At 38.6% G+C, this 72089-nt stretch overlaps 2 protein-coding genes across 4 annotated transcripts; one reads left to right on the forward strand and one right to left on the reverse strand.

Annotated features, from left to right (window-relative positions):
• Positions 1–201: 201 nt before the first annotated feature.
• Positions 202–14797, reverse strand: LACTB2 (lactamase beta 2). 2 transcript variants are annotated; one of them, XM_067290546.1, is made up of 7 exons: positions 14621–14797; positions 13124–13287; positions 11637–11763; positions 9237–9415; positions 5026–5174; positions 3607–3688; positions 202–991 (listed from the first exon to the last, which is right to left on the reverse strand). In XM_067290546.1, the coding sequence occupies exons 1-7, from the start codon at positions 14740–14742 to the stop codon at positions 951–953; spliced, it is 864 nt and encodes a 287-aa protein (XP_067146647.1). In that variant the 5' UTR covers positions 14743–14797; the 3' UTR covers positions 202–950. The 2 variants fall into 2 exon arrangements, with proteins under 2 accessions (XP_067146647.1, XP_067146648.1); XM_067290547.1 differs by having other exon boundaries at positions 202–988; positions 14621–14796.
• An 8263-nt stretch (positions 14798–23060) lies between these two features.
• XKR9 (XK related 9) lies at positions 23061–34501 on the forward strand. 2 transcript variants are annotated; one of them, XM_013942822.2, is made up of 4 exons: positions 23061–23113; positions 23390–23969; positions 32327–32550; positions 33577–34501. In XM_013942822.2, the coding sequence occupies exons 2-4, from the start codon at positions 23695–23697 to the stop codon at positions 34218–34220; spliced, it is 1143 nt and encodes a 380-aa protein (XP_013798276.1). In that variant the 5' UTR covers positions 23061–23113; positions 23390–23694; the 3' UTR covers positions 34221–34501. The 2 variants fall into 2 exon arrangements, with proteins under 2 accessions (XP_013798276.1, XP_067148442.1); XM_067292341.1 differs by lacking the exon at positions 23061–23113 and adding an exon at positions 23206–23265.
• The last annotated feature ends 37588 nt before the right edge of the window (positions 34502–72089 follow it).

The raw sequence follows: 72089 nt of genomic DNA on the forward strand, positions 1-72089 counted from the left end.
TATTTCCCCTATTTCACCCTTAGGGGTGAAGTTCAAATTCATCTTCACTTAAAACACACTATATTTTAAACACACAACACAGTATCTTACAATAAAAAACAACCTTTAGTTATAATCTTTGTAGTTTAAATGAAGTTAATAGAAAGCTGCTAGCAAAATCTGTTGCTTGCTAGTTAAAAAGTGATACACACAAGCCTTGGATCATGTACAATACATATCAATTTATATACTGCTTTTATCACATTCTTGTAGAATCTTAGAAAATAAGAATTTAAGATTGTGCCTTACCTTTCTGCATTTTTGACATTGGTTAGTTAAACTGACAAATCCTTAGAATGAATTCCATAGAAATGGTGTTTCCATGAGAAAATACAAAAATCTGGAATTACTTTCAGCATTTGTACAAACATATCTTAGTTCTTGCACTGATTAAACAGCAAAGCTGTACACAGGCAGCTAGATTAAAAAAGGAATATAAAATAGTATTTACCCCTGTTAACAAAAAATTACTTGTTTTTTAGAATTTACAGATAACTTGTTAGAAAACCACTTTTTGAAAAGCACAAGCAAATGAAAATAGGTTTAAAATCAAATATTTTTTACTACAGATTTTTTACATCACTGATTTACTAACTTTATAATATTACAGGCCTTGCTATTTGTCTTCTGCCTCTGATGATAAAGCTGAGTATTTTGTAACAGAGGTAACATGCAGTTTTTCACACTAATTTCATTTTATTAACTCAGTACCTGTCAAGTTATTTTTAAAATTCCCATGAAGTACAACATGAAAAATATTAGTTAACTGACAGTAACACTGCCTTAAAATTGTGTGCTTTATTTTTGATGAAAGAATAATTAGTTTTAATTTTACATATTATCTGGATTACTCTAATTCTTCATGTAGCTACTGTGCAGATTGAGAAAATCCTTGAGCAATCTTGGGTAATTTACAAATTGCTTCTCCATCTGAAGTTGGCCTCGTGTACTGCTAAGAAAAAAAAATAGTCACAAACTAATACTTAGATGCTATATATAAACATCAGACTATATCTCAACCTCAAACGTGTACATGTGTACATAAGTACATACATAACATTTTTTGTTAAAGATCACTAGGCTGCCTTTTGGAATATTTTCCTTCAGGACAGTGTTCTGTTTTAATGGAAACTGATTTTCAAAAACTGTCTCACAATTTAACTTCTAGAGATATAAAGCATGATTAATAAAAAAAGGGTTGAATTATCCTACAGTTATTTAAAGGTCAGAACATTAACCTTTCTAGATATTAAGAAATTTGTGGCAGAGCATTTGCTGTATTTTTGAAATTTATGAACTTTAGAGGAAAAAATCTGTTCTGCTAGATTAAGAACATAATCATTGGTATAAAGCAGAAAAAAAACCCAAATTATTTTGATCTCTTCACAGCAGCTGTGTCTAAAAAAAATGTGAAAAACAACTAGGATATATGCATCAATAAAGGTAGTATCACTCCTGACTGAAGTTATAAAAGTTATGTAACAAATAAACTGCAGCCCCTAGAATGAAGTGGTGAATTAGTGAATCCAGCAGACAGCTTATGGCCATATCCTGCATGGACTAGCTCTCCGGTAAGAGCAGAATGTGCCCATTGTATTCATTACTGATACTGACAAAATGTTTCTTTGGAAAAATATTTTGTGAAAATTAAGTGAACAGTGTTATGACTGCAACTCGTCTTCCATAATGAAAACAAAACCTGAAAAACTGCAACTCAAGCTATGCAGAAAGGACATCATATCAAAGCCAAACGAACAAATAATGCAAGTATGCAAGTACTTGTGTGCTAAATGCCTAGGACCAATGTAATCAATTTACCTTAACAGATGTCCTTAATTTGAACTGAAAAACTGACAAAGGTCATGTGATGTTCCTTGTGCATCACAGATCCAGGTTCTAGTTTGCATTTAAAAATTTAGCAAATGTTTCAACACTGTACAGATCAGCACATAAAAAATAAGTGTTCTCATCAGACTGCCTTCCTCTTTCTATGCGAGCACAAATCAAATATGAAGCAAAAAAAAATTTTTAAAGGCACTTCTTGTGGTTCTTGGAAAGCAGGAATAGACAGTTGGATCAAGGATCTTCAACTGGAGCAAAAGAGTTGCAAGAATTACTCCGATTATTACCCCTCTAGTTATTAAAACTTTCCAATAATTTCAAGCAGTTGCTACTTTGTGAAGCACACAGATATCTGACTGAAGTTCCGTATCTGCTGTCTCTTTAAAAATCAAAGGTGATTTCTGAGGAAAATGGAGATATTTATGTCCAGCAAGCATGAAAAATGTTTTGAAAAGAACTGGCTTAATAGATGATTGTTTGAAAGTTACAAGCCTACTCAATCCAACAAATTAATTCCACAATATTTAAGATGCATACACAGAGTTTTTTGTAGGGAAGGTTGCAAGTCTTCCTCAAAAGAGAAAGTTAATTTATCCACTACTTTATCTACACACAGAATGCTGTTATTACAGCTACTTTAGGAATTATTCTTATTGTGAAAGGGAAGGAGCAAGTTTAGTCAACAGCATCTGATAGCCCAAAGAAATCTTGCAAAGCAAAATTGAAGAAACTTGTAGGACTAAGTTCAATCATGTATGTTAATAATGAAGAATTGAGATCACACTTAAAAGCTGGTGCAGGAAGCGAATGGGTCATTTAAATAAGTTCCCATGGCATTCTGCACAAAGTATGTTTGAAGACCTCATTTTCTGAACCTCAGTAACAACTGTATTTGAGTGATTCTAGCCTATGTTCTTAAAATAAAAATCAAGTCTTGCATGTTCAAATAATACTGAACTTAATAGCTGATTTATGATTAAAACAAACAGAGGATCCAAGTTGGAAAAAATACAGTAACTTGATGTCATTAAATTGGTAAATACTGAAAACATAAACATTTTTAAACATTCACGTGATTATTCACTAGTGAATAGACGGGCCAGGGTATACTTATTTAATCTACAGAAAGAAATACATTCCTTAGCCTCTGGCTGAATAATGTTTCCAATTGCTCATGTTATTACAGAAATAGAATTAAATATAAAACCAGTCAACTAAATATAGCTGCACTACTTAAATACTGTAACTTGTACTGAATTTATAAAAAGGAACACTGCATGATATAACCATCTCTAGACACAAATACACGACAATATGTATTTAGAGAAGGCAGAAGCATAAAATGAATTTCCATAAATACCATATACGTGTATACTTAGGTATGCATTTCAGAAAATATTAAAAAAAGCATAAATGCTAGCATTAGGAATATATTCCAGGATATGCTTTAAATCAAAGTTTAAAGGTATATGCATTGCAGTAATTTGTGCTCCCAGAATATCAGAAATGCTTTATAAAATATTTTCTAAAAATTTAGATATACTTCATAATCATAGGCTTTTTACACCAAATTCTACTTTTAATTGTCTGAATGACACCTACAAGAACTGTGTCACAAATTAATTGCATTTTTTTTTCCAGGAATCAATGCACTAAAATATTATGAGAAACAATACACAGAAAAATCAGAATGACTCTCCTTCCACCCCTCCATCCACAACTTACACACTTTTCCTTCTTTTTCCAACTTCTTCAAGTGGACTATGAGATTATTTTCTGCTGCTTTAAGTAAATTCTCGGGAATGTCCTAATGGAAACACAAATATATGTTTTATATTTGTTTAAATGTCTCCCAATTATTTTGATACAGAAACCACAGTTTATTAACATGGTAATTCAGAAGAAGAGAATCTGTGTTCAATACACAGTTACATAGTAAGAAAAATTTTAAATAAGTAAATCAAAGCTTACACCAGCTAAACTAGTAGCCTAATAACACATTTTTGCTTACTTTGCTTATTTTTTGCGTTATGCAGACTTTGGTTAACACTAAGACTGCTCTTCTGAACTTGGTCTGTATGTAGCTAAGCATTTTTTCCACAGATCTTAATGACCAGTTCAAAGATGCATTTCTCCATAGATACCTATTACTTCTATTCCATGATAATATTTGCATGGGTTTAAATAGTTTTAACAATTAATATCTGTAAATGATTAAACAACTAAAAAACCCAACAGCTTCAAGGGAGTGAAGTGTATCTTAAAATTTTCCAGTGCTGATTAGGTAAAAATCAGTAGTATTTCTCAAAATTCCCTTCTTCAGTACTATCTTCCTAAAAGTAATGTCTTTTTCTAAAAAATTAAAAAGGTTCTTTTCCAAATAATGCATGAGTACATGAGTCTGGCAGAAAAAAATTCCCTAAAAAATGGTTTGATGAATTGTGAAGCTTCTAAAAATCTGTAAAAAGACTACAATCGCACTTTTTTATATCAAATCTTTAGTAGTATGGAGAAAAATCTTATCAAATAGTGACAGGAGAAGCTGTTTGTGCTTTTGTACCGAAAGTACACATGTACATTTGATTTGTACCACATGTACAAATTACTGAGGTTATGTGAAGATCAATGGAGCAGCAAAAATGTATTCTTACACCTGCGTAATGACACACATGAACTACCAAACTTCTGAATGCAATATCCAGCTCCTGTCAAATAGCAGTGCACCTGCACCCTCCTGCAGGCTGATGAATCTGGAACTAGATGTTCTAGCCAATCTTTTAAGAGACCCCAAACAAACTTTGACATATTATCTTTCTTGTTAACATATAGAGTGAAAGAAAAACAGCAATAAACAGTCATCTCATATTTTCCACTCTGACCGAAACACTACAACTTTATTTTTGTTTGATCCTATAAAACCAAGCTTAGCACCATTTAGTTAGTGAAGCAGGAAGTCAGTAAGAATCATCTGGGCTCCAATCCGATAAACTGCTTAAACAATACTATTTAAATGCAGTCACACGTGTTTTGAACATGCAGAAATCTTTTTTAAAAAGCCATCATAGTCAGCATTTAAGTTTGTGAACATAACCTCCATTTTTTTTAGTTGGATCCAAAAACTTTTTTTTTTTAATCAGTTATTACCTGGTATACTATCTTTACAAGCTCCGAGGATGTATATGATTTTCCGGCATTCTTCTGGAAAACACTCAGAATTTGCTGTTCACGTGCATTTCGGTGAGAAATGTATCCTTGAATTCTAGCATTTGCATCATGCACTACTGGGCCATGACCTAAATTGAAACACATGTACCATGTACCAGACTTCTATTATTTCAAAGTAGAATTAAGTATGCTATCAGATAACTGACTCATTCTGATGTAAGCTCTGGTGGACTTGGAAGTCTTATGGAAGGAGCAGTATCTGTGTACGTAACACCCTGACAGAGTATGCTTGATATTACATTATAACAGGTTCTTTGCATGTTTTTTTTTTTTAAATATAAATAGGCCAAAATTAAATTTCAATGTCTGCATCATAGCGTGCAATCAATAAGGATAAAGACGGGAAGGGAGAGAAAAGGAAATAGATCTAAAGTCTGAATAGGGAAAAGTAATACTTCTGATAGAGTAAAGAAAGGAAGGAAAGACTACTTCAGTCTGCTTTTTAAAAAAAAGGATAAAAGAGTTCACTACTTAAAAGGGTTTGAAAGATAAGTTTCAGATTATTTTATTACCTCTGTCTGCCTTTCTCACCCTGGGATACTGATATTGATGATTTAAACTGATACTGGACTGAGTACAGTCATGGCTGAGGCAAAGACTTGTGTTCTAGTCTACTGTGCCTGTTATGGGGGTAAATAACCCTAGCAAAGAGAGAGGAGAGAGAAGTAACATGTTTAACTGTGGGAGTTAAATCTTCCAGGACTGATCTTCAGAACTCATTCACATACTGCTCCCCAAGTACATATTTTCATCTGCATGCTTAAAAATACAAACAGAAGAAAAATCAATGAACCAATCTTGATACGTGGAGGCAGGAATAAACAATGCACAAGAAAGGTTTTATGTGGGTCATTTTAAGTCTGGCTGAATTTAAGTAAATAAACGTAACATACTTTTTTTTCCCCCCTGGATTTATCATGGCAGATCAGTAATGCTAGACTTACTGAAAGGTCTTTGAATCAAATTAGAAAAAGGCTCAGTTGCTATTCCTATTGATAAAGCATTAAGCTTTGTGGAAAGTTAAATACTGCCTCATGATACACTAAAATGATAGATGAAATCAAAATATTTTTCACACAGGAGTTATGTGTGCACAAATTAAACTGTATGTTACTTGCAGTATTGTATGAATATTTCTTATATGCTCTTTATAGTGAGGTTTCCAATAGCTGTGCTTGTATACCTCACAAGCAAAAGCAGCTGCAAATTCCAGCTCTGTCAGGTTAAAGTCCAAGTCATTTATAAAATAGTGAGACTAGGAGACTACTGTAAAAGTAACTTTTCTTTTTTTTCTTTCTTTCTTTTTTTTTTTTTTTTTAAGTTATTGGGTATCGTCCAAATCAAAGTTTCTTTTGAGATTGACTTTAGAAACAAACACCCCCCCTCCCATCCCTGCCAACATCATATTCTTTACTTGTACTTTTGGGTTGTTAACTGACTAAATGGGGTTTTAGTTTTAAGACTTTCTAATTTAAAGTTTATTTTGCCTGTGGACAGCAGCTTACAGAAGAAGAGCAACTACTTCAAGTTTTGAATATTTGTGAAATAAAAAGTAGCGTCAAAGGAAACTATCCTTCAGCAAGAGTCAAAACCATTTATGAATATCTCAACTTAAATACTGACTTCAGATGAGCTAGGAATTAAAATATACATTGAAGCTTATCTTATGTAAAGATAGTGTTATAAATAAATGATATGCAATATGTCAGTATAAACTATGCTGCCATATGCACATATTTAATAATTTCAAATACATTTAATCTGAAGCTCTATTTCTTTGCAAAATAAGTTAGGAATATAACAGTATCTCAGGAAATACGTTACTCTTTGTAAAAATGCAATTTTACATTTATAAAAATAACATTAAGATATGCAGAGCAGAAACTATAATGGTAACTGTCCATTCTTTTACATTCTCTGATGACAGAAGTCACATGAAAGTATTCAAAATTAAGGTCTGTACATGGAATCACAAGACAGTCCTAAAACCAGTCCCTGCACTTCCAGATTATTTAATTTACTTAGGTGGACTGTAAAACCAATGTCAGTATCTGCAATGGAACCCCTCTTTTGCAAGGTTAAAGAAATTTCATATCCACCATACCACATAATCTGTAGCCATTGCATATGCACACAAAGACTTTAAAATGATATCAGAAAGCTTGGAACTACATCTAAGTGTGGATTTGCACTATTAGCTCATAAAATCTTGCACACAGTATCATTTTTTCTACCTTATCAAATAGCACTGTATATTATTATAGGAATGGGAGCCCTCTGCTGGCTAAAACACCCTTTTTCTGTTCTCAAGGATTCTTATAAAGTATTAGCTGTAAATGGGCTGTAATGCATATTCTGCCCAAAGTCCCTTCCACATTAAATAAAAAGTAAAAAAAATTAAAAAAAAAAAACGGAAAGAAAAGCATTGGCCAAATTCAGCTACTCAGCAAGCAGTCAAGTTGTTACAAAAATTCATCATGCTCCCCTAATGTAAGTGCTAAAGCACAGGCAGGGGAGAGAGAAACAGTACAAGAATTATGAAAACTTAAAACTATACTAAGGTCAATGGACCCAGGTTACACAGGATGTACAGGTAAAACAAAGTACCTTCTGTTATAGTTACCATTTTACTATAATAGCTACCAATAATATAAATAATTGTTTTAACTGGGCAGTAGTTATCTTACTATATTAATTAGTTCTAAACCAGCTCAATATGTAGCTACTCATCACTGAAAACAGACTACTCTATTGTCTTCCTAAATGCAAGTACAGCATAAACATATTTACAGCAGTGTAGTAAAACAGTTACAAATAAGTGGGACAAACATTCAACCTTAGTGAATGTGTAATCTAGATAAACAATAATTAAGAAGAGACCTAAATACAATAGATAAAACTGATGACCATAACAGAATTTAGCATATATGTTTTTGGAAGGCAGAAATTTAATTAAAGAAGAAGATTGTGTTTTGTAGGTATTTAAGAAAGAAAAAATAACATTTGATTGAGCAGTAGATTGAGATTCAAGAGCCTAAAATATTCTTAATTTTACTAGTAGTGAAGTAAATAATCACGAGTAAGTCACTATTTCTGTCTGTGTCAGCTTCCTCATCCAGAAATATATATAATGACATTTTCCTTTAAGATCTATGCATAAAAATGCTATTTAAGAGCATTTACTTCAAAAGAAGCATATTTTAAGAATGAAGACAAAAGGGATTTGGTTATGCAGGCTAAACATAGAAGGTTATGGAAGAAGACAGAAATAAGAATGTAGATATAGTCACTCAAGATGACTAGTGTGAAAAAGATGAAACAAGAAAGTGACAAAAAGCCCTGAAACATAGCTCTGAAAAAGAAAACGAGGAGCTTAAACATTAGTTACATAATGAATTCTTAAAATCCAATCTTGACAAACAGACACATGGCTTATATGAAAATTAAATGCATTCCCAAGATTTAGTGGAGATAGAGGGAAAAAAAAAAGAAAAGCAAATTCACTGACTGAATGAATCAGCAAGTTATTATTAAAACAGCATGTTTGACCTCTTGGCTCTTGTTCAAATTCAAGCTAAGTCATTAACTAAGATAACCATCTTACAGTTCCGCAGCCTTCCAAGATGAGCTTGTGGTTTATCTGTGATGTACAGGACAGAAGCTGCTCTCAAAAAACATTACTATGTTACCCATACTGGCAGGGTACGCAGATGCAAAGGACCAAAAGGACTGTTGTTTCCTTCCAGGATAGTATTAAGATGCATGGATAGAGTAATATAAGAAAACCAAATGTGCTTCATGCTTTCTACAATAGTCTCTAGGCTTTTGGTACAAAACCCTTCAAAAGCGCAAGACTCATCCTGAAATGAAAACAAAACAAAACAAAACAAAAAAAACCCCAAAAACCTCATGAGAGAAAGTCATCTATCAATGAGAGATTTTATGGTCCTGCAACCTCCATGCCGTAAAGTTATCTTAATGGCTTTACACTGGACACATATTAAGTAATGAACTTGAATTGTTACATTAATAATAATGTTTGATTGTAATAAGAGTTCTCAAATCCTTAGAGGAGATATTTAAAAATTATATAGTGCATTTAATTATGCAATTACAATAGAATTACTAACCTGGATATATTAAATCTGGTTGCATTTGTAATAATCTTTTCAAAGTTTTCATGTATTCATACAGGTCTTCAATTATTGTTGTTCCTTCTCCTAAAATACAGTCACCGGAAAATAAAGCATTTTCTTCTTCTAGATGTAAAGCCATATGATCATCAGTGTGCCCAGGCGTATATAAAACTCTGTTTAAGGAACCCCCAAAAAAGAAAGCATATATTTTTCATATAGGAGTCATATATGCATCATTTTCAGAAGCTAGAAACAAATAATAATACAGCCTTACATTTATAAAGGAGTATACAAAAATTAGCAAAGAATAGTATTGAAAAAACTTGAAATGTCAAGAGGATACCATTTTGTCTAACCCCAGTCCATTTTCCTGTACCATGTAGAGAACCACACAGATCATTGTCTCAAAATGCTTTTATTTACATGGCACATCATAAGTAACATCTGTACATTTTTTAATAGTTTATCAAGGGAGCTGGCTAGCCATGTAGAATTTCTGTTACAGAAGGCTTTACTCTGAAGCTTTAGAAAAGGAAAACTGACACATTATTTGCAGATTGAAAAAAGTAAAGTTAACGACATACACTTGCACTTAGCAGAAGAAGGTAAGGATGATGTTGCTGATCCTTTTAGAAATTCATTATATACTTCTGGCCCCAACCCAGAGAAAATTCTATCTTTTGAATTTTATTTTTGCCCCAAAGCCCCATGGCACAGTGGAGTGGAGCTGCCAAATACAACATGGAATGATGATCTTTTAGCTGTTCTATATGCAGGTCATTAAACATCTTAAAGGTAAGAATTTAGGACCCCACAGCTTGAATGAATACTGCATTAAAATGCAGCAAAGGGTGAAAGGACAGTTGATATGTATATAGTAACTTGAGCTCCTAAGAAGCTGCACTGCAGTGTCCTTTCACTAAGATTTTTGAAAGGCAGAAGGCTTCACACTGAGACTGATTTGAATTGAAATTATGCAACGCAGAGCAGCATCACTGCTGCAATTCATTAGAATCTTCTTGTCCACTGCAGATGCATCAAAGCAGTGATCAGGAGCTTACAGAGCTGGTGCCAAACATGGTGTACAGGCCAATTCGAAACAGCACCCAGACAAGTCAGGGCAGGGCTGGGAGGCCAGAAACACAGAGGTGTCTGATGCAATGGCTCCTAGCTCTTACTGAATACTGAGTTCAGCAGAAAGTAGGTGAGCCATCACCCTGCAGAGGCAACATAAAATCAAGTTGTTGGATTGTATCTTGGTTTTGTAGGAAGTGTTACATTCTAGCTCCAGATGAAAATTGACCAGGAAGCTTAACCACCAACATGGACAAAAATACAGCCTGGCACACCTCCTTGAAAACTTGAAGGTTGCTAACTAAAAATGTAATATGTGGATACTATTGTTTTAGAACCAGTGGGGAATCTAAGAGTACCTTTAAAATACCGACCAAATCAAGCTATTCATGCTTTTAATGAAACATTAAAAGTTTGGTTGCATAACTGCAAACTTCAAAATGTGCCACCCCTGTCTTGCTTGGACTCGATTTTAACAAGCTGTATTTCATCTCTTATTTTGTCCAAACATGGGCCACTCATGGTAGTGATAAGTGTTCAATCTTCCCTGGATCTCTTCATGTATTTTTTTAAACTCATAAAATAAAATGCTTTTTATCAGTGATAGCCTTTATTGTTCATAGGTTTTCTTCCAGTCAGCCAGCTGACATATTCTAGAAGTGGGATATACTTCACATCTAACAGAGGAAAACAGCAAGATTAGTCCTAAGCAATGAGGCAAACAGACAGATCCTGCCTTGTTGATGAAAGAATTCTAGAGAGAGAATGGTCGGCCTTTTTCTTTTTTGGGGTGACAGGGAGTTGCTTTTTGTTTCAGATTCATTCATGCTAACAAGACAGGCAATGTGCTCTTGGGAAGAAGTCCTCCTAAACTAACACTCTGCAAGAACCTGACAGCTAAAAGGATTAAAATTAAACAAAATTGACTCCTTGGGATGTATTTTTATAGTAAAAAGAGAGGCATGCTAAATCGTCCATATAGAGTATTGTAAATTTCCCCATAAAAAATAATTACTCATCTAACAGCAATGATGACGCGTGTAAAATCCTGTTTGATTTTCCTTAAAGGAATAATATTTTTCAAGGTAAATGTTCTTAACTTCTTTGGAGAGGCCAAAGACTACAGGCTAATTCCTGAATGCATTCAAAAAAACAGTAAATAAATCCCTCCTGGATCATGATAGGAAGTTTACCTGTGAGAGTAAGTATTGGCAGCATCAGATGTATGGATTGTCAATCATTAAAAATTAAGGTACATAGAAAAGTCAGAATTCTGAGGGGAAAAAGTGATCTAGCAAACCTGCAGAGATTGACATTTACCTGAGTGTGGCTCCCTCTGTCTGTAACACATCTCCGTCTTTAAGATATGAATACTTATGTTCCCCTTCTCCTATTATTTCTTCGCAATGAGGGACACGTGGAAGCTTACTAATGCGATATTCAGAGTCTATTTAAAGAAAGCAAAAAAAAAAAAAAAAAGAGGTTCACATTTTAAATGTCACTATCAAAGCTGTTTCCACAGCAAGAGTACTTTTTGTAGAAGCACAATTAATCATTACATTATATGAATGCAAAATTAAAAATAAGGAATTCTGCACAGTAATATTATGTTTATAAAGCAACTTTATTCCAGAGCCACAAACACCAAATAGAGAAAAACCTCTGAATCTGAATACAACTGTATAGTGTACCAGCAGCAATTTTGAAGATGGAAAAGCAAAAGCCAAATTAGTAAAGAAACTTCAACTATTGATTTATTACATTTTACAGATAATGTTTCTTCTTGACTCTTGACAAAACCCCCAAACCAAGTTTCTAAAGCAGCACAGAGATTTCTGCACTCAAGTCTGACTTATGATTCATAAAAGCACCATTCAGCATCTGCCTAAAGCTGGATGACTCCCTTTTTGACCTGAACTTCCCTCAGTATCTACAGGTCTAAACTGTGCACATTCTTTGAATATCTTCACTGGAATAGCCAAGGATGCTATGGATAGCAACCTAGATATCAGGTAACTGTATAACCCTTGCAGGGCTTGATAGCCATCCTTAAGGACTGACAAGATCAAAATCCTCACTGAAACCAATACTGTTTTCAGTAGCATCCAGGCTTCTTTGGAGATAAGCACCTGCCAACGTTACAAAATCTGATAAAGCTGCAGCCTGTGACAAAGTCTGACAAAACAAGGAAGGAACAGCATTATCCATGATGCTTATTCTCTTCTCAGATATTTAAGAAGAAATGTCACTTACTGTGTACCAACATGAAATACATATCTTAGATTAGAATTTACTTGAAAGCTCCCTCACCCCCTTCCCCTCATGACTTGAGGCCTAGAATTTAATCAACAATTACCAATGGTCTACTGTAAGGAATCTTAAAGTTGTTTTTCCTTTTCCAAAAGGAAGTTATTAAGTTCTTTACTGCTTTTACTGAAGTGAAAATAAAAGTAAATTTGTTACTACTGTCATTGTAGAGAGGAACAAGTATCAAGCTTTTCTCGTATCTCTTTCTTCATGTTGTGTAAACTGCTGATGGTAAACTAGGTTCTCTCTCATCATTCAAACAAGAAAAATTCAGTATGAAATTATACACAGGTATTAAACTGTAGTACTACAGCTATAATACTCAGATTATTCACTGATCTCATTCTATACATTGCAATGGTATCATGAAATTACATGCAGTTTATATGGAGATTCCAAAAAAATAATCCAGCTGACTGTTACATATGAGCACCCAGTAAGAGTTGTTTCTTGCCACATATCTAATACATTTTCAGCAATATCTGAAATCTCTGGCCTACCATTTGGGATGTTTTTACAGATATCGGGTATTCCACCAGTATGATCACGATGCCAGTGAGTCACTAAGATTTCTTGAATTGAGATGTTGAACTCCGACAGTGCCTGTTTTAAGCAGCCAATATATTCAGGAATAGCTGGCTCCCCAGTGTCAATAAGGATCCTTCTACATATAGACCAAAAAAGGGAGAAAAAACAGAATTTAAAAGCACTCATGTGACAGTTAAAGTACGTTTAACTCCCCCCCAACATTGCATTCAAACATATAAATGTAGTAATAATGGGTGTTTGCTGCTAAGTTTTACTTTCTATGTCAGGTTTTAATCATTAAACCAACCAAATGCCATATAAACAATAATTTTCGCACATACTCAGTACTGTCTGTATGAATTATTCTGATTATAGATTATTTCCATAACATATATAGAACTATCTTGGCTCCAGTATCTTTCTAAATTAGGTGCAATACCATTCAAATATTGCTTTTAGGCACAGCTCAGCTGTGGACAGAAACAACCCTGCTTTCACACATCACAGAACGCAAATCAATGTTTTGCTATTTTCAACTAGTTTAATGCAAAACAAATCCAGGGACTTTGAATTAATTTCCTGGAATGAGCAGGATATTACAGATCCTTGGGTTACTCCACAAAGAATCACATGGGGTCCAAGTAGGCACACTATCCTGGGCTATATTTTTTTCCCCCAAATCTACTAACAGACTTACAAAGTTAATATTCCTTAATGGGAAACTTGCTACACTTGAGATATAAGATATATATCTTATATCTCTTTCTTCTATGACATTCTCTCCAATGACAGAAGAGTTAACAAAGCAGCTAATACACAAATCCACAAATTTGCAATTTTGGACAAGCTGCAGGAACTATCATTTAAAGTCCTTCTGTAATTGACTATGGGTAGACTTCCAAAAACATGTAAACAAACCAAGTCTTATAAATTATTTATTTTAAGTTTTTTTCCTTTGATAATAGCAAACTTCCTTGTAGCTTTGACAGGGCAACTAGATTCATAGTACACCCATCTCTTCCCTTCCCCCGTTTAAGGCTTGTTTTGTTTTCAGTAGTTAGAATCATTATTTTTCTTTGAACCCTGCGCACTCGACACTGCAAGCAGGGACAAACGCAGGCCACCGCTGAGAAAAACCGCGGAACGCAGCGGGCTTCGCTAAGAAGCGCGGAAGGCCTCGTGCCGCCGCGCAGGGCAGAGCGCTGCGGCGCGGCGCCGCCTGCCCTCCCTCACGGCCCTCAGCGCCAGGAGCGGCACGCGCCGCCCGCCGGCGGCTCCGCGCGGGCCGGCTGGGAGCCGCAGCGGGCAACGCTTTCCCACGTCGCCTCCGGTGACCGGATCAGGAAAAAAAAGAGGGATTTCTTTCCTCCTCGTTTCTGCTTAAGACGGCGGGGAACGAGCGCAACTGCGGAGCCGCCCGGCAACCCCCGGGGAGGCGGCGGCGGGGCCCGCGCGAGCCGGGCCGTTACCTCGGCCCGGTGCCCACCAGGTAGGTGTTGGTGCCCTGCAGCGTCATGGGGCCCGGGTTGCAGCCCAGCACGCGCACCACGCGCGACGAGAGCCGCTCCATGCGGGGCAGCAGCGACGCCATCTCCGCTGGCGACCCCCCGCCCGGCCCCGGCGGCGAGGCGAGGCGGAAACAACGGCCGCCCTTCGCCCCGCCCCCCGCGGGACCAACGGCTCCGCCCCGCGCGGCTGCCGACTAGGGCGGGCGCCCGCCGCGGGGGGGGGCCTGGCGGCCTCTCGGGGGGCGTGTGTGGGGATCACAGCTACGTTTTAGCGGAAAATTGCCTCCAGGAACAGCGTGCGTGGTAGTTAAGCAGAAGAGAGTCGCCTGTTCCCCTCGATGAGGCAGGAAGGGGTTCACGGGAGCTACGGTCGCGCCTCCTGTGCGTGGTGACGAAGGAGTAAATTCCCAGCGGATGCCGTCGCGGCCCGCCAGGCGCTGCTGCGTTCGCGCTGGCGTGGTTGCCGGGCCCTCTGGAGCCCGCAAAGCGCTGTAATTCGCCTGTTTGGCTCCGCAGTGTCCTCCCTGAAAGTCCTGTTAATCATCTTTCAACTCTCATTCCTAGAGATGCCACAACAGAAGAGTTCCCCCTTTAAAGTATCTGTAAATGCAGAATAAGGGCAATTTAAACTACCTTTGAAGTAGCTAATATTCCTGTGGTCAGACAACCTTCTGCAGTATTGGAATTTAAAGTTTTGCTTTCAAATATTGTTTACTTGATTGCTTTTTACCTACAAAAATCCTGACAGCATCAGTGAATTCATAAAGTAGTAATAGAAACATCCAGCACAAAAAGGGTTCTGTGGTAGCACATTTTTTTGGTTTTATAACCATTTAAATGGTTTTCTAAGTGCTCATTATATGAAAATAGAGTTGCAATCCTTGTGTGTGATCATGAGCCATTTCTAGGATTTACATGGGTAAACAGGACAGATTCCTGCTGTCTTCTGCAGGGGCATAAATCCCCAAACACACTTGAGAGGCAAACTTCCAAAAAGCTTGTTAGATACAAACGGCTCAGTAAGGCGTGGAACCGAAAAACAAAGCTACATGGCTTCAACAGAACTGCATAAAACTTCAAAATTTAAAAGCTTTGATCTGATTAAACTCTGATGCAGGCAAATAATGCCGTGATATGTGCCAGGGGATGAGCTATTAAAGACTTTAACATACTGACAAAGGTTTTCATCTTTCCACCTAGGACAAACCAGCTGGAAGGGTACTGCCCCTTGGCTTCTTCCGCCGTTGCCGACTCTGGCCCTCCCACAAATCTCCCTGCATTGTTTGGCTTGCGGGTCTGTGGTAAAGCAGAGGATGGCACTAGGCAGGGAGGCGGCTCAGAAGATGGCCCTGCCACCTGCCTGGCCATGCCACACATGTTGCAAGTGTCAACGCACAGCTCAAGGTCTGCAACTGTCCTCCAAGGTCAGAGAACAGCTGGCGCCTTTCAGCTGCCTGGTTGGTCAGAGAGCAGGCACTGCATCTCAGCTATCCAGGGACCAACAGCACGCTTTGCCTCTGGGCTGCTTAATCCATGCTAATTTACCTATGTGTTAGCACACAGAAAGTGCGAACCCTTCAGCTTCACAAACAGTATGCACTGCCTTGCAGTCACCCATTCAGCCAAACAGTTTCCTCTGTGGTGCACAAGAGACAGGCCTACATGACAGCAATCAAAAAATCTGTTCCTGGGCATAGACTTTGACTGCAGACATTAATTGTCAAGCATCAGAAAAGCCACAGACAAAAATTGGACGATCGTACAGATGTGGTCCATCCCTACGCTTAGGCCTTCAAGCCAATTTCTTTGATTTATCCGAATTGTTATTTCTGCCAAAACATTACATTTATTTTTTATTTCCAAGCTTATCAAAGCAGGAACTACAGATAAACAGGAAAAGGATGTTTCAGGTCAAAGGAAAGAAGCTTTTTTGTGCACATGTATGCTGCTAGAGTAAGCAGTAAGCAGTCTCTTTCCATATCATTCTCCTGTCTACTGTTTTATAAGAAACTGTGAATAGACTTGGAATTACTCAGTAAGGAAGTACCCTATTATGCTGATTTTTGTAGTGCATATGTGGTACGTTCAACCCACCTTCAGTCCCTAGGCAAAGTTTAGCTGCTGTGCGGTTAAAAAAAAAGTACCTACCTATACAAAGGCAAGTTGTGTATTTCAGAGGTTTACTGTTTCTATGATTATTCTGTAATTTTAGACAAGATTTCTAAAAACTCTCATGATTTGCCTGAAGATTTAAATGCTGTTAATAACTCTAATTTTAGAAGCTTATGACATAAAGTGCCAGTTGTATTTAACATCACCAGTTTGTGCTTGTCTAAATTAAGAATTGTTTGGGGAACTGTAGTCTTGTTCCTCAGAGAATAATTACTACTATTATTGCTGTGTTGTAGTAAAAATAATGCATTTTCTAATATTAGGTAGGAGCTGTGAATCCTTTTCGTCTGTAGATGGTAGCAGTGGGTGCCTTTGGAGAACTAATTACAGGTTCTTTCTTTCATTAAGATACTCATCTTCATTTCCTGCATAAGCCCATCAGTTTAAAAAGTTTGTTCTTTCTCTTATAAGACAGGAGTTAATAGGCATAAATTGTTGAGGGTAAATGCCTTTCCACTGTGGCTTAATAATAGCCTATTATTATCTAAGTGCAAAAATGTAATTCTGTGATAATTAGATAGCCTCCGTTGAATTTTACATAGAAAGTTTCTTCAGATACTTGTATCATTTTCATAGACACTGCTCTGTGAAAGTATCATTGAGACGTTTTTGTTTGGTAGGTTTTCCTGTTGTTACTTTAATACGCATTCTTGCTGCTATCTATAAAACATTTTTTAAAAGATATGCATATATTTCTTGCGACTTGCAGAAGTTTTCTTTCAGTCCTTTTATTTTTTTTACCCTTGTTACCTGCTACAGAGATAAGTAAAAAGACCTTAAACCAAAATGAATGAAAGCAGATTTCACAGAGGGAACTTAGGCTGCATGGTAGAATCCTACCTCAGTAAGCAACACATCTTTACATCAGCTTGAGTAGAGGATGTAAAAGGGTGTCACAGGTGGCTGGCTTGTAGGAGATTTTCCTAAAAGTCTCTCTATATTAATGCTGTTCAGAGTGTAAATATTCCATGTGAGTTTCACTTCTGGGCTCATTCGACATGACTGGGGGTTCTGGGGTTCTGGGTATCACGTAGCAGCAGTGGTAGCATACTGCTGACAGCTTGTGCAAGTATATTGGAGTAGTTCATGAAGAAGGAGCGGAAGCTATTACACTGAGGTAAAGTCATTCAAGCCATACATTTTCTTCTGTAACTTCCATTAATATCAATGGCAAAAAAACCCCCATTCGTTGACTGCAAAGCTTGGGTATCAAACATAAAGAGAGAATTATACAATATACCTTCAGAAATCTTGGGATTGTTCAGATCAGTGTTTTCATTCTATTTATTTCTATGCTAGTCCTAGTGAGGACCTTAATTCCCAATGCCTGGAATAAGTCAACTACTCCAAAGATAGATCCAGTGTCCTGTTAGCACTAATCAAGCAGAGAAAAAGGGTCCTTCCTACTCCATTTGGAAGCAAATAGCAAGAGTGTACTGAACACCACAGGACTTTTGTCACAATATAAGGATGTGTTTTCTTCAGTGCCAAGTCTAGCTAGAAAACAAATAAATCACCCAGCCAGTAATTTAGTTCATGAGTTCCTTGGTTTACGGTCCAACAATCAGATACGCAAACCTTCTCTCTCTGTACTGTAGAGTTTGTGTTGTTTGAGTAATAATAACAAAAGTTACAGCAGTGAGTTCGTGACTCGGCTGATTTAAGATGCCTTCACTTAAAGCCAGAGGAGTTTAGTTACCATTTGGGCAAATAGCTTGCAAAGCCTCATTTAGAAATTTTAAAAAGCTGAGGTGGAGCTATAAGAATTTAAAACTGTATACCAAACTCATCATATATTTATTGCTATGCTGCTAAATTATGTATATTTTTATTATTCAGGGAGAATGCACATCCAAAATACCAAAATCCTTTAGTAGATAAAGGAATGATATTAATAATTGACTAAGACCACTGGAGATTTTTCAGGATTAAAAAAAGTCTAAGCTGTATGGGGAGGCAGCTGCTTTTCAGATCTGTCCAAGATCCATGGAGAGAGGAATAGTCTTGGTAAAAGCTGCTAAATGTAGATAGTCTAGTCCACAGTCAGTTTGGCGCAGTCTTGTCTTGTCCACAGCTGAACTTGGCCACTTTTAAAATCTCATCCATCGAGTTCCCAGTGAAGTGGAGGTTATGAAGAATCAGTGGACCAGTGCACTCCAGTGAATTTATGCGAGTAGAACATTGAGTCAAGGGAACACAAAAGAGGACAAGCATGATGCATTCATTTTTGTCTTTCTTGGTAAAGTTTACATAGGTTTGTGATGATACCAGACTTTTAATTTGATTCAAAAGTGCACAGTAGCTTAGTCCAATGTTGAAGGAAATATTGTCCACAAAATCTATACACCAACAGAGTGCTTGTATTAATGTGGTTGTTTTTACAGGTATCACTGTAATTATTGAGCTGCTACTTTTCTGAAGTCATCAGGATTTTATTGTGGAGCAATAAAATACAACTACATTTTAAATTAGTACATTCATTACACCAGAGCCATTACAAAGAGCTTGTTGGCGTGCATGTTGACCATGCATGCACTGGGCCTTTGAATCATCACAGGCACTTAAAAGAGGCAGCAAGGCCTCTGCTGCATCTTTTCATCTTTATAGATATTTCATTGGCCCCACTGATGTCCTAATGTGTTGTGGTCCAGGGATAATCGTGTGCTATTGAACCAGGAACTCCTGAGTCCTGCTCTGGATTCAGCCACTGTTTCTTCTAGCCTTGGAAGATTGACTTGATCAGTTGATTCCATTCTTTAAGTGGTGACATGAGAATACTGATATTTCAGGCATTGTGAGACCTGCTTAGGACTGAGATATTTCTAACCTGTTAAGGGGGAGGGAACACAAGAAAAGGCAATCATGATCCTATGGACTCTATCTCCTGTCATAAGAGCTAGAAAAGCTAAACTACTCTAGCGAAGGTCATACATCATCCTGTGCAGCGCAGTCATAGAGACTCAATCCTGGCACCTCTTCATTGTACCCTGCAGCTCTTTTAAACATGCTCTGGGTTTCCTCAATAGCATAAAAGTTGTGTGTTGAGTGCTGATGGCACAGTTGGAACAGACTGTGCAAACACCTACAGTTTTACCAGTGGAAAACAATTTTAATCACTTGTCTATCTAAAGTACCTGGACGCATGTTGTCTCTTCACATATCATTGTATAAAAAGCTTTTTATATATATTTTAAAGTGCCTTTTACTACAGTTTTCAACTATAGCCATAAAAATTGTTGTTCATAAATCTTTCAGATATAAATATACATATACATACACACACACAATACACACACACACACACACACACATATATATAAACACACACACATATATGTTTCCATAAATATTTATTGGCTTTTGCTCAACAGGTCTAAGAAACTAAATTGTAGGTTCAAATACACATACACAGATACACACTCCTACAGAGGCAAAGTGGTAATTTTTTTTTTACTTTATATGTAATAACTATAGACAGAGACTTCTAAACAGAATCTTTAGAATAGATTTTTTTAATAGCATATTCAAAAGAATGACAGTTCTTGACAAGCAGCAAATTATTAACTGTGTCATGTGGTTAGCATATGATTTTAGTTTCAGTTTGTTATGCTGGTAAGCTCTTTGACTTTTCTTAGATTGTAAGTTTTGCAAAGCCAAGTATGGGAAACCAGCAAATAAGCAAAACTACACAAATTTTTTAATGAAAAATCTGTATTTATCCCCAGCAGGTATCAAGGTAAGTCTGTATTTTGTAATAGCATTTGAAAAGTATCATGAGAAGTGAAGGCTTAGTTAATAACATTTTCCTGTTTCTACTTTATTGCAAAATGACTCTGTAAAAGTATCTTAATTGTTAGAGAAGACGTATTTATGATGCCTGATAGACACTGTACTTTTCTCACTCCTGTTATATTAAACCTTGTACTTTTAATAAAACCAGGGACCAGATAATTCTGTGTGATGCAAGTCATTCTCTCCCAGCAGCACCTACTTGTATCCCACCTGGTGTATGCGAACATGCTGCTCTTTGGAATGATATTATGAATAAAATAGAGTGGCTATTAAGGGCTGAAATCTTCAACAGATATTTCATGTGCACCTGCCAACAGGCATTTGTGCTTGGTCTTGGAAAAAAGACTCTGAACTAGAGTATCCGGGATACAGATTTGTGAGTCTTTGATAGACTTTTTAGGTTACCATGAGCAAAATAGAAAACCTTTGCCTTAATAGCCACTGCAAGGTTCTTTCAAAACTGGATTCACTCTTCAAGATAATTATGGTACTGTGAGCAAGATGGCATGGGTGACAGAAAGCCTGCTTGATAACATGTAGCTGCTCATGTCTCTCAGCATACCTGATGGCTTCATATACCACCAGGTATGTCCAGACAGGTCTGCGGACTGCCTGCGTGGCGGCTGTCTAGACAGGGTATATGTAGAAAGTAGAACTAACCTAGCTGATAGCTACTCTTCATACTGTTTTTTTCAGAGCAGTCTGGACATTGCCTGTAAAACTTCCTTGCTTATTAGAGAAGCTTAAAAGATAATTAATTCAAAGATAAATTAATTCATGTTTGTGAAGTGCTTAGATAAAAAAACGATGGGGAGGTTGTAAGCAGGGAGAAGTCAAAGTACCCTATTTATTCATTTCAAGTGAAAAATTAGACACTACTCTTTGCCACTTAAATATCCGATACAGTATTACTCATTAAATGTGAATCTTGGTGTATTGGCATGTTTCAGTCATACATTGCCTATCCAGAGAACTTTCTCTTTGGATCCAATCATTCACTTACCTTTGCTGTTATGTTTCCTGTAGTGGTCAGATAGTGAACTTAGTTTTTTTCATTCTCTGTTCTAAAAACCATGCATAATTTTCTTGTCACAAATAGGATAAAGCCTGACAAAAGTGGTACATCAAGTTGGAGAATGACATGTTCTTATACAGACTAAACACAGTTTTTTGGAATTCTCCCGAATGAACCCTACTAATATACTCTTAAGTTTGTTCTTACACAAGTTTCCGGATTATGAAACATTTGTAAACACAAAGTTCAGTTTATGCTGGAGTGTGTACCAAAGTCCACTTCCCTGAAACTGACTGTAAATTGCATATAAATTGCGTTAGTGATTTGAATGAGATAGTGGTATTCTTTCGGGGATGGTAGGAAAGGACAATGAAAGGATTCCAGCTATCCCAGTCATGAGATCACCAGATTTTGCTGACCTCGTCTGGGCCTGGACATGAAACCTAAGTCGGAGATAGAAGAAGAAGCTAGAAATAGCGAAGGCCTAGATCCAAAAAAATAGTGTTAAGATGCCCAGCTCCTATTTAGGCTGTTAGTTTCCCACTGTCTTCAATAGAAATTAAGAGTTTAGATTCTCTTTTTGAATTTGTAGCTAGGTCACAATATAGAATAGCCCAGTCAACGTGAGATAAGAATAGTCGTTACCTTTCAGAGAGTTCATGTGATATCAACCAATCGTCTCACTTCAGCTCTTGGTGGCTGTGTGCCTAAATTCACAAAAATCCAAACCAGAGCTGCCTCAGCATGCCCTTCCCCCTGCCTGGCATTCCCTGGCCGCAGCTATTCTCAGGGTATTGTCTGCTACTGCTTGGTGGTAGTGTGAACTTGGGACTTTGGCATATCCTTGCATTCCATTATTTTGGATTGCTGCCAGCGATCTTTTCCTACGAAATGCAAAGGGATGTTGCAATTTTAATGTTTATAGCTTAGCAGAGATGGAACTGAATGAGGCAAAGAATGTAGTTCCTTATAGCTTTTCTGTTTCCCCGGGCAAATATCAAAGATACAAAGAAATATAAGGACTACTTAAATAGATCCAAAGAATCTTTACAGTGTTAGGCAATCTAAACATAGTTCTGACTATGAATGAATTCCATATGCAGTAGATGATAGTGTGGTTAGGTAATCTGTGTGTAGCTACTCCTCATGTAGTTAGAGAGACATTTCTCAAAAAGATATAAACTGAGGCATGCTTAGTTCATTACACATCTCTAACGGGGAGAGCCATAATCCTATTCATCACTGTTGTCCTTGCATATGAACAAATGAGCATAAATGATGAAACCACTAGATGCGCGGACACAAACCCAATCACACAGTTGGAAACTATAATGATGTGTACTCTAATATAATCATGTGTATTCAAGACAGTTTTCTCAACCTTTTGTACACAGTAAGGAAGAATATCTCAGAAGTTAAGAAGGCTCTGGGAAGGACTTGATGTTTTTTTCCCATAATTGGAGTTTTAAAAGCTGGTAGGTGAGCTTGTTTCTTAGAATTTCATCTATTAACAATTATCTCAGCTGCTGCTTACTAAGGTTCAGAATCACTGTGGTTAGGAGAGTGAGTGACCTGCAGGTTCAGAGGTGTAGCTTTTCCCTGGATCGACTGTTCACAGATATCCCCAGTATGTCCTACATTCTTTTATACTTCCTTGTTTAAGTGATCATGCAAATTGCTGTATGATATTTAAAAAAAATCATTAGTGTTACTTATGATCTTTCTTTTTCTTCTTCTTGTTCTTTTTTTAGGAGCCAGCAGCTAGGAAGAATGACTCCACCAATTTAAAAGGCAGCTTACATTTATGCTTTCTGGAATAGATGTACCAATGAAGTTAGTTTAGTATTTAAACCAAGAACACAGAAAAATTGAAATCCCTTTATTTTGATTCTGCTTGTCATAATTAAAATGCGTACTCCAGCTTTCCTTTGTATGAAGCAGTGTGAAGAGGTGGTATCATTAGGAAAAAGACTACATTATAAGAAAGTATTTAGATTTATTCTGTCTTTTCTTCATGTGAAATGAGGACAGAATGAAAATAGTGACAATCTAATGCATGATGAAATTTACTAAGCAGGATTTTATTTTTTTAGTTGGTGGAATTATAATTCAAGTAGTTGATATTGGAGTGGATTTCTGGGTAGCTAGTAAATATTTCTGTGAGGGACAATATTCTTGGGGTATATTAATTCTGTGTTTTAGAGGTCTTTCATCAGTAGTAACTCAGCTATTCAGTTATGAGTGGTTTAAAAATGACTGGGAAAATCCTGATCCTGAGAAGCTGAAATGGATCTTTCTAGTTCATTTCTTTCACTGTGGAATTTTCATAAGGTAAGCACAATTTTTTTTAATTTTAAATGAGAAATCATATTGCTTTAACTGGCCTTTTTGGGAAATTTCAGTGCCAGTTTGTTATGTTAACATGGCTTCAGGGACAAATCCACCCCTGGCATCAACAATTACTCGTCTACAGAGGTGAATGGATTTGTGTCTGCTTATACCAGGGGTACATTATGTCAGGTTTTGATGAAAATGTAGCTCTTCTTTCATTTTGCCTATCAGTAATAATTTTTGTCTATCACACCCTATCCTTATTTGATTCATCGCTCTTTGATAGGGTGTATTTAATAAAAATGCTTGCTTTACAGGTAAATACTGTTGCAATTAATAAAGAAAAATAAGTTTCTAAAATGATTTTAAGAGAATTCATTTGGTTATTCTAAGTAGGTGAGACAGCTAAAGTAAGCAGTAATTTGTGGACCTGAGAGTCTAACTGTATTTGTATAGAAGAAACACCAAGACTGAGATGAAATGAATAGTTGAATAGTTAGTAAGAATGCCTGCAGCAATACTTACTGCAGGGACTGGGTTAATGGTGGCAGGAACCTTTTTTTGCTGAAAAGAATATGTCCAGGAATAGTTTACCATACTGTATGTTTAACATTTTTTCTTTAGCTTCCATGGTGGCTTTGGTTTAAAATTATCATCATCATTACAGAGAACATTTGTGCTAAGTTTTTACTTCCATTTAAAACTTTTTAAAACATTTAAAACTCAGATTTTGCTGAAAAGTCCTGTGGACCTGCATTTTAATTGTTTTGAGTATATAATGGGCAAGAAAAATGAGCAAATGTAGAATTCAGAGTCACTTAATAAAAGTTCTTATTTAAAATGCCTCCTTTAACTTCCTATACTAATCAATGAACAGTGATGAAAGATATATTTACGCCAATGTAAAAATTTCTCTCACTTACTTTAACTCTCATTCTTTCCAATAAATACCTCAAACTGCGAATTTCTATAATTTTCAAAGCTTTCTTCCCACAATGAGCCTCACCTTCTCTGAGTGGCTTGTTATCTAGTAAAGATAATGTTGCTCTTTGCTCTGTTGGTGTTGCAGTCTTGGTCACCTGTTCTCTATAGCACAAATGGTATTTTCTGTGTGGCCATTTACGCTGGGCAAAAGCTTCCAGTTGATATACGCAAGCTACAAAGTTCTTTGAGCCACTCCTCAAAATTCATCAGTGTGGTAATATGTACTATAAACTATAAACTGATAACAGCAAGGTGACATCTGCGATTTGGGATTAGCTATTACATATCTCCTATTATATTTGTTTTCTTGCTTGTATCACTTGTGGTTTCTTTGGTGTACACTTCCCTCCTGTCCTCCCTCTTAGTCATCTAATTTATTCAGCTGACTTAGACAAAGACTCTCCCAGGTTTCTCTCTTTAATCAATGGATAAAGACAAACTTCATCAGGAGTCAGGTCATAATGACTGGAATGAGCCTCTCTCATTTGGGGAGAGGGCCTGTCATTTGTGGCAGGAGCCTATCTCCTCCACTCACTGTAGAGAGAACTAGGGGTCTAGCCAGTAAATGCTGACTTAACCAGTGAACTTAGGATGCCTGAAATTATAAGATGTGAATACATATACCTTTCCAATTTCTTTCATCTCTCATATATCTTTTATCCCTCTGTCTTTGAGACAGGGAACTTTTTTGTGTTATGCTTGTACAGTGCATAGCACAATGGGACTCAGTCTGGTTGGGTTCTCACACTATCAGTGCTAAGTAATAAATATAGAAGGCCATACTGCCAAGCTACCATTGTGATATTGGCAGCTGCTATTGTGTCCCTTGATGCTTAAAATTAAGATCAAGATGCTCTGCCTATTTGAACAAGTGGAGACAAAAAAGATTTTTTACATATTTGTGAAGCTGAATTCTAAATCTATGAGATACCAGAGTAAATGTGAGTGTTCTATTGAACCTGGGATTATTTCTTTTTTTGTTGTTTTAAAAGGTGATGAGAAAATTCAGAGCCAAGATAGATGATGTTCAAAGTAGATGATATTTAGTTGGTAATGCTACAGACTTAGCACCTGGTAAGTCACACCCAAACTGAGGATGGATCAAAAAGTGAGGACCAAAGGTGGTAACAAGCCTCTAGCAATTTATGCATATACCAAGAAGCTCCACAAGAGAAAATATTAGGAAGGTATTTAAGATATCAAGTCAGTGATGGACAGAGAGTTAATTAAAAGTGGGAGGTTTATAATGCTACCTTAAATGAGTTAGAGGTTACATAATAATATGTACTTGTTCATGTTTTCTTAATACAAATTTACTGTCCTCAGGTATTGCCTTAGCCACATCAGTTTCATGGGCTTAATCCAAGCCTTTTGATCCGTAGAAATTAGGTTTAACATGCAGCAGAGAAGAATTGTTTGATTAAGGATTTATATAATGCTTATATTAACTGTGATGGTGTGACTAGAATTTAGAGGGGGTGATTGTTGCTGCCAGGTGTCTCTCTCATCCTCCCTGCAGCTTTGACATAAGAGTCTGTGTGGTTCTGAATTTAAGTTTTGTTTGTCCAGCTCTGTTCTTTGAAACTCTTTTTTTTGCTTTTCCCTGAACTCATATGGTGAAATTTGGACCTGTGAATTTCTAGCTAGCACTCAAATCTTTGTTAGTGTAGTCTGATGATGGGATGTGTACTGTAGTATTGGGATTGCAGTAGAAAGTCCTCAATGAAAATCTGAAGAGGAAGAAAATAACATGGAAGCACTGACAAGAAGGCTTGCCTGTGAAATGTGAAGGCCGCGGAGCCATGAAACAACTAAACCAAATAGCTGTGACATTTGTGAATTTCCAGTCACAAAGAGAGAACCAAAGCCTTCCCAATTTTACGTGAGGATAGGAGCAAACATGATGAAGCTGTAGAAATGTCTCAAGAACAAGGAGACCCCTGAGCTATGTTTAAATGAGCTGGTTCAGGGACCAGAGGCTGTCTAACCACAGCAGTTTTGAGTTCAGTGTTATATAATTTACCCTGTTTCTAGGCTAGACTTAATACCTTATGTGGTGATATAACCATACTCTTTGAGTGGAATGAGCAGGGATTTCTGCTCTTAAACATTTTTTTTTTTCTTTTAAGTAGGGTATGACCAAGCTCTTGGATTTTAACAACACAAAAATTTTCTGCAGATAAAGAACAAGCAGATGTAATGGCTAGAAACAAGGCAATATAGATTGATAATGTATACTAGTATTTCTGCATTCCCACAAGGAGCGCTGCATCATCCATGTCCTCTCCAATGCGAGGCAGAAGATGGGCACAGTGAAATATTACTCAACTTCCCATTCTTCCCCACTGGAACAGGGGGTATTCCAGCATAAGAAGGCTAGGTGCTTTAGACCCTCTTTCTGTACTTCTTGAGTGGGTCCATCACATCTACATCTGGGTGGGATTTGATATTCCTGCTACCTGCAAACAAAATTCTGGTTTGTAACTCTTTTCCTTTAGGAACCCATGACAGTGACTGACAGAGACATTCTTCGACAAAGTCATTACATGTATGATAAAGTATGCAGAGCAATGGTGTAACAACAAAGATATTTTCTCTTACTTATATCTTCATTTTTGTCTTGTGTATTCCCATTTACACAGCTAGTGCCCACTTCAGGCTGTGAGAAGCAGACTGCTGATAGTGTGCTGACCTTCGCTCTGTGTGTTTCCTTTTCCACCTGTAAAGTGCTCACAGATACCACTTGGTAGCCCTATCTCCTTCCTAATACAAGAAGAACCTTAACAGTTAAGATCTCCCTTAGAAGTAGGCTTTCAGCTCTAAAGGAAAGCATGGCTGTAAACCTTGTGGGAGTACAGGAAGACTGTTCCCCAACTGATAGTTTCTCCCATCATGCTCTAAAGAGAATTAACATAAAGCAAATGGCAACCGTATATTTGCCTGTATTAATGACACACTATCATACCCCTTTCACCTTCAGTTTAAGATGTACATTTACCTAAAATACATAACTAATCAAATATTTTTAATTAATGCAGTTTTTATTCCAATTGCTTTTTAAAAGCAATTTTTTCTGTTTATGAGATTAAAACAGTGAGCTATTATGGTAACATATATATTACTACTTTACTATAATTATAATAGGTTCAGAGCAGGCGCAGTGTTCAAGTGAGCCGTGGGCATGATAAATAAGAAAATTTGAGTCTGACCTATCCTTTAGTACAGACTAAACTTTCCTCTTGGCTGTGAATGCAATTGTCTAAGCTAAGCCTAAAAATCTGTTATAGGCCCTTCCTAAAATGTCCTAATACTGCATGCCAATGGGCTGATTAGAATGGTAGCACAAGCTCAAAATGCTCTTAAAAGAGGAAAGGTCTGTCATAGTTAGCTACAGTAAGCGACACAGGCTGTGGAGCTCAGGGAATGCCACCTCACTTAACTATCATCATGTAATGCAGATTTAGTCAAAGAGCAACTGAAGCATTCAGACTGTTCTAGAAAAAAATGTATTTTATACAGTATGCAAAGTCAGAAGTGGATTAACTGAAGCAGCTACAAGTAATGAAAAATACTAGCACACCATCTTATAACAATATAAACACAGTGTAACATACTAGGTTTAGAAGCAGTATGTTTTTGATATGATATCAAGTGTGCATCCAACTGAAATATTCCTTTTACAACATGTCTGGTGTTTGCCTTACTTATCATCTGCCTTCTCAGCTGTGAGCTCTGGAGCTTGAAATTTGTACAGCTGGTTTCCACTTCTTGCTGCTTGAACAAACACAGACTTTGTTGAATGAATGTATGGACAAGTAACAGATTGGTCTACTCTAATATTTTTTTCTTGAAAACACTGCAAATTCTCCAGATGTTTACACCCTGGATGCAAGAACCAGATGTTTTGGACTCCTAATTGTTTTATAAACTGAAAAAGCTATAGATGCTTTGCCAAACAGTTTAGTTCCTTACTTATGGGAGATTACTCAGAAAATAGTAAGATAAATACAGAACAACATAAAACAAGAAAACAGTCTCCTTTGAGAATAAATAATGAAGCTACAGCCAACTTACAGAATCAATGTACGGCCTAAAAGGCAGAGCTGCAGTCTATGAACCTCTGTAAGGAGAAGGGCAAAGGATCTTTCCCTAAGGTCCCTGCATGGTAGCATTGCTGTTCCACACCTACAACTGATGCTTCCACGTTTCAAGCCTGGGGAGTTATCCCTTGTATGGAGAACACATGGCTAACATGGGAATAGGGGAATAAGTCATGATTCCTCTAACATGCCCTTAGCAAAGGATCTGCAAATCGTCACTTGTGGCTACTGAAGAACCCTTTATACTGTGTCCTCTGTGGTCAAAGAATTTGGTCTTTAAAGATGGTGAAGGTTAAACTTTAGCACTTGGGGGGACCAGGAATACTTCTGAACTTCCATTGCAAGCTGCAGGAGACTGTGTTCCAATGCCATGGATGAGCAGTGGGATGAAATCTGGATGTCTAATGATCTCCTGCCCCCTTGTTTCCATGTAAAGGAAATGCAAGCACCTGGATTTTATGGTTTCTGTAGTGCATCAATCCTGTGGACAGCTGGGGAACCAGGAAACTGTGACACTTCAGCATGCACCTTGAAATCACCTTAGATGCAGCCTTAGAGAGTGGCCTTAGAGAGTGACATGGGACCTTGCCTTTCTCAGCCTGCACATTAGCAGACTTGCAGGACAGCCTAACATAACCTAGTGGTGGTCTGTGGTGTTCTGCTTGCTTTCTTGTAAAAGTAGCTCTGAATGAACAATGCCATCTTCATAGACCGAATGACTAAATTCTTCTGTCAAGGGGGAAGACATTCAGCAATGTTTATAATGCCAGAAATGTGGGCAGAATAACAGAGAATTTTCTTGAGAAGGACTGCTTTTGCTGTCCTTTCCTGCTGTATATAGTCAAAATGGGTTCACTGGAGAAGGATATTGGAAGTTCAAAAGATCTGGGAACAGAATAAGTCAAAGCTTGAAGGTGATGACTGAAGGCTGGTTATGCTCAAAATCTTGTTTATGGGCAAACATACCTTACATATAAAGCCAAGAATTTATTGGTAATATAATTGAAATCTTAATAGTCTAATCCAAGAATCATTATTAGTCCAGATCTCATTAATACAGAAAAAGAAAGAATATTTCTATACAGAAAAAGTGTTGGTAATAATGATACAGTTAACATTGTTATACACACACTTCTTAGCTTCTACCCCTTTTCCGGGTGCTATGCTCACCACTCCTCTGCTCCTCTGGGTCCTAAGGCCAGTGGCTTCATTCTGGTGTTGGTGGTGGGTTGCTACGGGTGTTATTAGCATCTGGAGTCTTTTGCTGGGAGTTCATGTTGATGATTTCTTCTTCCTCACACCCTGCTTGCGGTCCTTTCTGTATGTTTGCTAACACACTTTTACACTTTGCTCTCTGTTCGTTGATCTGCAACTTCATGTTACATCCGAATTTACTATACATGGTGCCTTTTACAAATGTTAGATACCATTTGTTTTTCTCTTTTTTTGCCCCTAAAACCAGTATTGTCCAGCTCCAGGTCTGCATTTCTTTAACAGACCATGTAGTTTATAGCCATGGGGTCTCCAGTGCCAAGCCACCTCTTATCCCATGAATGTACTCCACTACACTGTGTCCTGTGTCTCTACTTTTCAAGGCCTCTGATATGCTACCAGGCCTTTATGTCTCTAGTACATCATTATTTCATTGTCGTAAACATGTCATTCTACATAGAATAACTGATTGTTACTGCTGCCAGTTGTACTGTTACTGTCTAGTTGTACCATTCAAAAATAAACAACATTAAAACAAATTAGCCACCTGGTCAATTAGAAAAATTGACTAGTTTTTCTACAAAAAAGCGTGGCTTAGCTAAACCAAGTAAAGCAAAGTTGCAGGCAAGTCACAAAAACTTCAGAGCAAGCCTGACAAGTCTCAGTCCTTTGGCCTTGCAAAGTCGGTTCAAAGCTTATGGCCTTTCACTAGCAATGGCAGTTCCTGTTACAGGGCTACCCAGTTACATGACTCAGTCTACAATCTGCACAGTGTTACTAACCAACTGAAATCAAATAACCAGCAGAAGAGAACACTGCTTTTGCTTCATGTAAATAAGATTTACATGCATATTTACTCAGCTACTTAGATTCTTTGTTTGCTGCTGAACAGTTCAACTGGAAAGAGATCATTAGTTGTGAGAACCTGTTCTGCTGGAATTGCCTCATTTCATCTGCTATAGAAAGGAGCATTACCTTGCTCCCTTGGCTTCCAAAGCACGAATGATCATTTGCCACAGGGTGATTGTATCACGGAGAAGGGAACTACTGTAATTCCCCCCAGCTGGAGTTCTGGTCTTACATCAGGTTGTAGCCACCATCCTATTTTGCTAAACAGAATTTGTTCCTTCCTTAATTATCAAAATGGTTTTTGATTAAAACTTAGTGTTCTCTCCCTGCAGAGGTGCTTTGCCTGAAAAGCAAAGGCCTTGAAAATGGAAATAAAAGCTAGATTTTATTTATCTCTAAGAGTGGCATTAGAGATATCTTGAACAGAAAAGGTTCTTTACCGCACAGAATGTGCATCACTCATGACTAATTCTGTGTATCTTTCCATTACTGCTCTTTTAGGGGAAATGCTCATTTAGTCTTGAAAATAGACTGGTTCTAAAAGAGTCATTCATGCGTGCTAGTTTTCCAAGTCAAATGCCTTGTTCATGTAAAACCACTCAGATAATAGAATCTGTCATTCTAGGAAATCCATGTGTCTTGAGAGTCATTTTCTGAATTAAAAGTCTTCCTATTTAGCAAAAATAACTCTTGAGGGATATTTTTTTGCAAAAAGCCTGTTGTATATTTGCCGTTCATCGGATACTATCCTTGGGTGTTATGGATCTATATTATGCTGATATAGAGTTGGATGTTCATAGCTGGATATTCATTAATACCCTTAAGAAGGGTACTCTGTGTACTTATGAATAATATAAAATACCTTCTCTTTTAAAGAGAAGATGAGAAAAGATGCAAAGGGAATTTTCAGATATGTAGTATTTTTAAATAAATAAGAACTTAACAAAATAAAGCTTGTAATCTTATTCAGGCAAACCTCATTCTGTTCTAGTAGTTTTTATATTGCATTGGTATCATGGGGCTTAAAAGATCATCTGATATCACTGATACCAGACACATATCAGATTAAATTTTATCTCAGTAGAAGGTGCTGGATTCCATTCAAAGATAAAATATGAATGGAGAACAAAATGGGAAAGATCTTCAGTCTCTATCATTTTTTGGAGTTGTACTTTTCAAAAATACTGTCTAATCAAGTTTCCTTTTCTATAGGTATTGGTTTGCTTTGAAATATGGCTGCCAGGCTGCATTTAAACAAAACAGCAGTAGAGATGTATCCGAAACAGACTGTCCCAATTTCATTCATAAACAAGCCATTGATATAATGACTGATATTAGCATGCTCAAGGTATTCAAGACTTTTCTCGAGACCACACCTCAGCTCTTTGTCCAGATTTACATCCTCATGGAACATGACACAAACAGTTTCTGTCAATGTGAGTCTTTCTTTCTCTTTACTTTGGAAGCTGAGTATCTTATTTAAATAGATAATTCATGTTATTGAATAACATTTTAAAGTCACACTCCACTGTATGATTACTGTGTATTTAGTTATAATTTTTGTCTAGTAGATATCTGTTTTGCTAAGGCTTCACTGTAGCAAGTCATAATATTTAATATAAACATAATGATACCTCATTTGAAAATAAGTTATTGAATATGATTAGTGTATCAATTTCAGAGCAGTCTGTTTTGTGTGTGTTGGCTTACTGTTTCTTTTTAAACTACCAACTGAGCATCTTGAAATCTGTAATATATTTAAAGCAGCCTTGTGACTACCATCATCCACATTTTAAAGATGATGGGGAGAGTTGTAAAAAAACTAAGGATAATTCAACATTGTAGAATGCAGTACAAGGAAGGGATATTGGTTCAACTCTCAGAAGCTGGACAGCAACTATACTATTTCCAGCCCTAAAACCAGCAGCAGAATTGGCAATACATTGGCTTACTCATGGGCTGGAATTCATCAAACCAAGCGCAGAGATTTGCATTGTTGTTTACTGTCTCTTCATAGCAACGGAGTTAACATGTACTCAGATAAAACAGTCAGATGACCCTTAAATATGACCACGCTAAGGGAATCTCTTACAGGGATTTCTACGTTATAGACAGCCTGGACTCAATATCACCTGCTGAACCTAAGTATTTATGGGCTATTTGCAACACCTTGGGGTTTCCAAGTCATCTGCATAGAGCTGGCAAATATGACACACAACTTTGGCAAGACCAGCAGCAGCTGGAGGCCAGGCAGAATAACATAGGCATCCCAGATGGCACTAGATGCCTAGATTTAGGCATCTGAACCAAGATTACTTGTCCAAGAACATGAAGGAAATATAAAGACAGTATAAAGAAAGTGTAAAGAAAGGAGGAAGTTGTCCAAACCTTCATTCAGAAATTTTAATGTAAAATAAATTTCTTTTTCTTAGAACTAATATTTATACTTGTGTTTTGTTTAGATGCTGCCATTTTCATGTCTTTTTGTGGCATCTCCTTTTCAACAGTTGATTATCAGATATCATTACGAAAATCTCTGCCTGATAAAGATGAATTTCATGTGCTACCCAAGTTAGTATATCTCTTCTATAAACTGCTTACAATCACTTCTTGGATGCTCAGTATTTCACTGATCACTCTTCTAAGTGTCAGAAGTTCTGTATTTCTGCTGATACTTCTTTGGAGCTGTGGCTTCTGCTGGACTTTGAAACAACACACAACATTTTGCAAATCTAAGGTGATGGAATATCTGTATAGAACTGTTGTTGGAATCATTCTAATTTTTACCTTCTTTAACATAAAGGGAAGAAAAACAAAAGTTTGCATTTCTATTTATTATGCTACTCACACCCTTGTAACTCTAGGTATTTTGTTTGTATATTTGTTTTGGAAACCTTTTGTTACCAAGGAAATATATTTTACAATTGTGGGCCTCTTAACTATTCTCAGTCTGGTGTTAGGTATTATTTTTCTTATTGTTTATTATAGGCATTTTCATCCCACTGTTTATTGCAGACAACAGACATGTTCAGATGAAGCTGATGGAGTGACAGGAGAAAAAGACAGAGTGGAAGCTGGTAGATTTCAAAATTTCATAATGCAATGAACAGTATAGATTTTTGTGTAGACTTCAAAGCAAATATTTGCTAGACTGTCTGTTTTTCTGTTGTTGCTTCTTGTGTATTTTCACTAAGTATTTTCACTAAGTAACAGGTAAATGTTAATAGTAAGTAAATGGTCCAGAGTTACTGACTCTGAATAATTGTTGTTTTCTGTAACGTTGTATAAAGCCTTTTTAACATGAGTATTTCTCTATATGTTGGTCAATGTTACTTTTGAAAAATGAGCAATGTAAGCTATCCATCCAACCCAATTCACTGTTTTAGTTTTTAGCAATGCAAATAAAACATAGGAGAAGCTAAAAGTGAAGCAAATGAAAGCTAGCATCAATAACATATTCTATTTATTTATGTTGATTCTGCTCAAAACAAGGCTTGCTTTTCTCTGCCTGCTGGATGGAAAGAGGAGCGCAATAAGCAGGGACGGTGACCTCTTATCTCTGTTTCACCCCATTAGTGTAAGAGCTACAGTTCTTCTTTAGATGACTGTAGCTACAATCCTTATTGCCTTCTTAAATATCCCCTGAAGAAGAATAGCTTTGATTTATGGCTCAATCACCATCTTGCAACAAGGAAATTTGGGGAGATATTGCAATCATTTTATCTTCTAGGTGCTTTAATGACTCCTTTACTGTTTCTATTCTGCTAATCTTTCACACACCTTTTTGCATTTAGGGGTGATGCCACCTTGTTGTTCCGGATTGTAATAGCAATCTCAGTGATTTATTGGTAGCAACAGGAGTGTCGCATATAGAGGAAGAACAGTCTCCCTGGAAGCTTTCTGCTCCTTTGAGTTCTAAGATGTAATACTTTAAATGCAGGTTTCCACTGAAATGGGAAGATATGTGAGGTATGCTGCGGTATAGCTTCTTTTGCCTTTGTCCCTAGAGAAAAGAGAAGCAGCCGTTCTGATACATTGCTCTAGCAGGGCCAGTGCTGGGTAGGGCTGGGAAATGACGGAAGAGCGAGCCTGTCCCACAAGATTTTTTTGGCAGAAGGCAGAGTGAAAGTAAACAACTTTTCAGTCCAGTTTTCAAATGCTCAGTCAACAACAATAAATGCTGTACAAGGAAATAATGTTCATAACCACAACTTTTTCAGAAATAAAGGCTAAGGGGAAGTCTTTTAGAGCTGCTGGATTTTAAATCTGAGTTATAAAAAATAGGCCTCTTTTTCCCCCCACCTTTCGCCTTCCAATAACTCACATTTGCATTTAGAATAGCCACAGGCAAGGGGAGGAAACAGAGTTTGACAAAAGAGATGAGAGATAAGTTACTTTGCCAGTAATGAAAACTGTTAGCATTACTGATTGACAGCAGACATCCCTGAAACTTTGGGGGCAGGGTTGATGCTTTGGTTGATACTCAGGCTGCAGCAGAGCTGTTTCCTGTGCCCTGTGTCAAGTCCACGGACTGCAGACTACGTTTTACTTGTTTACTTCCAGCCTCATCCTAGCTCAGTGAAGTTTCTTGTTGCATTATCAAACAAATTGTTTCCACAGCTCTCTTTACTAGGCCAACCAGTTTCATCTCCATAACCCCTTCCAAGAAAATTAATTTCTGGAGCATAGTTTGGACTGAATGCTCTGTCTTTCCGAGGATATGCATGAAAAAGCATCATAGTAAATAATTTAGTAGGATGACAGGAAAACCCTTCATTTCCACTTGTGGGTAATGAGGATGTGGGACCTGAAGTTGAGACATAGAATAGCACAGTCCCTGAGACTCAAGCAATAGCTGTCCTAAAATGAGTACATAAAACAACACCTGTATTTCTAGCTACTCTGAAAAAGGGATTACGTTGTTTGCCCTGCAAAGGCAGCATAGGTACTTTTAAAGGAGAAAGAGCATCCTGCTTTGCCCACTGTGGTTGTCCAAGTTCTGCTTCCTTTAGCTACACAGTACTTATTGCTGGTGATGGGGCCTTTGGCAGAAAAATGCCTGCCTGATTTTAGGCTGAATTTACTCTTAGGTTGCCACACACACCAAGAAACAAAAAAGATCCTAAACCGTGAAGACTAAAATCACTTAATTACTTTGCACATTTTTACAGTTCATTTAACTGAAAACCTGAGAAGGGACTAGGACAAGGTAGGCTGGAAAAGGGAGAATATTATTTCTATCTTGCAGAAAATTACAAAATTTGGTCTAATTCTTATTTGGAAGAAGACCTCAATCTTTTTACATTATCTGAGAAACAGATCTCTGGGGAAACATGAGCTTCTGAGAAGGCTGCGTGTCGGAGTTTCGGCCCTGGGGCCTCCAGCGTGTCTGCCTGCCTGCCAGATGCCAGAAGTCTAGAGCCTGACTTGCTCTGGAGGAAGGTTAGTTTCTGGCGAAACAAACCAAATTTGTCTTTGTGACTTTTTTTTCTTTTAATTTCAGTGAAGTGACAAATTCCAACAAAAAAGTATTTTATTGCCATTTCTCTGGCTAACTCTAACGCTCCTTGTCTTTTGTGGGAGAAAAACTGTCTGTTGTGTTGCATTTTGTGATTCTCCTTTTGCATTCTTCTTATGTCTCGTTGTTTCCTTTTCTGTGTCTCTGAAAATACAGATATTATACTTAAGTGGGTAAGAGAGGCATCTATGTGACTATTTATATCACGCCAATACAAATACACACAAAACCTAATTACTTAAGTTTCAATCCCTATTTATATGTCCTGGTGGATATAAATTTAGCCATATCCTGAAACTGGGAACTGGTCCTTTGGGAAGACATGCAGGTTTTTTTTCATAAAGTTTAATCAGATCTTCAGTATCCTACCACTGATACTGTGAACTTCTCCATTTTGCTATCATCAGAGGGCTTTCAAGAGAAGCAAATTCCCATTAAAAATACTAGCTTGCCCCCTGCAGGTTTTTATTTTTTTATTTTCAACTCTAATATCTTCCCTTTCTTCTTAACCTTGAGTTCAAGATTTTCACTTGATTCTCTTCATTTTCATAGTTATGAAAATGGCTTCTCATTCATTTGCTCTTTTTAACTTAGAATCATTGTAGCAGGGAGCATGAAAGACAAGGAAGCACATGCATTGACTACAGACACATTTCACATCACCAATGGCCACGTCAAACAAAACAAACAAACACCCACTTCACCTAGGTGTAAAGTTCAAACAATAGATTTTATACATATCCTTTTTGTTCCTGGCCTACTCTTAAAATTCAGCTGCCACTCAGTTCATGCATTGTGCCTGACCTTGTCATTTTAATCTAACTGCAAATTGAAAACAAATGGTTTTTTTCTTTATTTGTTAAGTATGTCCATTACATCTTACAAGAAGTATTTTAATAAGTTAAATAAAAATAAGAAACAATTTCTTCCTGTTTTGACTACCGTCGGACCTGGGTAAGAGGGACAACATTCTACAGAATTGTTTTAATTATTCTACTAATATTCAATGTGCCATTTGATGGCATTGGTGAGCTCACCTGATGTACCACAGATAGCACTGATTTATGAAGCCGTAATTGGGTTTCCAATAAACATTTGTCAAAATAATGTATTCATTCAAACCAAAGCCTTCTTTATTTATTCATATAAAAGAGCACTTAACTTTCAACAAAGAATTGCCTGCCATCAAAAACACTCCATAAACGGAGGAAATTTATGAAGACACAGTACCAGAGGGTGATCAGTGGAAGATTAAGTTCACTTTAACCCTTCAGAGTGCTGAGTTCCACCTCTTGCTTGTTAGCGGTACCATATATATTTCTTTCTAAAATCCCCAAGCCCAGGCATTTACCTTTGTATATTTAGACTTTAAAGTACCAGCTCTCTTTTCCAGCATGGAGTCTTACATCTCAAAGGCACTTTCAGAACCAAGATCTCTCACTTTTATTATGAAGTGTAGAAGCATGCATACAGCTTGAAGGCTTACCTACCCAAATTTTTCAGTGTGTGTATATTCTTCTAAAGGAAGATAAGCTTCAAGAGGTTAAGCAACTTATCTTAAACTTAACCTGAAGAAGTACAGGTGGTTGTCATTTATTCTCACTGAAGAATTTTCCTGTTCTACTTCATTGTGCTCTTCTGTAATTCCTAGCACTTTAGTTTCATTTTACAGATTTTTAATAAAAGAAGAGCAAAGTAGATGGACTGTACAGTCAATATTTGAAAGAAGCATGGATGACCCTTTGGGACCCATCTTCACCAGAAAAAAAAAAAGTATTTGCACCTCCAATTGGATAATATATCATAACAAATATAAGTCACAGTGAAGATTCCCACTGTGAGGTTCTTATATTCATTAGCTTAGTGAAACATAGACCAGCATGTCAGGGATAGCGAGCGATGCCTTAAGCTTACCTTAACCTGCTAATACTCGTTGAAACTACAAACTCTACAAACCTTACTATGATTGTATGTTGCATCTAGTTTCTCTATATGTTTCTATTTTCAGCACATTATTTTTATTTTTCACAGCAAAAATGTCTGTAAATGATAAAGCTTAATGGGAATGAATGGGAAGAGTTTCAAGTGCACATTCATGCCTCAGAAAAAAATCTCAATACAAGGTCTTAATCATTGTTACTATTATTGTTAGTAAGTACTGGCACTTTGTCCAGGTGACTAGAATGATGATACATAGAACAATACATAATATTAGAATTGGAATGCAACAAGAAGTTGGCTGTAAAGTTTTGTTGTGCTTTGTCTGCTCAGCACTTAAAAATGATCTTCAGTCTCTCTCATTAAACACGTTTTTCAATGTGGGCCTACAGATGTCTTGGAAAAGAGAAGTTTACCTCTCTGATTCTGTGGGGAGTAGGTCAACTGCTGAAAATCAAGGGTTTAATGTCCCTGGACAATTTCTGGGTGCTGTGATAAAGAAATAAAATGGTAAAGTTACATGTTTGAAGGTCACTTGCAAAGAAACCAGTATGAAGATGGAGAGGAAGGCATAGTAAATACGAACAGAGCAAGCTGGAGTTTTTTGCTCTGACATAGTGAACTCTACACATTAGGTGAAGCCTGATGTCTGTTGTACTATAATAGGGCAGAAAGGGACCCCAGACATCATTTTGTAGTTTGTTTGTCCTATAACAGGGCCATTCCTGGCAGAAATTTTCTAACTTGTTCTGAAAAACCCAGTGTCCCAGGTAATCTCTCCCAGATCTTCATAGTGTTGTCTGTCAGGAAGCTCCTATGTATACCCTCCTTGCTGCAGTCTGAGCCCCTTCTTGTCCTCTCTGCCTTGTAGAGCAGGTGAGTTCCTTCTTCTGGGAAGCAGCATTTTACATATTTGATGATCGTTACCATGTTCTCAGTCTTCACTGTGGACTAAGCACACCAAGCCACTAAATCATTCCATGTATGTCCTGCCTTCGAGACTGCCAATTAGTATTGCTGCTTTCTCTTTGAGTTGATCCATGTCCTCCTTGAAGTGCAGCACTGGTAATTTTATACAGTACTATAGCTGAGGCTTTGCTGCTGATGATTATATCAGATGGATTACTTCTTATGCCCACAGGCTATACTCCTATTTTTGTATCATAATTACAGCATTTGTCTTTTTTTACAACATCGTGACATTTAGTGGCTCATGTTCAATGCACTGTAACACAAATTTTTGTGCAGAAGCATTGTCTTGTCAGTTCTTCCCCATCTGGGTGTTTAGTTTTCACTGAAAGATGAAGTTCACCTCCGGCCTTCTTTTGGGCCTTGCCTCCTTCACAGAGATTAGTTTCCATGAGTATTCAGCCCAAAGTCTAGAAAACCACTCACGCTCTTTGATGGCAAATAACAGGGTGAGGTACCTGTTCTGGTTAGTCATCATAATTTGGCTAGATCTTCATGTAAAAGTGTGAGAGGCTTCAGGCAAACATCACTGGCTTTTTATAACTCAGCTATGGCTATATTAGCAACCATTCAAGTTTTGGTTTACTATAGCTGACATGCCTGTAAAGTACCAGTTTTCTTGTAAAGATGACAAAGAAATAATTTTTCCAGAACACATCATGGATTTTTGAACTTGAGTAGGGGGAGATGCTTAGACAATATTGGCTGCCAGCAGCAGGGCCCTGTGGGGCAGCTCAGGTCACAGCTGTGTCTGGAGTGACCACTGTAAGAAGAGTAAGGGTAATGTGGGATTGAAGGTAGAGGAATAGTGGGACCATCATATAATGCAAAGTCTGGGAGTTTTCCAAAAGCTATGTCCCCCAAGATGATGGACATTTTTAGTGAATACTGCACAATTCAGCTGATAGAAGTACTGCGTTTGCTTGGTTTATGTTATGCTGTGTAGAGATACATGCCACTGTTGTGACCAAGATTATGTTCTGTTGACAGCTTTGTAAACCATCAGGTTTTTGTTATACTGCTTGAGTTGGATGAAAGAGCAGAGTGACAAGAATGTGTATTTTTGTAATCTGGACTCTGGGAAATAGTGTCATACAATAGGTACAACTGAGTGCAGAAAGACTGCATATTATAGATCTCTTCCAAGTTGTTTTGGACTGGGATTTGCCGGGCTAAAGTCATTCCTAAAGTTAGATTTAAAAGGTTAAGTCCTACTCACGTCGGCTGCTTTTGTCAGTACTCCAAAGCAACCGAACAATGCCTCATACAGCTGTGCCACCAAGCTGTGCTTTGCCATTATTGCAAGTGTGTGGCAGCGTTATCTCAGCGATTTTGGTGCCCTTACTTGTATGCTGGGATTTATCTCACTGCTTTTCTGCCATAGATAATTTCACATCCAATTTGATTTAATTGTCTAGGGTCCTGTATAGTCAATGGAGAGAAAAATCACTCCCAGAGGACAGTCATCCTGTCTATCTTGCCACTTATTCAGGATGGGATGAATCTCCCTCTTGAAGTGACCTTTCCCACTGACTACAGAGGGAATGTAGACAGCTTGCTTTGACAGGATATCATTTAGGTAGGTAAAACTAGGTGACATACCTCACTTTTTGTATAGTAATTCTATGACATATCACAAAACCTTAGTAAATTGTCAACAATAGTCTCTCTTCAAATTATCTGTTTTGGGAGCAAAAGGATATTAGTTGGCTATTTTAACCATTTAAAAGTTTAAAACTGAATGATGGGAGTACATCTTGCTTCTCCTATAGATATAGATTTTTCCTGAGATGCTGAGCTCCTTTGAATCTCTTTGGCTTCTCCTGCGTAATGGGTTGCATTTAGCATTTCAGATTGCCTTAGTAAAGCCTTTGGACCATTTCTGAACAGAATATGAAATGCACCATCAGTGAAGAAAGCAACCATCTCACGTATTTTAAAGGTAAATACATATCAACTTGTGGGTTTTGCTTAGGCACGTAGTTTTAGGCACAAATTGCTGATATTACCCTATAATTACCCTTCTCAGCTGAGAAGAAAAGTGAGAGAAAGGAACTTATCCCAAGAGAATTCTCCTTGGTTTCTCAGTTGTGGCATTGCTGACATGGTCTTAACTGAGTGTGACCTTATAGCTAGCAAGGCTGAATGGCACAGTTACATAAACACAAGGGAAAACAAGCGAGGCCACATAATATGGAAAAAAGTCCCTTAAAAACATCTTCTTAAATGATGCCGTCAGAATTTGCATAGGCTAATGAGCTTGTTCTTTGGCAACCACTTACCACAATCAACAGCTTTTTAAAAAACATAATATAAGCAAAGTTATTTTTCAGGTTTTGTGTCCATTTCTACTGTTGTCTGTTAAACACTGGTGAGTTTTGTAAAAATAGAAATGAGCATGGTAGTTTCAAACAAGAATAACTATTGTGTGAAAAAATGAATATCAAATTATAATTAGTGATTTAATGCCTTTAATTTTAATCAGACTTGAGCAACAGATGTAGCTATCAGTAGCTAATTTATGCCTCTCTTTGAAAAAACAAATGAAAACCAGAAAAACCCTCTCTATTTTATGCTCTCCAAGCCAAAGAAATAATATTTACATGTATGTAGTTAGCAATATAATTGGAGTGGCTGGGTGTGGCCTTTCTCAGTCAGAAAGAAAAAACAAAACACAAAAAAAATTATTTTTTTGCTAATGAGGGATTGTGCATGGAAGAATAGAAATGAATAAATCACAAGCCTGGGCACTAACTGTTCTTTGCCCACTGAACAGGGCTGGGCTTCTGAGGTTCAGCAGTTAACAAACTCCACATGTGAAATGGGTGACCCCTTTTGTTTGTTGCTTAATGGCTGCTTACACTTGGGTGTCTCGAGAAAAGATGGAACGAAACATTTTCAGAATCTGCTCAGCTCAACCACACAGGAGGAAAGCAACAGAATCCCAGTAAAATACTAGTTTTCCACTTCCAGCTTTCATCTATCAATAAAAAGTGCAAATAGGTGATTGTCAAAAGCAATGATTTATTTGCTACCCACGAAAGTCCCAAAAATATTGTGCCAGTGGTGTCTTAAGTATGTATCAGGCAGTCATACAGTGAGCCAAAAATTCCACATTATTGAAGATCTCCATATGAATTTTTATTAAAAATAATTGGTTTTCTTAGTAGCAGATTAGGGAGAAAACATGGTTACTGATGTAGTTTACTGCAGCTAATCTCAAGAACTTGATAGGTGTTAAAAAAAAGCCCGTTTCACAAATTTTAGAATACTGAAATCTCCACCAATGGGCCTTAGAGGCCATAGGAATTCATTAATAATAATTATCACTTCCTACTAGGTAGCTCTGAAAGCACGTTCTCAGCTAGTATAATTAACCGCTGTTCTATCATCTAGCAGTCAGAGAGTAGCGTTGGGAAGACAGAAAGCACTCACCTTGGTCACCTTTTATTGTAGTACATCCTGAAATTGCAAGCAGTTAGAAAATAATTTCCAAAGAGACTTGCCCATACCTTGTCCCTTTGCCCACTCGCATTCCTTCGTTTGCTATGAAGGTCTGCCTGATGCTTCTTTGCTTGCTGTTTTTACTGATAAGCACCTCTGTATAACAGCCATGAAAATCCATGCATGGGGAGGACAAGACAACAGGATCTGGGATATAGCCCAAGGGGTGATGAGGAGGGGGGATAGAGGAAGGAGAGGCAGGTTAGTCCCAGCCTAGAGCCCCTTCTGCTCAGTCCCATGATACCCAGCTCATGCCTGCAAAGAGGCACTCAGTTGTGCTGGTGCAGGGAAAGGCAGTACCTGGAACAGTGGCTACCTTCCACTACACCTCACCCCTGCAGTTTATCTGAATACAGATAATTTGAGTGTTGCATGGTTTTCTTGACTCTGGGGGTCTGATTATTACAGGGGCTACTTTCCTGCCTCTATTTTTTCCTCAGTGTGCCACTGTTCCATCAACACATAAGGAAATGCAGCCTCCTCTCTTCTTCCAGATAAGGAGCTGTGGCCTATAGACCACCTTTCTTTACACCAGATGCCATACACCACCTTTTCCAGGGACTTTGTAGGGCTCCATGGATTTTACCACAGCAGTGCCTTTTCCACCCATCCTTCCTATCCAGGGTATTTTGTAGTTCTGCCTTTTCTGCCCTTCTGCTATATCACGGCTTCCTCATATTCGTCATCTTTTTTCCCAGGTCCTATCCTTCCCCTTTGTACCTCTACATGCTCTCTCATTCTTCCAGTGCCTACTGAAATGCCATTGCTGTACATGTGCCCCGACAATTTTGTTCCTCGCTGTTATGATTTCTCTTCTTTCTATCCAGATGAGTCATTTGGGGCACCAGCAAGTGAAGATGAGAGGAGAACACATACTGTTTTGGGACATGCTAGTTAGTGCTGTCAGCCATTCTTAGGTCTACTTGCAAGAGTGCTTGAATTTGTGACTCATCTGAACAGATACAAAACTCACCTGTGACATTCAGAAGTTCATATACTACACCTGGACAAACAGAAGTGGCACCAAGTCAACTGCAGGGTCAGCAAATAAAAATAGGAGCATGTAAAACAATCTAATTTTGGAGGTGACAGTCTCTGAGCGTTACTGGTAACAAGTGCGTTTTCAGACAGCAACATGACTTCTGAACCATGAATGTTGCTGTAGCACCTATAATGGGGTGGCATTTGGGGAATTTATGTAACCATAGAAAAGCAGCATTTAAAAATATTTGAAAAACTTCATTCTGGTCATATAATATAATCACACACATCTTGACTAGCCAGGGAAAACAAGGTAAGAAACACAGTTTTTTCTCCATTTAATTATTGCCAGAGATTGTCACATGGTAAGTGTCACAAATCATATGATATAGTCAAGATTTGGAATTTTGAGTTGGGAGAACCTGAAAAAGGAAGCACAACATGAGAAGCCTGCAAGTCCTAGCATTGTGCCCCTTGAGCAGGCCACAGTACTTAGTGTTTCTAGCTAAAACTGAAAAACATAACATGGACCCAACTGCCAGAAAGAACTGTAGCATGTACAAGGCTTTCAACACCTAAATATTTATAGAAGTGCCTGATGTAGTCTTCCTCATTTATGCTGTTTGTGAAAAATTGTAGCTTAAGTATTGTTCTAATACCAAAGGACCCTCCTAAGATTGCCAATACTGTAACTTACCATATATACAATAAGGTTATATAGTCACATCTTTGTTGTTTGTGGGGGTCCGTACAAGTTGCAGACTAACTGCTGCAAAGGCAAGGGGACTGTGACCAGCACTAAATCCCTTGCAAAGGGAGGTGGAGGGAGGCACTGAGAAGCGAACTGCGGAGAGCTGCTTAGCCAGCCACTTGGGCCCACAGAGCTTGTTAGCTTTGACACAGTACTGTTTAGAAGTGGCTAAAATAGCTGAAATATCTCCACAGTGCTTTACCAGTCCACATGAACAGACTGATTTAGGCCAGCAGCTTCAGGACTCCAAAGTCATTGGCCTTGCTTCTTTATAACTTGACTGTATGTTCTTATAGCCTAGTTTATGTTTGGTGTGATCTGTGTTTGTTTTATCTTGGTTATTCTAAGCCTGTTGCTCCAGACAGTATAGTTGCCTGCAAAGAGAGTGGCTCTGGCAATGCTGTCTTCTGGTATAACAACACAGCAAACGCGATACTAACAAAGATAGCGAAAATACCACAAAAATATTCACATATATTATGAAAACAGATGGTTGTTGCTGTGCTGGGAGGGGCAGTATTGTTTACTGCATAAGCAACCATAAACGAGGGGCTGCTTTTCATTTTCCTAATCCTTCCTTGTCATCCTTGCTCTGTTGCCTACCAACTAATCTACCTCATGCATAAACTATTAATCAGAAGTTCTAGCATTCATTATAAAGCTGATTGTTTTCCAAATGAAAACAGTGCCTAGATAATGACAGTTTCCATTCGAAACACATTCTTAGCTGAATTACTAAGAAGAGTTTGCAATCTCTTTCAAATAGGCATCAGGGCATGACATGATTTCCTTGCATGGTAATAATGTCAGAAGTTCAGTTTGAGAAGAAAGTATTCTCCATTTTGGAGACTTATCTGCCTAAGCGATTATTAAAGATAGGAATGTAGTAAAGGGAAAAAATCAGCTCACAGTTCAATTTTTTTAGCAACATTTTGTATCACTCCATTCTACTCCCTACTCCTCTAACTGCCAGGGATTTTTTTTTCCATGCAAAGATGGGAGGATAACAGTGCCAGAGATAGAATTTCCCTTTTTATCCACAAAAATTTACAACACAGGTAATGGCATGTTTCCTCACCCCATCCTATCCAGTGTAAATCAGAATATTCATTTAACTAGTGTTAGTCTGAAAAATGTTAGGTCATTTCCTTAGCTAGTAGAAACTAGAATGTTAACAATTTGCAGAAAAGTTACCAAATGTAAAAGAAGTGGCATTGATATTACTTATCCAGGTTAGAGTGTGAAATAAGGAAATGCACATGTCTTTTGTTTATATTCTTGAGCATATCCATAGATAAGCAGTAAAAATTAGATACATAAGTAAGGGCTGAATGATTTGGATTTACCTAAATTATGAGAGAAGAATATTTTGATGCCCTGTTATCCAATACTTGACTTCCCTCTGATCACAGTTGATCAGTTGTTGTTTGACTGAATGGGATAATGATTTAAATGACGCCACTTTAAGTTGTTTAAAATTCCTTGTTCCACTAAATAAATCACCTGCCTTGGTACATGAACTGTAGGCCTGGCCTCTCTTCAAGCCAGAAGAACTGCACTTGAACTCCAGACTGGGATATCATTTTATTTCTCAACATTTTGTGAAGGAACTGCTTTTTGCAGAAATACTGTGTCATTCTACAACTCCACGATATTCCCACCTCAAGTACTGTCTACAGTTCTTATTTCCCCATCTCAAAAAAAGAATATAGTATGATTACAAAAGATACTCAAATGAAGACACCATGATCAAAGCTATACCAAAACTTTCTTACAAAAGAGGACAAAATAGGTCGAAAATTTTTCAGACTAGAAAAGAGTGAACTGAAAGGTGATATACTGCAGGTCTATGAAATTATTGATATGGAAAGGACAAAGAGGGAGTAATTATTTGCTATCTCTTCTGATATGAGAAGTAGGAGACATCAGTTAAAACAGAAATGCCATTTTCAAAACAAAAGGAGAGATTTTTATATGCTGTGAAACCTCTTGTCATAGGATGTATTTCCTGTTAAGAGCTTGTGTGGATTTAAACAGCCACTTGGCAAAAATCACAGAAAAAAAGTTCTTAGAGTTCTTAAAAATAAAGACAGAGTTGTGTCAGGAGTTTGCTCCAGTTCCTCACCACCGGTCTAGAAGATCCTTACTGCCAGCTCCCTGCATAAGTGTATGGTATAGAAGAACAGGACCTGGAGAAGAAGTACTGCCATCTGTAGTGGACTTTCTCATATGATATAGCTCTTGAAATTTATATCCCATAATCTTTGATATGCTGTTACAGTGTTACATTGTGACCAGAAACTGCATATGCAGAGATCTACATCTTAATAAGCATGCAGTTGTAATTTGTTAATGATTCCTTTAAACTTTTAATAAGAATGGATTGCTACTAGCACACTAACAGCTTTAAGGATACTTAAGACAGGTAATCACCTACCACACTGTCAATGTAAGAATGGCAAAACAAAATATACAACAAATGGAGACAAGTCTTTTTTAAAGCAACGGTTTGAATGCTTCAGTTCCAGTTGCTGAACTGACACCCCTGAATCTAACGCTTGGTATTTTACTAGAGAAAGAGAAATTTAAGAGAGCAGCAGAGTAGAGCAGTGATAACTACTCTTGCCCTCCTTCAAAAATAGGCCACTGCTGTCATTTGTTATGTGTGTAACTTCATCTTATGGCACACCCTGATCACATGTGGTTGTAGTAATGGTGAATGGAGAAGTTATGCCTTCCACAAAAGTGAAAACCTTTCCCTTTTCTGTAGCATCCTCTGTAACAATAATTGTTTTAGTCAGACAGCAGTGTCCTTCATCCTCTGTTGCCACACTGGAAGTGATGCTGTTTCCTCTTCAGGCTGTCCCCTAGACCTGTTCAGAACAGGCTGTAACAACAAGGACATTGGCAAGTGGCACAACCCAGAACAGGCTACATGCCCTCTTCTGACAGAGTTTGTTCCTTAACTCTGCTCATTCTGCTATGGGATCTCCATCACTGCTACACTTGTCTCATTTTTCTCCATTAAGAAAATCATATTGTTCCTGCCTGCTCTTACCTGTCATTCAGAACTGGAGTCTCCATTGCAGAGTTCATGGCAATGACTTTGGTCAAACTCATCATGTTAGGAGCAAGCTGTCATCCTTCATCTTATGGTAGGTTTTTAAGGCACTCCTGGAAATAAACAGCCATCTGTTTCATCCCCACCACAATGAACCTCCCTGGGGGATTACCCAGAAGTTCTGTATTTGGGTTTTCTTCTAAACTAGACTCCCTCCTATATTCACACCAAATATGAGTCAGAACCTGGAGGTGTTTATCAGAGCTGGGAGCCATGCACTGTTTAGGCATTTTCTAGGGCCACTTGGAGAAGCTGACCAGAAAAAGTCGTTAATTAGTAAATTAAATGGTGATCTAGTATGCATAAAGGAAGCAAGGGGAAGACATAAGCCCTGGGAACTATGGGCTGGCACTGAAGAAATTCTGAAAAACTGAGCCACCTTTAGCAGAACCCTATCTAGAAATGCTGCCTTAAAGTGAGGCAAAGACTTTTTTGAGTGAGAGTGTCTTCAAATCACCAACATGGATGTGCAGGAAGATGGTGGGCAGATGTAGGCTACTACATATACAGAAACACAGCACAAGCCTCTAAATGCAGATATAGCCCATGGAATGGTGGGACTGACACCACCCACTGACAATTTGGTGATTTAAAGAGCATTGAAGTTGAAAAAAATTGGAGTCTCCTGACCTAGACTTGTAGTTTTTAGCCTACAAGAATGATGAAGCATCTCTGTAGGCAATAATCAGTTCCCTGACCTACCCTCTTCCAACCCTCCATCCACATATGGTTTTAAAATCCCTTTAAATCATAAAACAGATAGCAAAAAAGCTTGGACTAGGAACATATTTGCTTGCTACTGCAGTCATTTCCTGAAAAGTTTATTTCTTTCCCCCAAACCTCTATATTTTCCTAGGGATAATTACTTTATTATTACAATGACCTAAGTAACGCAAAGAAGATATATTGCTCTAAGTAGGGAAGGTCGCCAACAATACGACTCAATATTTAAAATGAATTTATTGTCATCAAAGGCTTCCAGCTAGCAGTTATTTTTCACATGCACTATATAGAATATATAGTGGTCACTAGTTTAGCAACTGTATATGAAAAGAAGCCTATAGCTTCCATCTTCTCTCTGACTCTGGAATAAAACAAGATTCCACTGACCATGGCACAGTTTATGAAACAGTAATGAAACACAGAAAGATCAGGAAAAAAATTAACAATATTTTTTCTTTACTGTATTTTCCATCTTGAATGTCAGATTTCTTACCAGTGTGGTGTTTCCACCTTCAGTGGCATTGCTTCAATTGTGTGATTCATGTTCTGGGGACTTTGCCAGGGAATGGCAGGAGCAGATCTGCTCCACAAGGGAGGATGAGCCAGGACCTGAGGGTGACCACAGCACTGGCAGTGATCTTCCCAAGCAGAGCTCAAGCCTATAGGACCTGAGCAGGGTCAAGTTGGTGATGATGACAACTTTAACTGACAGTCCCCGACAAAGCAAGATAATGATTTACGTCCAAAGTCTATCCAGAGAGACCAGTCAGGAACAAGAGGAGACAAGACCAGAGACAAGGCTACAGCATAGGTCTGATGTCCATCTAGGATACAGGGCTGGAAGTAGGACTGGAGACAAAGTTACCTAAACAAAAGTCCAAGGTCTATCCAGGAAACCCAGTCAATAACCCAGAACAGCAGGAAACAGGACAGCCACAAGAACGCCCACAACATAGGCCAGGTCTAGGTGCCCCGGTTCAAATGGGGCTCCTGGGCCCAAGGGCAGGAGGTGTGGGTGGGGGTCCCAGGTGAGGCTGTTCGGGACAGTTAAGGACTATTAATGCAGTCAGGGCCCTGAGAGATCCCAGGGGAGTGTGCCCAGAAGGAAACAACTAAACAAAATTTTTGATTTGACAGCCTCTGCATTGCACAGAAAGTCAGAGGGAGACTTCTCAGTCCCGCTGAAATCTCTCTCTATCTTGCAACACTTGGATGCTCAGAACAAGCAGGCACTTTTTTAAACTTAGGGTAAAGTCAGTTTTTGTCCTATTGAAGTCAGTAATAAAATTGCCTTTGATTTCAATGGGGTCAAAGTTTTACCTTGCCATTTCTTTTCCTAAGCTGTGTTTTGAAGTCCAACATGGTAATAAAAATAATTAGAGGAAGCGCCACAGATGCTCTTTTTCCAAGCCTTTTCTGGAAATCACATGGATCCCTCCTATATCAGGGCATTTTATACTTGTTGCTTTGACCCTTGTGTCAGGCTAATGGCTTTCTGATTAAGAGTCAGATAAACTTGTTCCAGAGAGCATCAATATCACTCTCTTTTGACCAGAGGTCTGGGTCAGCAATGTGAGCATGAAATATGCCTTTCCTCCTGACTTGCAGATGGGAGAAGTGTTGTGCTACTATAGGGCTCGCTGGTCTGAGTTAACAATAGCCTAGCAAATAAACCAGAAACTGGCTTCTTCCCATGGTCATTCTTTATCCTATTCCCAATTTGTTTTGCTATCTATATCACACTTTTACTGGCAACCCCCCCACCTATTTCTGAAAATGGACTATTAGTGCCTTCTTGTCATAGACTTGGGGATCTGTGGTTGCTTTTTGGCTTGAAATGAAAAAATAGATAAGACAGTGTGACTAGTAACATCGCATAAGTTTAAACCAGTGAAATGTCACTACCAGTTAGTCAGCGCTTACAATATTTACCTTCTCTGGTGGTCATCGTTGTATGGTGTTCAACAAGTAACTGCTCCTAAGATTAGCCTTGCCTCTGTTTTCAGTGTCCCTGTGTCCTCAGGCAGTCAGAAGTGTGCGGCCATCAGTCTCACAGGTAGGAACCATGGATACTGATGCAATGTGTGGGATTTTGGTATCTACCCAAATTTAGGAGTAAATGCATATGTGCACTAGCTGTCTAGTCCATACACTCAACAGGCTGTTTGACTGACTAGCTAGTACAGATGGGATTCAGTTGCCTAATCAGATGTCTAGTGACTGTTTAGATGTCCCAGGATATTTCATCTGGCAACCTTTTGCTGCCCTTGAAAGGCACAAATGTTCTGCATGTTCTGTGTCCAGCCACTCCTGGTGCTGTCCTGGATATCCTAGAGCAACTAAAATGGCTCTAGATGCACCTCTACTTAGGAAAGTTAATGTCCCTTTTGTTTATTTAGTTTAGGATCAGCTGAATTCTCTCTAGGCTTCACTAACTGTATTGACTAGGTCTCCATTGACTAAACTGGAGGCTTAAGCTGACCTGGCTCACAGTAGGCATTTAAATTCTGGTGACTTTCTATCTGAAACCTATTCCTTGTGCACTTTTGTAAGGGCTCCTGAATCTTCAGGTTCACAATTAGTACCTCTCAGCATGCCCCAGTTTGTGGACTACTTATTTGGGTCAGTTTGCTCCACTAGTCACTGTATATAGTGATGCTGATGTTCTGTAGGACCTTAAAAGGGATTTAAGATGTGGGGGAACTTGCACTGACAAGACACAATAGAGATCGATTTCATACCTAGTGAGTTGTTCTTTAGAAAAGACTTACTGTTCCAGGAGGTTTCTTTCATTTATTTGCCAACTTGCTCAATAGTAGCCTTTCAAGATGTGCTGTGCCACAAAAGAAAATATTTTTTTCTAATTGGGATTATCTGTTAATTCAGTCAATACCATTGCTTATAAATGGCCAAACCCCACTGAGACTTAATTTCACTAGAAGACTGTTCTGGGTTTATTCATATTGTATATATTATTTTGTATATATTATTTTGTCAACAATGACTTCACAGTAGCAGACTTTTATTAATAGACAAATTTATACTCCCTCAAGGTTGTGAGTGTGTAGCTCAGAATGGTTTATTTGTGCTAATTTTTGAAGTGTTGAGGAATTAGGGGTAGTTGTACAATCTCTGTAGGGTTTATCAGAGGGTGTTGATCTCTGAAACTCCTGAGGACCCAGTAATTTTGGATAGAATAAAGGAAAAGTACCTCTCCTGCTTTCCACTGAGAACACATGAAACTGCTTCCTGACCACAAAAAGGAAAAGTGATTGTACTAATAATCTCCATCTTGAACTAGTTAATAGTCTCTAGCTAGATTTATATTCGCATACTACTGTCACTCTGCAGAGCAGCAGAGCTTTGCAGTCTTGCAGAGGAGGCCTCAACTTTTAGGTTTCATCTTATTTCATTTTTCCCTCCCAAAGATTTAGCCTTTGTGTGTTGGCTTAACACAGACACAGCAAGATCCAGTTGCACAGGTATCTACGTTATGTGGATTAAGTTTTTAAGAAAGATGTATGCTACCATACTTTATTGTTTGGAAAATGACATATATTATAGTCTGAGATCTCAGAGTAGTGCCCATATCCAGAGGACAGAGTCTAAGCTTCAGTGTGCAAATTTAATTTGATCATTTCCTGAGTTGTGCTGGCTGATGCTAACATATTCGCTTTCTCATAACATTAGTATTTATAGACAGTATGTGCAAACATAGGCTATATAGTCTAGGACATATTTTCCTCATTTTTTATTTTAGTTAATTGATATCTACTACATCCATTTCTACTGAAATCCTTTTGATATAATTGATTAATGTTAAAAAAATTGTCTTATTTTTCTTTAACTATGAAGAAATCTAATCTTTGCTCATATCTTCCAGACTTGTTAAACTAGAGTAAGTAAGTGCATTTTAATGATGACATGAAAGCTCCTTGTTCGTATGCATTTGGGGGATGCAGCAGTGGAATCATAGGCAGATATCAGAGTCTGCAGTGATTTTAGCAAGGCAGCCTTTGGTAACAGTCTTTTAAAACCAAAATAGACTTGACTTTCAAGAGAAGACAGACACTTAGTTGCTTTCGGTGTTGTGTGACACCTGGAATTTTTTCTGTGTTCTTTACCATTTTTACATCCTCTTTCTGCCCATTCCACAATGGGCCACTCAGAAACACTCCTACAGTTTCAATACTGCAGTAGCTATTGAAACGGTTATCACATGCCTTCTGCTTTCTCCCCCAGCTCCAGGAGGGAAATTCCAGTAAAAATGAAAGGTCAAACTTCATTTTTTACCCTTTTCATCTGCCATGTCTGCTTCATCTTTGACACGGGATTGATTCTGCTAGAGCATTAAGCCAATTGTCTGATAGAGAATATTGGACACTACTATAGTTTTATGAGTAAAATGTTTCTAGTTCTTTTCTTATGCAATTTAGAGAATAGTAGAAGGACATACATACGTAACATCCAAACAAGGCCTGTATTATACTTTTACAAGATTTGGTATAACTCCCTGGCTTCACTGAAGTTCAGCCTCCTAAGCAACAATTGGCTTTTTGGTGGCCAAATTCTCCCTCTGGAGATACATGTTATTTCCTATTAATTTCTTAACAAAATCACTTACAAGAGTGTGGCAGCTGATTCCAATGCTAACATTTTTATTTGAATTTTGGACAGCCTGATTCAACTGTGAAAGAGTAAAACCAAAGACCGTGATTCAGATGGTCTTGCACATGGTCAAAGGGGAAGAGTGAGGTCTAAGAAAATCTTTTCTTTTTGGATAGCAGCATGTATGGGCCCCCTCCTAGCACTCCACCACTCCTACCTTGAATACTGAGCTTGACAGCTCATACTAGACTGTGCTATGTAACTTTATTAAAGGATACCTTGAAGATATAGACACTGTAAATGGGCTGTAGCAGCACCATTATCACCATGTGGTCTGGTATAACTCTCCTATCATGAAACAGAGACCAATTCCCTGGCCAGGCTTCCTTCCTCCACATTCACTCAACCCTGGTCCCCATCCTCAGCCCCTCAAACTCAGACTCCTAGAGCACATAAAGCACGTGGCACTACCCCTGCAGTTGTTCTGCAGCAGCCTTGTGCCGAAGAGGCTGTTTAAACTGAAGTTCTCTCTAACTTTAACTCCCTACATAAATACGTGCCTTGCTCAGCGTAGACAGATTTAAATACTCAGTTGCACTGCAACCTAAAAGAGCAACTTAGCTTCTATATGCATTTTTAAAAAAATGTTTGATTTGTTTCAAAGCAGAAATGGTTAATTGGAAAAACACAGCCCAGCACCCCAGGCTCTCTATGTGCAAGTGCTTTAATGACCCCCAACTTTTAAAAATTTGTCAGACATAAAAGCAGTACTAATCCGATTAGTAACTGTGATTGAGTAAATCTACTGTAAAAATGGACCGTGCCCTGTTTTGAACATGATACCGTGCTGGTCATTTGAGAACTGCCACTGTGAAACATAAAAGTCTCTTTGATGGAATATTTATTTCATGAGTTAAAAAAAGGGATAATATAGTATTGTTTATTTTCAAAATCACTTGTAAAATTTTATTATCCAAGGAGCCAATATTCAAAACAGTCAGGAAAAGAATTATGTTGTGTAGTCAGAGAGAGATGAAAGCTCATCAGAGAGGAAATCAAGTGGTTAAGTCCAAGAACTGCTAGCTCTACTTCTTTTAGCTCGAGTGCCCCATAGGAATAAAAGAAAGACAAGTATTTTGAAAAACCGTATTTGTTAAGTTGAAAAAGTCAGCACTGTGTTGTGTGGCCTAGGAAACTCTCATCAAGCTTTCTATCTGTCCTCCAGAATATTTCTGCATGTCACTTTGGCAGTCACAGCTACTAATTTGAAAGCAGAGAAGCCTCTTCATTCCTTGGGGCTCACATGCACTGCAATTAGACTTATTATAAAATGCCAAAAAATCTCTGACAGTTAAAATAAAGTCCAGGGAAATGTCCACACCACTGATGAATGAGTTCCTTGAAAAAAAGTAGGGATGGGCCTGAGCCACGACATTTGGATCTAGATCCAGGTCTGGAAAACCTGAGGATTGTGTTTTGGCTTGGTCCATTATATATATATAAAGAGATCAGCAGTGGCATTTGTATCCAGATTTAGATTCCAAATTTCATTAACCATTTATTAGAAGTGCATGCACATGTACACATATGCACAGTTTACAACTGTTATCCAAACTTCAAATACAACAATAAGTAATATTGTATATAAATTTTTAGCACTTTTCATTCATCCGTATGTAGCTATATTTCCTTTCCGGTCTGAGGGTCTGAGAAGCTGTCTCGAGTTATGAATGCTTGACCAGACCCTCTTGCTCTAACACTAATGTCCTATTTACCTAATAAAATATTCATGTTCTATTTACCTACTTAAACATTAGCTCACTCTGTTTGCACAGTACAACATGCCAGCTTATGAGAGAGAGAAAAAAATCACTATCCTAAACCAAAAAGTGCATTTTTTCAGACGTGAAATCGATTTATCCACTCGGCTGACAAGTTTGTCATTTTTTTAAAGAAGAAAAAGAATTCGGCTTGTAATGAAAGTATGAAAGTGCTTTCATTTTGTTTGCCAAAGCAATAAATAAATAAATAAATAAATAAAAGGATATATGGAAAGTTTCATTTGTCCTGCCACAGATCTCTCACTTCATTTTCAGTCTGTGGGCATTTTTGTCGGGAAGAAACCCTTTCCGCCTGTCCGAGGAAGAGGTGGGCAGGACACCCGTCCTGCTTTTCCCTCGACGGCTGCAGCATTCCCAGGTGCGAGGGACTCGGCTGCGGACCTGCCTCTGCTCCCGGAGCCCTGAGCCTGCGCCTCGCGGTTTCCAGGAGAGTTTCCTCCCTACGGCGGCGTCGGGCAGCTGTTCCCAGGAGGGGCCGGCAGGGAGCCGCCCGCCCGCCCGCCCCCCCGACGGCGACGGCGACGGCGACGGCGGCGGCGGCGGAGCGGCGCGGTGCGGTGCGGTGCGGCGCGGAGCAGCCCGCGCTGGCGGGGCGGCGGCGGCGGCGGCGGCGGGGTCGCTCCCGGCGCCGGCAGCGGTGCTGCCGCCCTCTCCGCGCGGGGACCGGACCAACCTTTTTTTGGTGATTCACCTGTATTAATACAGATAATTTAAAATTTTTCTTCCCTAAAAGACTGTGGGATGAGTGCTCTTCTCATTGAGAAGGCGAAACAAAAATAGAAGAAATTTTCAACTATTTTAACCTTTCATATCTGTACACACATATGTGTATGTGTGCATGTATATTACACATATATATTTTAAAGCTCCCTTCAAAGAGCATAACTACTAACAGAAAGATCTACAAAAATTAAATAGGAGGCTAAAGCCTATTTTATGTAAGCTGGAGCATGCTTTCTAAAGGTTAAATACCAGTCTCCTTTGTGCCAAACCCCTGGCCCCAGCCGCAACAACCTGAACTTGTAGCATATATGTTTTTTTCTAGTTTGAATCATAACTGAATTTTTGCCAACAGTTGAACAGGTGCAAACTCTAAAGACAAAAATAACTGTGTCACCAGAATGGTTTATTTTGATAATTTTCCTCTTCGGATCCCACTGTTACAGAGGCACTGCAGAGCTGCTCAGATAGCTTATAAATATAAAATAAGATAAAAAGTTGTTTCCTAGGGCCAAAAGAATTGGTCATACAAAACAGATTAGTGCCTGGAAGGGTTTGCATGTTGCTTGTCAAGACCACAGACTAAAAATTTAGTGTGTTTAAATATCATATGAACCACTCTGTGTACAAACACACACACACACACACACACACACACACACACACTGACCACAACACACACACACCCTGACCACAACACACATATTGGTATTTTCAAATAAAACATTATTTCAATCCTTGGATTGTTGAACCAGTGACAGAAATTCTCTATCTACGAATTATACACATGCACAAGGACATATAGTGACACATATTTAGTATTTTACTTAGTGCGTGGCAACTGTTGCAGAGCTGGATCTGGAATTCTGAAGAAGACTGCAAAATATTCCTACTAATTTCTAATAAGTGTGCAACACTATATCCTAAAAAAGACACAAATAACCCCTATTAAAACACAGTATGGCCTTTCTCACCAACATTTACTTCTTGACACAAACTGAACTAGATCAACTATTCTTTTGCACTTCCAGTATATTCTGTTCTACTGTAGTTCAAGTTCAGACTACTGTCAGAAAAGCTTCATTTGTATTGAAACCTAGGATTGTGTAATTTTGTTCTGGACCAGGAAATCCCAAATGTACAGTGTCTCAGGTTGCTTGTTAGGGGTGATGGTGCATATAGAGTGAGCCATGAACAACTCTTTGTTTCATTTCCAAACAGTTTTATAAATAGAGCTCACTTACAATCTCATAAACTTCATCCTATCCTGAGGCCTTTCTGCATAGCTTCATTTACACGCACACAAATTGAGCATTTAAGAGGTTTACTTTAGTTTGATAATGATCTATTAGGACTGATTATAAAATTAAAAAAAGTCAGGTATCTAGCACAAATATTCTTTCACATAAACAACACATCACCTCATTTCACTGTGGTCTCATTTCTGGATGGGTATCAAGTTCATAACATTATTCTAGGGCAAGGTGACTTGTTCTTGTAACATAACGTTTCAGAGCTTGTACCCTTTCCAAAAGGCAGGGCAACAGAACTTAAGCTTTCTCCAGGAGGATCCTTCTCAAAAGAGATGATAGCAGTAAATTAAATGAGATTATACATGTATGTGTGTATGTGTGTGTGTGCATGTGTTAGGGGGGAGCAGGGGTGGAAGAAAGATATTAGTAAGAGAGGGGGACTTACACTATGCTGGTTATTTAAAACTATATTCAGAATGTCACTGGTTATCATTTAGGATTCTTTGTTTTCACACTGTAATATATCTAGGATACAATTCCTGATCCCTTGCCCACATTCTTTTCTTTTAAATTGTTTTCTAGGTTCTTATCTTACAAAACATTATGTATTTTCCTAACCTTACACCTGAAGCAAATGGACTTCTGGTGTGACCCTGGCTTCATGACCACAGCATGGGGGGAGGATGCACTGTACCGAACGGTGGAGGGAGGTTTGTGACCACTGTCACTTTGTTATTCCCCATCAGCATCAGGTGGGTTGAGGAGAGAAAGCGGGAACTGTGCTGGGAATGAGCAGATTTAGGACAGTTCAGGCTACTGCCTTGCACCAGCATCTGAGGTTATCCAGCAGAGTCAGCGAAGGGGAGGTAAGAGGAGTATGCCAAATGGATAAGCATATCCAGACGCATCATCTGCTAGAGCTGCCACCCAGGAAAGGGCTTCAGCTCTGTAGTAATGGTGGTGGCTGATAGTGGCTGGAAGGAGCCCAAGGGAGCAGGGAAAAGTGCTGCTGAAGAGAAGCACTGCAGCAAGGAAGAAAGGATGAAGGACTTCTGGGCTAGTGGGCAGGGGAGGGAAAATATTCCTTTTCTGCTAAATATGCCAAATATCACCTTATTGTCCTGTTACTCTATTAATTTTCCGAGAAATTTCTCTGCGACCAGTGTCACAAAGCTATTCTCCAGCAAAGGAACCAAGGAAAGGTCTGCTCACCCATCAGTGTCACAAGGCACCTTACAAGCACAGGCATTTTTAAGGCCCCAGCCAATTTTTTTAACCAAGCTTTCTGCTTGCAAACATTTTCATGTACAGTATTGCAGTTCTCTGGAGCTGCAAGGAACCTGTGAAAGTATTACCCCAGCTGGGTTCATCCATGGACAGATGGCCATACCTTTTTATAAGCAGCACAAAAAATTATGGCTGAGAATATGCAGGCAGAAAAATTAAAAAGGAAGGGCAAAAATAATTTCAAAATCATGACCCTGATTCAGTGCTTCTTTGTTCCAGAGAGCTTTACTTCCAAACAGGTATTCCCAGACAAGACTGTAATAGTTTATGGTTAAAAAATGCCTGATTCTTTGTTAGCTGTTTACAATTGATGAGATATACAATATACATATACACAACATCAAAGACTGAGTCAGTCCCTGCATTCAGTTTCTTCCCACTCTTAATATCTTTTGAAGCAAGTTCGATTTCACTGCTGCCACTGGATCCAACCCACAAATAGAGCAAGAGGAATCTGTAGATAATCATGTGATCAAGACCCAACATCATTTTCTGATTAATGTATGGTGATCATTAGCTTTATTAATGTATTTTCATTGAATGAAGAGCACTAAATATCATCTATCCTAAGTATCTCCTAAATTCTCATTTGCTGAAGTCCAAGTTAGTTGATCATCAATCCAAGCAGAGAAAAGTCCCTGTCTCACAGCCCTTTTTTTTGGAGGAGGAGAATGATGGAAGAAATATGGGAAGTTTTTATGTTTTGCTCTTTTTTGTGCTAACCATTTTTTGTCATTGTGTTTTTCTGCAAGGATTGTATAACTGCTGGGAGTACTGAAAAGACATTTTAGCATGGCAAAATGAAATAATATAAACAAAAACTGTAATCCAACCAATGCCAAAATTAAAGTTGACTCCTCAGTACTTTATACAAGGACTATAAATGACAAAAGCATATAAACCCAGTTATTTTCCTTATTCTCTGATGCCCTTCTGTAAATTCAGTCCCTGCTAGTCAGAGTCTGTTCATAAACCAGCAATATCTTAGGTCCTCTGCTGATGCAACTGATTTGGTCTTGCACAATATTTCCTTATCGGAGGCCAGACGCCACCCTCAGTTTACCCCCACGCACACCATTATTTACACTCCCAGTCAACACGCAGCTATATGAAAGCACCCGCTTTGCAGAGACCTCCAGCCTGTCTGACGCGGGAACCTCCTCCCGCAGAGCTGCTTAGAAGCTTGAGCCTTTCATCGGTTTGGTTCCCGCTCTGTGGGCCGAGTCAGGCACCCCAGAGCCGTCAATGCTGCAGCCGTTAGGTCGGTGCAGCGACACGCAGGGTTTTATGGAGGTCCACTTTATATTTTACAACTAAATTTCTTTACATTTTCTTTTTTCTTTTCTTTTCTTTTTTTTTTCTCCCTCACCCCTCAACACTTTTGCGCCGCAAAGGCGCCGGGCAGAGGGCACGGCAGGCTGCTCCCGCAGGCAGGAGAAAAGCGCGCTGCCCCTGGCGCTGCTGCAGCCGCGGGCGCGGGGCGGGGCGGCGCGGGGCAGCGCGCAAGGCGCGCGCAGGCGGCGCGGTGGCGGCGCGGGGGGCGGCGCGGCGGGCGGGCGGCAGGTGGCGCTGCCCCTGCACCAAACCGCGGCAGCGGCGCCCGAGCGGCTCGGGGAAGCGGGGGCGGTTCCGCGCCCGGGGGCCCCGTCTAATATTATCCGCCGGCTACTGCCGCAGCCCCGCATCCTCCCTTACCGGCGCCTCGCTCGGCGTTTGCATAACTGCCCGCCGCCACCCCAAATGTCTCGAGGGACTGCATCCTTTGGCGCTCTGTGCGAACCCCGTCAGCTTTTACTGCATGGGTTTTGTTTAATGCTCCCTCAAATGGCCTTGACGGTACAAGCTTGCACCTTACTTTCCCTTTGGAGCATTTGTTATAGCCAATTTCCATATGCGACTCAGTTAAGTCCAGAGTTAGACATTAGACACAAACATACATACATATATATAATATATATATTTTTAAGAATATATTTTATGGCCCAGCGGTTAATACAACTGCTTACATATCAGACCAAATCTGACAACGTTAATACAGCAAAGTTTTTTGCGTGTATAGACATGACATATAAAAACACTCGCTACATGAAGTGAAAAAGTAGCAGCAAACTGTATATCTATTTTTTTTACAGAAATAATGTCTGGTGTGGCAACATTTTCATATTTCTGGTAGTGGTTTATACTTTGGAGCCAACGTTAAAAGAATGACCAGCAATCTGGAGGTGTCCCAAGCAGGCCTGAATTTTCAGAATTTGGATATTTAGATTTTTCTGAAATTTAGGCATGTGATGTCTTAAACAGAGCACTCCAAATCACTGGTCACTTTTGAAAACCTCGGCCTGTAGGTGCAGAGCCTGTCACTGTCACTGGATTCACAGATAAAGTATCTCATGTTGCCATCCAAAATATTTTGGCTCTCAGAGTAGACACAATTATGCTTTCGTCTGAGCTCACAGCCAAATCAAAAGTATCTGTTTGGATCTTTGTTTTTTGCTGGACAAACCTCAAAAGATTTGTATTCAGGCTCAGTTTGAACAACCACCCAACTGGAGAAGGACGTAAGAAACAATCTTCAAACTTGGATTTGGATTCAAACAGAGCTTCAGAGCTCAAGGAGGAGGAAGAGGAAAAGAAAGGTGATTTGGATATGTTTCTTTATTCATGCTTTTGTACATATGGGTCCCACAGTAAATTTCAGATCTGGATCCAAGTGTCTATGAAATGTGGGAGCTTTCAGATCCAGGATCTTGGTTTGGTTTGGATTTACCTTTCTCTGCTTTGAACTGTTTGGGTATTTACCTGAAGCTTATCCAAGCTGTCCACATTGTTTTGAATTTGGAAAACTGAGCTGGAAATGTGACAAACAGCCTTTTTGTGGTATTTCATATTTTCAATTCTGAACAGAAACTAGAAAGGAAACATGCATGTTTCAGAAGTTGTAGCACTTCAGCTGACAACTAGCATTTGGTAGTATAAGGGCAAAGAGGTGCAGATGCATGTGTGCCTGAATGGTGCTGAGTGTCTCCTCGCTCTCTCTTTCTTACACTCAGAGTATCAACAGAGTGAAATGTTCTTATTTGAAAAATGATTTTAGGAGGGGCAGTGCTAAGACAGCACATCTCCACAGATGCTTCAGTAAGAACACTACACTTTGATACACTAATCATTTCCATTTTTGAACAAGGAAGTTTGACCCGACCTACAAAATAGAAAACTACTTTCGTTACATATGCCTCTAATTTTCTGTACTTCTGGGCACTTGAAATAAAAGTCCACTGACTTCAGAGAGGTTTTTCATCTTTTTATAGATAACGTTACCTGAATTTTTAATGCATCATTTATTCCTCTTCCACCTCTTTGAAAATGCAATTAATAAAAATAATCAGAGCCTCTGCACTAATCCTTAACTTCAGGATCCTTCCATAACCACAGTTTTTTTTTTTTTTAAATGAATTCTTACTCTGTGCTAATTTTCCATCTGAGATGGTGCTCATGCTTAACAAAGCATAATTTTAAAAGTAACTGCTGCAGTGGTATTATTTGAATATGTAATTAATATTTAGCTATATTCACTGTTTGAAAAATGTATATTGTTCTTGTCATTTCACGTGTCTATGTACTTTGAGTTGTCCTAATTTATTACAAGCCTACTCCCAGTACTGCTTGTGTGTCCACAGCTCTATTTAAATCCACTTTCTAGCAATGGGAATCCATTCAGTTCCCTTAAAATCACACTGAAGCAAATATTTACACAACTGGAAGCTGAAGTATATGCAGATTTTCCTCAGGTAGTTTATAACACAAGTTAGGGCCAAAAAGTAAAAACTGGATGTTTATATTGTGCTAGTAAAATTGTATGTGTCAGCTGAGCGTATAAAACTGTCCTTGTGCATACAAAGGGGGCAATGACATATACAGATGTCACTTGTAGTCATGCTGTGACATATGATGTCACACTGCAGCATGTGAAGCTCAGTCATTTTTCAGGTACACTGTTCAGTTGGCCTAAAGGCATGTTCAATAGCACTGTACAAACTATGAGAGAACTATTTTGAAAAAGCCTCCCTGAATTAAATCCGTATAGCCAATCTCCACAGATAGCAAACAGCACTTTCTGAAGTCAAAGGACAGGCAGTTTAAGACCTTTCTTTTGGACTTGTAGAGTAAGCACTGAAAAGCTTTCTGGTAGTTTTTGCATGACAAAAAATACTTCATACATATCATGAAATAGTTGGATGATGACTACAATAAGTCAAAGACAGTAACTAGAAATGTAAGAAACAAGGTCACAGTTATCTCTCTTCTAGAACAAAATAAATTGCTTGACACTTCAGGGTGAAGAGCTTTAAATTTGCAGAGTGGATTTGCTTGAGATGACAGTCTTTGAAGAGCTTGACCTGTAACTTGCATGCTACTGTTCCTCTGCCAGCCCAGCCCATAATTCACCAAGAGAGAGAGGGACAGCATCACCTATAAAATTATGTCTTCTCCTCACAAGACTGCTCAGGATTAGTCTCCTTGAAAATGCTAACAGAAGTTTGAGCATATCATATCACTGCTCAGGACAGCAGTGGTGATGTTTGTGGAACCATTCCTTGTCTCAGGGCTAATCTCCGAGATAATTTAGATTAACCTTACAGATCTCTGGAAACCCCATTCCCCATGATAGACTATCCCTGTTAACATCCATTTTCAATCTTAAAGGTTTAACCCAAGCTGACATCACAATGTTATATCAAAAACTTTAAACTGGTATATATCTAAATAACCCTCAAACTCTTGTCAATTAAACTTTACCTTTTGCTTTAAAGTCTTTTCATTCCCTCAGAAAAAAACACAATACTGTATCTACTGTGAATAATGCTAACCAGAGAAAGCATCTTGACATCTTGACATCTTCTTGTGTTTACTTTTTCACAAGACAGATCGCTGTGGCAAATAGATGCTATGTATCAAAGAGCTGCCTCCTCTCATGGTTGGGAAAGTTTTGAAAGTGATCAGCGAGGGGTGGAACAGGAGTGGGGTTTCAAGGTTAGCAATGGTGCCACAGAGGCATGGCAAGCCAAATTATTCTCTGTTAGTAAACATATTTATAGCCACGTTATAGAAAAGACAGAATCTCTCTGAAAGAAAAAGATCACCCAACACGCTGGCATTGCTCAAACTTCTTTTGCCATTCTTGGGTCAAGGTTGATAAACTTTTACTGTACTTTTTGATAACTCTGAAAAAGTTCAAGAACAGCCATAGAATAATGAAAAAAATTATGAACCTGAAACAGGCAGGTCAACCATCATTGTTTTCAGTAACTGTGAATGTTTTAACTTCCAGCCTGCGCTTCAAGTGCTAGTGTCAATGATGGAACAATAAAAGCAGCTACAAAATAGTGATGCAAAGAAGCCATACATCTTATGGTTTATGTACAGAATGGAAGCTGACATAACATTGAGGCCTGTAGCTGTCTAGGAGGCACCAGCCTTTGGAGAACATTTTTTCAGTTTCCATGTTGGTTATGCTCTGGGGAGTACTTATGGGATTGTTTCTCTGGTCTCTGTGATTTCACAATTATGCAATCTACCTCCAGGGATATGATCTCTTGACTCCAAAAAAATAAAACAAAGATCTTAATAAAAGAGAACACAAAGGTGCAGCAGAAAAATGGATATAAGGAGAAAACATGCCTACAAAGGCAGCTAAACTACACCACACATTTCTTCTACTTAGAACAAAAAGAGAAGTAGATGGTGAGGTGATGAGACCCTGAATCCTTGGAAAGGTATGAAGCTTTATTCTGGTGGCACAAAGCAAGTTTCAGCATAAGCTTGGAGGATTTCTGGGGAATTCCTCCTACATGGGGAACATCACCTCTTTCTGACCTCTCCACTGCAGTCCCAAGGAGCACTGATTTAGTGTGGTATATTGGATTTGGGAAGCACTGAAGTAGGATAAGTTCCCTGTGCCTTGCAGGGTAACACTTGGACCATGGTAATATGACCTAGAAAGAGAGTCCACATGCTGGTCCATTAAATGTCTATTTGCTGATAGGTTCAGAGAGGAATAGGTACACATCCACGTAAAAGGAAGTGATTTGAATGGATGACTTAATTTTTATAACACACAGATTTGCTGTTTACTGTGTTTGTCCAAATACCCTAAATGTAGCTGACTCAACTTTCACTTTGTCCTGTCACCCTCAAATTCCTAGGCACAAACCAAAGATGAGCAAGAATTCACAGACTGCTAAGAATCACCATTGCTCAAAGTTCACCAGGATACTGAGACTGGTCCTGGGATTAGCTCTAGCTGCTTGCTCTGGCTTGCTGTGCCAATGCAGAACAGCTGGCAAACTGCTCTGAAGGAATAGTTATAGATTCCTTCAAATAAGTTTTGGCTTTTTGGCCTGCTGAGTGCAGGTGCTCTTAGCACTTGCATTTAGCAGATGTTTTGAGAGGAAATGGAGATCCAAATTCTCCCTTTGTCCAATTTATATGGACAGCCTCCTCTGTCTAATTAGATATCATCCATCTGAGTGACTGGGTGGCCTGGTCCTTCATTCAGGCACCAGGCGACTTTATGGTCCTAAATATCAGGCTCTTTAAAAGTTAAAATCACTTTGGTGCAGGAGTTTCATAGAGCTGCAGAACATTCTTAAAGCAATGAACAGGAAAAATCTCTCCATATTCCTAGTCACACGAGTCAATAAGCTGAGCTATGTAGCAATCTCTGTAGTCTGATAAATAGGACAGCTGTTACATCCTAGTGTCTGCATATTCTCATACTCTGGCACAGAATTTTCTCTCATGTGCGCACACACATCCCAGTTAAACAATGTGAAGTCTTACAGTGTGAGCTGAAATGGGAAGAGGTTGTAGGAGAGTCTTTCTCAGTGTTTTTTTTTTTTTTTTAATCAAAGTTGGAGATTTGTCCAAAAGGTATGACATACAACTAGCAAGAATTAGGCAAGACCCTAGCATCTGTGTAAGACGAGTGATCTGAGTGGACACTAAGTAGGTTTCCGCCTAACCTTGTATAAAAACAGCCTTGTTTCAGCAAGTGCTGACCAGTTGCTCTTTCCTTGTGTTTCCAATTCAGCTTTCAGTAGAGCAGGTACTAAGAATCAGCCAGCCACTTCCAAAAATCTTGGCCTGCCTATTTAGCCTAGACATGGTTGAGAAAAAAGTAAAAAATTTGGCAGTCAGTATAACTGACTTTGTTTCTAACTGTATGTACAAGCATTCTCCCATCACCTGCCCCAGGGATCCTCTCTCTGGTTCAAGTGATCCCACAACCATTCCCCTCAGTCTGTGATGGATTTGGCCTAAATTTCAACTACATTTGTGTTTTTTGTTCTGGAATCACTAATAGTGAGTCAGAGAATCACTTCAAATGCTGTGATTTATGTGAGAATTAAATGCCACTGAAAGGCAGAGTAACTAGTTCTCAAGACTGATTGCTGTTGTGATGTTTGGTGTTTTTCTTAAAGTCCCGGAGAGAGTTTCATAAGAATCCAGTTACTTTAAATTAAAAATAAAAAGCAAGTTTCTAGGCCCTCAAAAATTGTGAAGTAAACATTAAAAGAGAAACTTAATGGCTTAGAAGCCAAAGAACTGAATATTTAAGCCAAATAATTGAATATTTAGCATTTGAATGAGATTTTTAAACCAGCTGTGAGTTTTAAAGTAATGATTTTTGAGTGATTGCTTTGGTTGTGCTGAACAAAGCCCTCAGCCTCTAAATCCTCTATGCTTGTTTTGGCCTTTGGGATAGTTTTACTCAAGAGTTTAGAGATGAGCAAGGGCTTCATCTAATCTAGCTTCAGAGACTAGATAGATGTCTATGTCAACCATAGATGTCTACATCTAAAGTAATTGTCAAGACCCTTTTATTATCAACAAAGAGAAATGGACATTTATAGAGTGACGTATTTTAGATGTTTAGTTAGGACTGCCAGGCTACATCAATGCTAGTAAATTCAGCATTCAGGGAATGCTCTGGCCCATGCCAACAACTGATGTTGTAACAACTAACTAATTAACTAACTAGCATTCCCCTAACAACCATCAGGCAGAATTTGGGATTCTCCAGACGTCTCCAAAGGGGTGTCTTAGATGTGGCCACACTGTCAGGGAAGGTAAGAGAGCTGCATAGTGCAGGCAGGCTGTTCTGTGCTGGGAGACCGCAGCGACAGAGAATAGTCCTGGGTACATTTGATTTACTGGTATAGATGTGTAGATGTATCCAGAGAATTAGCTCAGATGGGGCATGTCTAAAGCTGGCTGAAGTAACTCCTGCCCAACCAGAATATTTACTCAGGGACTGCAGCCTACTGGCACATAGGAAGAGCTGTTGAGAAAGTGTCCTCATAGTGTACTAGAGGAAAAGGCTTATGACAACCATGCAACTGCAAGCTAAAGCCCCATCACAATGGCTGAAGGCACTTGAGGTAGGACACTTAAGTAATAGGGTAAATTGGACTGATTAAGTCTTTCAGAAAGAATGGCTTGGGGAGTGTGGCCACAAACTTCCAAGGGGGGAACATGGCCAGCATGGGCATCCTGGGGGTAAAGAGGGGATGTCGCAGCAGCCTAAGTTGTGGGGTGTTTGAGATGGCCATGATCATCCTGGGCAGCCTGTGGCAGGGCTGGGAGGTGCACTAGCCTGCACAGACAGCAAAACTGGCCTGGGGAACAGGCCCTCAAAATATTGCAAAGCCATATGCTTTGAGTCAAGGGGAGCAAGAAACAAAGACAGCAAGGATGGGGAAGGAATAGGCAACCTTACGCTGGATACTGTAACGCAAAGGAGCTGTGACTCCAGAAGCACTGTTTTGTAGCTGGTAAGGCCAAAAGGAATTGTTTGTTTTGAGTTGGTTTAATAAAGCAGACCCCAGGAAAGATATATCTGCTTTGAATCACCTACTGTGCCATGTGTGAGCACCTCTGGGGCTCATCGAAAGGGAAACATAAGGCACGGCAGCAGATGTTGTCTGGGGCAGGAGTGACGCCCTGTCGACACTTGTGCACGAGCGGCGAGAAGCTTACATTTCTGCAACAGGGCTTTTTTGTTTCTTGAAGTTACTCTGCTTGTGCAGCCTCCCTTCATCAGACAAGGAAGGAGTACCAGCTCACATCTACCAGAAATCAAGGCCATATATTTACTTTCTGCAATTAACAGCTTAGAGTAAATGTAAAATAGGTTTTGTAAGAAAAATGTTTTATGTTTTGACCCAAGTCACATGAAATAAATATGGTTTGAGAGTATGAAATAGTCTAAGCTAAAGTGGTGAATCCAACTAACTCTTCTTTGCAGGTCATATCACCCATGTGTTGTAAGTGCTCAGACAGCATAAAAGGCTGTAACTCTCCAAACTAAAGCATTTCACCATAATTGATTAATCTTTTGGCACAGACCTTCTTAAGAGTTTTATTCTCTGGGTGCTATTTTTCACATTTTGTCTCCTTATTAAAAATTGCAGTCATCCAACCAGCTCTCAGAAACAATGACCTATGACTCATGTAACCATTGACAGACTGTTTTGGAACAACTCACAAAAAGCTGAAATGTATTAAATTGTTCAGCTAATACATAAATAGAATACAGGGTAAGTTTGCAAGCCATTTGTTAATAGACTAAAGGTCTCGCTTCCCACAAAAATAATTTAAAGCTTAATTTATCCAGCTTCCTCCAGAGCAATTCATTCTTTCCAGACTCTCCTCTACGTGAGTCACAGATGTCAAGGCTAGCCTGGATATAGTTGTCAAGGACAACCCTTCTGCAGGTTTTGGATCATTTCATGTTCCTTATGTGTCTGGCACAAGGCTAGCTGCCTATGGTTACCTGGTATGCAGGATAAATTTCAAGAGTCTTTATTCTTTCTACTAGTTCAACAGTGAAACTTTCTTCATGTTGAAGTGTTAGGAGAGTGTTTGAAAAGTTGTGACATCCTGGTTGAGAAAACTGATGAAGCAGAGAGGAAGATCTTCACCTAAATAACAAAGGGCCAAACGCTGAGCCCGTGATCAGGGAGTTGACCAGAGGACTGGATTTGAAGTGACTTTCTCCACATTTGGTCAAGTTAGAACATTTTTTGTTCTGAGTAGTCTCACACGAGAAAGATGGAAATGCCAGCTAACCACTGCAGTAGTTGTTCCCCTCTTTTTCCCTGACATGCAATTAAGAATGTATAGACTGATCAACATGCAGCTCTCAGGGGTTGTGCACATTGAATTGACACTCTCCTACTCATTCCTTTACCTCTCTTCACTCACTCTGCTGCACAATTTGAGCCAAAATGGGAGCCAAATGTAACATTGTACCTGCCCTTCTGCAGTACACAAATCTTTTTAACCATTATTGACCCCTGCAGGACCTGCCCTGGCGCTCACCGGGCTGGCAGAGAGTGCTGGCTCTGCCTGCACTCACTAACCGCTGGTTGCAGAGAAACCTCCTGCTCGGCAGCAAACTACATTTTGGTCTACTGTGTTGCCTTGTGGCTCCTCTTGAATCATTTCCACACTGGTCAGAGCCAGTGGGCTGCTGGCAGGCACAGGCAGGGGGTCTGTGGATAATTCAAATTACAGATGTGGTTAGGTGCAAACTACAACACACTTCATAAAAGACCGATTTGACCGGATGGTGGAATACCCACGCTGCCTTATGTCCCTGAGGATATCAGGGCTTGTCTTGCTGCATGATCATAAGTTTGTATATAATCACATGAATTTGTCTGGTCTTGCTAAGGCTTTTCTTTCAAAGGAGAATAACATTGCTCAGATATGTTTTTCTAATGCTTTAATGTTTAATTTTGATATAAAGAACCGTGAAGAGTATACTAGTAGAATTCCAGATTACTTATTAGCATCTGTCTTAAATGGCCCATATTGTATAAAGCAGTAGATTTTGAAATGAAATATAACTCTATCAAAGGCAAAGAGCTTTTTAAATGAATACTTTACCTTTTTATTTTAAAAGCTAAAGGTGGAAATAAAGATTCATTATTTTTCACACATGGTTGCACTTTAAAAGGCATCAGATGGGCAGAGCTAAGTTTCACAGCCAAAAGAAAGTCACTGGCATTCTCTATAAATCAGGCTTTCCTTTCTTTTCCTCTTCATGGAATCTGAACCAGGTGCTCCAAAGGGTTACCACTAGAACTTAAATTTTTCCGACAGGGAAAAATAGCAGTATGTAAAAACTGATGTATCTTGCAAAAAGAGAGAGAGAAGGTAAAACTTTGTGGCTTTGAAAACATGTCAGACAAAACCAGGAGTTAGTGCTTTTCTTATGAACCGTAGGGTTCAAAACCAGCCAGATGATTAAAGAACTTCCTGGTACCACGGAGATATCCAAATGAAATGAAACACACCTTGCCAGAATTGGAGAAGTAACATGACTAAATGAATTTCAACACTAGAATTTATGAGGCAGAAAGAGATTAGCATTTCTAACATAGGTTAGTCCCCGTTCAGATTTCTGGTGGAGACAGAGGAGCTCTGAAAACTTCCTGAAAGAAAGTAAGAAAAAAAAGAAATGGAAAAGCATATTTTTGCATGACAACGGTAACATTTAATCTGTTAGTGAGCTCATCTGGTCACTGTGGCTGCCATGCAGCTGCACTCACCTACAACACTTCTAAATTCAGTTGGTGAATAATCTGGATGCAAAAAGGCCCTGTAATTTCTCATCACAGAAGTATAATTTGCTATTTCTGAGTATGTGAAAAAGTCCTAGTCACTTACCAATCATAAATATTATGTATGTCCTCAGCCCTAAGGAATTTTCTAAGGTAAGATGGAGGAAGTAGGAATATTAACCATACATGTTTATAGGGATAGTGACATTAGAGAGACACTGGAGGATACTTATGCTTACCTCGAGATAGGTTTAATTGATTAGCCATATGTATAAATAAATACTAAATTAATATATCAATTATATATATATAAAAACATATATTTTATAAAAGATACAGAAACCTATATAGCCTTCTCCCTCCAGACCCTAAATCATAAGGTTATCAATTCTAAAAATCAAAGGCCTCCCACCTGATTTTATAAGTTAGGAAACAACACTGTCTAATGGAGGGGCTTATGGTTAATCTTCTATTTAAATCTTTGAGTCCTGACATGAAGTAAATCTCTTTTTAAACAGATCTGAAAGGGAAAGAAATGGGAGACATCTTCATTAAGGGAAGACTTTAGAACAAGCTAGAAAACATGTCTCAGGGCTTGTTTAGTTACAGATGATCCTCCTTCGAGTGGGAGGAAGGGGGTGGACTAAGTAATGTCTCATAGTCCTATCCAGCTCTAATTTCTAATTCTATGAGAAGAACAGCGATGCTGTGCTGGATACCCTTCCATACAGTCTGGCTGCTTCTCCTCCAAACTGGTAAAACAGTACAGAGAAGGCAACAGATTATGTAGATCTGTAGGCATTTCTGTCATTCTTTGCTATGGTATTGCTCTATCGGAGATGGCAATGCACCCACACATCGGATCTTTTTCAGCTTCGACATAATTAGAGTTAATGCTGGTTTTAATCTTCTTTAATATGTGGTGCTAACAGATTTCTTATCACCAGTGCTCAGTGATCCTGAAACAACTAGAAGTCAAGTATTTAGGCAATCATCAATGGAATCAACAAGCTTGCCAGCTTTGAAATGGGGACGCAAAGGCTAGTCAAATGAGCAAAGCCATGGCAAGCTGAAATGAACCCTATTTTGATTTTACCAGTTTTAGTAAGAAATCAGGACAGACTATTTCTCCATATTTTCTGGTTAGTTTTAATGACATGGGCAAAGCAGGGCAGAGGCTTGTGCTTTTACCTCCCCATCTGCTTCTTTAGTTAGTGAGTAATTAGGGAAGGGAATACTTATCTTTTGAGTCTGATCTGACCCACAGACTGTAGTGCCCGTAAATTTTGTTACATGAGGGTTTCATTGCTTCCTACCAGCCAGAATACAGAAATTCTATAGGTATTTTCTGAAACCTAATCTTCTGGAAGGATTCTCTGGCAGAAAATATAAGATCCTCATGGAATCCTTCACTGTAAGGTTGTTCAGAAGATACGTGCCTAGGAATAGCTAAGCAAAATCTGTGAGCCAAAATATGGCGGATCAAAGAGTGGTGGAAAAACAGTGCCTTGATTGCCTTCTCTTGTCTGGATTCTTGGGGAGGTTAATAAACATGTTAGAAGAAATATGCAGTGAATGGAGAAAATCTTCAGCTGAACATATTGCAAACATATAAAACCATCGAATAAAAGATCAGCCACTTGCATGTCAGCCCTGTGGTTATATTATTCTCAAGAAATGCTTCAATATCAGTTTAAGGACTAGTTAAATCCATGGTGATTGAAATGGATCTAATAGCCAGTCAAAATATTCACTATCATAACATAAAATAGATAGGGATCCAAACCAAATAATTCTTCAAGAAATTAATGAAATATATGCAGCAAAGGCAATATTTTCCCATGGGCAATCTTCCCTTGGAGAAGACACAATTTTCACCTGAAATCCTACCGTGAACGCAAGCTGGCTATGAAAAGTCCCTTTTATTGTTGCAAAAATAAACTGAAATTTAAAATTAACATGATACTCGAATCTGTTATAGAACATCTTAGCGATTTTATATACTCAAGCTGGTGTAACCTGTCTGAACTAGAAATAGAAATATCTGCCATAGCAACCTGTGTCATCAGTTTCAGTGTCATGTTTTATGGGGGGGTCATAATTAGGGGTAGATAATTGTGTTAATGCATTC

The sequence above is a fragment of the Apteryx mantelli genome, chromosome 2 (assembly GCF_036417845.1).
Source record: "Apteryx mantelli isolate bAptMan1 chromosome 2, bAptMan1.hap1, whole genome shotgun sequence".
Classification (NCBI taxonomy): domain Eukaryota; kingdom Metazoa; phylum Chordata; class Aves; order Apterygiformes; family Apterygidae; genus Apteryx; species Apteryx mantelli.

What these genes read in the sequence shown, in the direction of transcription:
- XKR9 (XM_013942822.2), top strand. Translation starts at nt 23,695, where the DNA reads ATGATGAAATTTACTAAGCAGGATTTTATTTTTTTAGTTGGTGGAATT. An exon ending in CACTGTGGAATTTTCATAAG is followed by an intron (nt 23,970 to 32,326) that starts GTAAGCACAATT and finishes CCTTTTCTATAG; the next exon opens with GTATTGGTTTGCTTTGAAAT. An exon ending in CACAAACAGTTTCTGTCAAT is followed by an intron (nt 32,551 to 33,576) that starts GTGAGTCTTTCT and finishes TGTTTTGTTTAG; the next exon opens with ATGCTGCCATTTTCATGTCT.
- LACTB2 (XM_067290546.1), bottom strand. Translation starts at nt 14,742, where the DNA reads ATGGCGTCGCTGCTGCCCCGCATGGAGCGGCTCTCGTCGCGCGTGGTG. An exon ending in CTGGTGGGCACCGGGCCGAG is followed by an intron (nt 13,288 to 14,620) that starts GTAACGGCCCGG and finishes GTCTATATGTAG; the next exon opens with AAGGATCCTTATTGACACTG. An exon ending in ACCAGATTTAATATATCCAG is followed by an intron (nt 5,175 to 9,236) that starts GTTAGTAATTCT and finishes GTTTCAATTTAG; the next exon opens with GTCATGGCCCAGTAGTGCAT.